Below are 71,424 nucleotides of genomic sequence, written 5' to 3' on the forward strand. Positions count from 1 at the left end.
CCCTTCTCCATCAGTCACTGAATAAAGTGAAACAGACATTTTCAGAAACAGACATTTTCCTTATATAACTAAACCTATACCTGAGACATAAGTCAAAAGTCATAAATATAAAATAGAATAAACAATCACCGGCCACTTTATTAGGTACACCTTGTTAGTACCAGGTTGGACCCCTTTTGCCTTCAGAACTGCCTTAATTCTTTGTGGCATAGATTCAACAAGGTGCTGGAAACATTCCTCAGAGATGCTGGTCCATATTGACAGGATGACCTCACACAGTTGCTGCAGATTTGTCCGCTGCACATCCATGATGTGAATCTCTGTTCCACCACATCCCAAAGGTGCTGTAACTTATTACTTTTTGATTACTTTTCTAAATGTTCAAGGTGGGTGATGATGCTAAAAAGTCCTGAAAACATAAATTCAAACCAGGCAGTGTAAACCTCACATCAGTACTCAACACTGATTCACTGATTACTGTCAAACTTTTATTAAAAGTTCTTAAATATAATGAAGAATATAGCATGTTATATTCTACAGAAGCTTTTTACTGAAAAGAATATATTTGGATATAACTCATATGAATCACCAACATTTTGATTAGTAAATGTAATTTATTTACATATGTTTTTAGTAACTGTAACAGATTACAGTGACTTTTATTTTGTAATTAAATTATGTAATTCTGTTACATGTAACTAGTTACTCTCCAACACTGTGTCCATGAGGTGGGATAAGAGTCAGTGGGGTTCCCGGGCCTTGTTGACGAGGACAGCTGCAGGAGGGAGCTGTCCCTGTGGCTTCTTATTGTTATCTTATTGTTATTTTCATCATTGATTAATCTGACAGTTACTTTATCATTCATTTCATCTTAACATCTCAGGAAAGAGTGAAACATGCACATCACAATTTTTCCTGAATGTGATGTGTTGCCTTTAAATTGTTTAAGTTAAAACCAACTGTCCAGTAATCCATAATCAATAATCAGCCAGGTATTTGTTTCATCTCTATTTTTAAACTTATTTATAGGATTTATATTTTATAATGCACCTTTTCATAATGTCTGTCTAACTTTTCAAATGAAACTTTTTGCCCCTGATGTCACATTTCATGACAGAGTTCATGCCGTTCTCAGCAGGCTCAGCAACCGTCACTTTATTTATCTTCATTTTTTACCTGCTCTAATAACACCAGGGGAGTGACACAAGCATATGAACCCCTTTATACAGTACAGTATGATATCCCCGCAAATAGTCATTTATTAAACTCATAACATATGACTTTTATTGAGATTCTATGAGAGAAGTATTGTCTGAAATCTATATTAATTATGAGTCAGTATTTTGTAGATTTCCTTTATTATATTGCATTATATTGTCAAGTGTACTCATCGTAACAGGAAACACAATATTGTCATATATGGCTTTAATACAGTATAATCCAGTACAATAAAACACAACGTCAGTGTTCAAGCATGAAGCTCAGCTTGTCTTTGACTGCAGTGTGTTGTACATTAGCTTTTCATCATTAGATCAAGAAAAAATAAATAAACTTCCACCCCTTTGTCCTCATTTACACCATGTTCACTGTAGATGTCAGGATCTTCAGTGTTAACACTATGCTCTCATATATTTTTAATGAACTGAAAGTTGACAACTCTGCTCAGAAGAACTGCTGTCAAGTAAAGTAATTTTAGTGGATTATAAATACCCACAATGAACTCATTTTCTCCCCTGCACTTTATGAATTTTTGTCCCTTGTTAGTTTGTTTTGACCATTGAGAGTCCTCAGTCTATCAGAGACTTTTGTCGCTTGCAGGGATTCACATGAACTCTCTCAGGTGTTGAGATTCCCTGTTTTAAAACTCACTTTTCAGGTCCGTATTTGTTCCCCCAACTCCAATTTTTATTTGTTCACAGTTTTTCAAGTAAACAGAACAACAAAATAATTTGCCTCAGAAATAATCTTTTTCATTCCCTACAGACATTAGGCATTTCTTCTTCTTCTTCTTCTTCTTCTTCTTCTTCTAAACGTTCACAAAATTGGCAGGTGGGTTGCAAATTCCACCCACTACTCAGACACATAAAGTGACACTAATTGACCTCAAGGTGGCGGTGTCAAAATCTAAAATCTTTGAGAACTCATCACAGACTGAAAACCAAAAATGCTGGATCCTACATTTCCCATAATGCAACCAATAGCATGCTTTCATTAGACCACCTGTCTTTATTGTAAAATCTGCATACATTTGTGATCTTCAAGGCCAAGTTAGGATAAAGCTGGTAACCTGATCATCAGGATTATTTTCTTTGACGTACTGTAACGGTCGTCACAGGCAGAGCGACAATATCACCAGAAAAAAAGTTGGCATTTCTGCAAACCACAGATACCTCACATTTGTATATTATTATGTAGCAGATACTTTGAATCTTTATGTCACAACAATCCTGTGGTAAATGTGTGGTCTGGTTTACCCGGTTTTGGGGGGTCTATTCCCCACAGGAAATGCAGCCCTGTCTCAGTAAACAAACAACAGCTTTTCGTGGCACTATCCTCACGTGAACAACCGCAACAGGTTGCTAAAGCATCATCCAGAAATGTAATGTATTCATGATTTGCAGAAACGTACTTTGCCAACATTTTCCTCTGACAAGTATACTGACCTTTATGTGTAAAACTGCTTAAATGCATGTCGAATAGCACCAGCATGTGTGTTGCCTTTGACAACAATGAGCTTCAACAGGCTAAAACGTGCACAGAGCGGCAGAATTGGCTTTTAATTCTCAGTGGGATGTGCAATACTACCAGCCTATCGCAATTACAGACCACTGATTCAGTGTTAATATCAGTAATAAGAGCTTTTTGGAACTCTAAGCAACAAATCATATGAGGGTAAGTTTAGGTTGCTGCAGACCGGGCATGAAAACAAAACAAACTGAAAATATGAACTTTAACATTACAGCTGCAGATGTTTTATTACTTTCATAAAACAAGAACAAGTTTAACACAAAGAATGTGAGTGTTAAATAAATCAGTGTTAGAGATATGACAGATGATGGCACATAAATAAATCCACTGACAGATCATGTTCAATTCTTTATAAGCTTTCACTGGCTGCATTATTCATAAGAGGCTGACATGTTTACTGTATTTGCACTTCTGTCATTTATGTGTGTTTGGTTATCAGTTATCATCAGTGTACTTTGTGCTGCTGCGTTCTTTAGTTCGGCCCCTGCAGGAGAGTAAACTTATGATGTGTTTACATTTGGTTGTCTTTTTACACTATCATGTATTTTTTTGTTGTGTTAGTTGTGTAGTTTTCATCTGTGATAATTTAATCCCTTTAGCACTAATTATAATTGCTGTTAAAGTCAAGTTTGAGTGTTTATGCTCTGTAGTTTAAAATACTCAAACTTCTTTACCAAATGAGGATCAAAGCATTTAATTATGTGGACATTAGCCTGATGTTGACTGAAGCTTGTACATTATAGCTGAAATGTCTTCCACTTTCATATTAGCAGGAGACCGTTTTCTTTATAGAGTCAATCAGCCAAAGAAAAAAAATCCCACTTAAAGCTGGGGTAGGCAGTTTAAAGAGTCAACAGATAGGATTCGGGATTTTTTTAGCTTGGCGCCACCTAGTGTCAATGGTGTTGCGTCGCACTGTCGCAACGACCAAATTGACTTTGGGGATCAGAGATAATCAATAATATGACTCCCTAAATTAAATAAAATGTAGCTGTAAAACCACCGGTATACCTCTCTGTATGTAGAATGAGAAGGTGTGTGGACACTCTACTAAATAGATGAGTAAAGAGGCCGAGCAACAATTACCAGATTTATCTGAAGAAAAAACAAATAGTAATGCAAATAATTATACCAGAATGTACATGTAAACAGTCCCAATTCTAGACTAAACGGTACCGTATGGAATCGATGCGTCTGGTTGGAGCTCAAATTGAATGGGAAACAAAGTTCAGTGTTCACAGCTGGGCGTTACTTAGCTGGGCGATGTCCGTTGATAGCTGCCTCCGTGAGAAGAGAACAGAAGGGAGGGAGGGGGGTATCACTGTCCGAGGGCTGCCATAGAAGCAGGCAATGAGGATGTCAGCCGACCAACACTCGCTACCCGGTCCCTGGTTGCGGCGATTTGCGATGCTGGCCAGCCAGGAGTTAACTAGCAGCCAGTACAGTACAGTCCTCTCTCGTCTAGCTAACATTTAGCCATGTTACTTAGTGATCCATTAGAAAGAAAGCTAGCTGGAAATCGGTTTTGAAGCCTCTTTGGTCACGGAGCTCCCTCCATGTTTTTCCTCTTCTTTTATCACTCTGTTTTTCTTTGCCTCCTCAGACAGAGGAGCTTGTTTTCTTTTGCTAGGCTGTTTTTCACTTGTCTCCAAACTTTGTCCGTCTGCCATTGTGCTCGTGCCTCAACTATCTCATGCCCAACTCCTCATAAGGACCAGCTCCAGTTCCTGATTGGCTGACCGACCAATTTCGCATTACATGACGCGTTTCCTGCCGTAAAGCAGATTTTTTTCCGCGAAATTTCAGCACCAGTGGCAGAAGCTTATTGCAAAGCCACTAAGTAACCTATGTAAACGCTGATAGTCTGATTTTACTGTGGCCACTACCCTGTGCAACCCACATTATTTTCATAATGATATATTTAGGAGAAGATGCTATCTGTTGCCTCTTTCATTTGGGAATACATTTGGAAATTCTCACTCAAACAAACTGGACCATTTGTAAATTCAAAGCGCTGTTGAAATGTACAGTTTGGTAATCCAGAGCACCATACTCTGGGAAAGGCAGAGCACACTCTGAGCACTTTGTCTGGGGAGATGGAGCAGCAAAACGCTAAGCGGAGTGAATGTGTGATAAACTTACCATTTGTTAATTCGTATAGAAATACAGCACTCTGTTTCTTCGAACAGCAGGGCTCTTATTTTAGTGTGGGGCGTCAGACTGGATCTACAAACACACCCTTGGTGTCAATCTGCAAAAATCCCATCATACACTTTGGGCATAATGTGTTTCAAGTGGACTGAGAGAACACTAGACTTCTGCAGCTCCTGTTGGCTCTGTTTACAGGCTTCGGGAAATCTAACCTGTGACAGGAGACTTTGGCCAATCACAGGTCATTTCAGAGGGATGGCATTTCCATTGGCTGTTCTATAACTACACATGCGTCATCACTTTAGTGAAACCCCGATTCAGTGGCAGAGAATCCTGCAGAGAAAGTTGCTATTCTAGCATTAGCAGCAACTGCCTACCTTACAAAGCTACCCTAAAAAGGAAGACGGACTTGTCAAAAAGAGAGTCTGACAATAAACAAAATAAAACATGTCAATTTTGGTGAAGTGTGTCCTTTGCCTCACTCTCCCACTACCACAGACCACCTTACCGGGAGAAGAGCTGGCAGCAGCTCCAGAGTAAGTGTCTCTCTGTCAGGAGCCACAGCAACTCAAATCCATTCAGGGCAAACCCCAGCTCCAGGGGACCGGACAGCACCGACTCCACACCGGATAAGCTAACAAATTAGACCAAGTGCTGCCGCTGGCCACCAGCCTGATGTGACACCCAGTGCTGGGGGATTTGCACTGACCGAATTTGAGCTGCTACCGCTGCAGACTGAGGGTCCGTCTCCTGAGCTGCTACCTGCTCCCCTCCCAGGGAAGCAGTCCACAGCTGCAGGAAGCGAGGCAGGGGGACTGTGGGGGGCTTTGGATTTGTAGCTGTGGTATCCTGGGCATATATAGCATGTTTTAGTCAGCTGAAGAAGCATGTGGTCATAGTGTATATACTGTAGCTTAAGTGCTCCATTACTATTCACTGAAAGGAGTTAATCTTCCTGTCCTTGTTCACCCTCCTTATTTGAGACCCCATCCTCTCTGTGTGTGACCGCAACAGGAAATCAAGAAGCCCTGCAAAAAAAAAAATTAAGCTGCACAAAAAACATGTATCAACAATGCATCAGACAGTGATGGTGCTTCTTCAAACATTCAAGCACATCTTGTTTTTGTGGATGGGCTCACAATAAATACAGTAAATAGTGGTAATATATAGTAAGAAATTCCCAAAGTAAAAGTTGGCAAAAGTTTTACTATAACATAGTGGGAGAAAATATGACCATGGTTCAGATCATGGACAAACTAATTCTACACACACATACAGACACACATACACAAAACTTAGTGTGTAAAAACAGGTAAAGCATTAGATCAAATTGTCCACATGTTCCAGAAAATGTTAAGTGAGAACAGAAAGTCTTATCAAGTTAGCAGATAATTCCTTCACAGATCAGAGCCACACTCAGCAGCGCCACGTTTTCATCATATTAATTATACAACTGCAAAAAATGTTGCACTCCATATGTGTTGTTTGCAACACATTTTAATTTAAATTGTGCTCTTCACTTCTGCAAGTGCCTGACAACTGTCCAAGTCATGTCCATTACAATCTGCTACAAGTCCTTCTCTGAAACTTCCACAAGGGTGCGCCAAAGGAGCTCATTTAGGCTCATATTGTTCTCTTCTCTCCCTCTCTCTGAAGGCTGAATTAAAAATAGTGAGCTGGAATATCTCCAAACAGCTGTAGGGGTTTTATATAATTATTTAAAGAGGTATTCTTTTGGACTACTTATTAAAATAAAGTGTGTTTACTGAAGCTCTCTACTGCCAGCTACAACAAAATGTTATAAAATATTGTTTAAAAAGGAAGTCAAAGTTGTAAATTATTGGTAAATCATTAAATTATGTCAAATTTAACACCTAAATTTTACTCACAAGCAATTTGTTTTAATGCTCAAGATGTCCACATTTGTACCTATTGAGAACATGTGTACTAACACACTGTTTTGTCAAATTTATAACTTTTAAGTTGCCATAGAACAGTCTGTATATTACAGCAGACATTGGTGTGAACTGGTCAGTGTAGCAACTGACGCTCCAGTGACCCAGAGTGTCACCTGTGTATAACCACAGAAATAGAATGTAATACTTTTATGACTTCAACACTATACGAAATAACAAACACAGAAAGTACAATGTAAACAGTCGCACACAATGGGTCACTAGTTAGCTAGCTGGGGGCTAATAATGGATCATTAGCTAACATGACTGATTAGTAAACAAGCCTAAACAGTAAAGATTTCACAGAGGTTTGAACAGTAATGCTGGGCTAAAAGTGAACAGAGATTGCATGTAGAGTACAGAGCTAACACGTTAGCTGATGCAACAATACTCACTGTCGCCTCCAGAAGGGACTCGAGTAGAGCTGTGGCTGAGTCGATGCCCCTCTCTTTCAGTGCTTGCCGGCCTGTGACCATAGATGGCGTCCATGGCATTGAACCACCGCCAGCTTTTCCTGTTTACGCCACTCCGGCTGTTGTGGTCCTTTAGTCATCGGGTGTAAGCCGTGGTCAGCCATTCATTGAGAAACAAGCTGGGACACTTTCTTGTTCCTCACAGCTCAGTCCAGCTCCAACTGTATTCCCTCTTCTATAATAATGGAGAGGAACGTCTGCTCATTGATTGACCACAAAATGGGGTTGCCTGCCAAAATTTTGAGATAACAAAAAACAGGCTGCAGTGTTTTTCGAATCCGCTGCAATCAATGTGATATTTAAAAATTCTGTCAAGCAAAAGCAGTGATTCTCTGTTGACCAATCAACAAGCTGCAATGTTTTTAGCTCCACCTTTTAGTACCAGATTTGTGTGCTAGGTACCCCAACAGAGGGGTGGCCAATAATGGGGATGGTACGGAACGGTACCATTGGTACCACCCACAACTTTTCACAGTGGAAACGGAAAAAATGCGTACCAAACTGAACTGAACTATACCGTACTGCTCGGTGGAAACAGGGCTTAAGGGGCCCTTTTGGCCTTCGCCTAAAAAATGCCACTCAAAGAGACACGTACCTACCAGGAAGAGACTCAAAATTACCACAAAGAAACATAAAACTACTACAAAGAGGTGCAAAACAGCTACAAGGAGACCCGAGAGTCCTGACGAGGGGCAAAATAAGCCAAACAGCCACAAAGACGCACAAAGCATTTACAAAGAGACTCAAGACAACACCAGAAAGAGGCTAAACAACTATAAAGTCTTATGTAGAAGAGGTGGTGGGGCCTTCTTTGTGTCTCTGCCCAGGGGCCCATTGTCTCATCACCCACCGAGGATTTAACAGTTGAGTTTTTTTAAACATTTCAGCGGCTGTGTCTCACACTACGTCCAGACACAACACAGAAATCAGTTTTCTCTCTCTACACCACTGCTGTATTATGTGTTGTCTGCACACGGTGTGCTTGCACTATCTTGTTCAACATGCTATCCTTGGCCGTGATCCAGTGTAAAACTGTCATTCAGGTTACAATAGACAATTTAAAGGACACCTTGCTCAAAGCATTAAGTTAAAGTGTGTGCATGAACCCTCGCTGACATGGATGAACTCAGGATCCTATGAACTCTGTCCTCTCTGCTCCGGGTCAACGACACATGGCTGAATGAATGATGCGTTTTATAGACCTGAACTCAGGCATATCAAATATTAATCCAACTTCCTGTGATCAAAACAAGAAAAGAATCTTAAAACCGACAGACATAATATGTGGTTTGGATGATCAATAGAGGAATGAGCCATTTTGACAAAACAGAGTTTCCCATAGAGCTCCATGCTTTCCTAATGTATACTGGTGATAGATAGATAGTTTGTTTTTTGTTTTTTTTTACGAATGATATGTTTGCGTGTCATTTGTGGTCCAATCAGGACCTGTAACCCACTTTTGGACCACGACCCACCAGTTGGGCAGCACTGCATGAACACACTGTTTTGACTAATTTTATAGGTGACCTTGAGCCTATATTTAGACTGGGGGACCAAGGACTTTTATTGAACACTCACATTTGTCATTAAACATAGTTTTATAAAAATGAACACATTAAAGAGGCATTCTGATGATTTTAAACATAAAGGCCACTTTACTCGTGAAGACAGCCTGTGAAGTTAGTTTTTTAAATATCTTATTTGACTTTTTGTCAAGTCTTGGAGGGAGATCTTGGAGTAACAGAAAGCCTGCGTTAATCTGAGGGCATGAGCTTTGAAAGATGAGGTCATTTAGCAGACAGCTTTTTGTTTGATCCTTTTTTATTGATTGCATTATCCAGTGTTTTTGGAGCCTGATCAATACTAGAGAGAAAAAGTCAGGATTTTTTGTCCTCTGCTGATTTGATATTGACCAAAATGTTGGTTGAAATAATATTTAATATCTTTTTTTTTTTTTTCATTTCATGCTTCACTTTATACAGTAGAACGGGTTTATAACGTTTAAAGTATTCTAGTTTTTACTTCTTTTACATCTTATATTACCACCACATGCCATTGTGTGTCCCAGTATAGCAGAAAACTGCCTTTCTGCACATTACTTCAAGACACCTTTATTGATATACTGCACGTATACCCTCTAACTCTTCAGCTGCCAGAGATTTGATGTAGATCCTCTCTGACTGAATGTTTTGGACCTAATTCAGACTATTAAGTCACCCATCGTCAAGAGGAGAATATGAGAATATGACTGCTGTTTCCCCACAGACATTGAAGCCTAATCATTACCATATCCCAATCAATTCTCCTGTTTGGAGACAGTTGTTGAGGCAGCTGCAGTGTTGCGCAATTAGGCAGCTGTACAAACAAGCAATCCATCTGCAGAAGACTACATGGAAGCAGTGGGGGCGAAAAATGAGGTGCGACTGAACAGCTGTGAAGAGAAGCCGCTTGGCTTCCAGTGAACCTGTCCTGACAAACGGTCACCTTCGATCCAGAGGGCGATTCTGAGTGTGATTTATCAGCGCAGGACACAGCCGCAGGCCTCGTCACAGGCCGCAGCTGTAGCCTGATAGCATTCACCCTGTAGTGCCTGATCCGAGCCACATTGTGACAAAGGTGAAGCAGTTAAATAGGCAGCGTGCTTGTGCCAAATGTCAGGGAGCCACACATAGCCAGGATTTGTCTCCTGGTATAGGGAACTGTTTTGGCCCTGTTGAAAGTCGTCTGCTGTCACTGTGTGGGTCTAAAAAAGGTTAATCAGATTGAGGGCATTGTGAATTTACTGTTAACTGCACAATTAGAACAGGCCTTAAGTAGTTTGTCACAAATCAGAGCTGTTTATTGAAGGCCTTTCAAAGGTTTAGAGTGTTCTCCTTTGCTCACAATTCACAGTTTAAAGAACATAATCGCCAGGAAAAATGTTGCCGTTGTACATTTCTGCAAACCATGCATACGTTACATTTGTATGTTATTATGTAGGGAATATGTTGAAGCTTTACATTTCAGTGACACTGTGGTTAACTGTTAAGGAGGAGGAGCATCAGCCACTGAAACTGTCTTTGCACACAAAGGTTTATTTTCCAAAACTCAAATTGCAGTTAAACATAAAGGGGTGGAGCAAACACATGAGTTTTAAATCTAAAAGAAGCAAATACAAAATTCAGTCAAATTAAACAAATGTCCATCTTAATAAGGATAAATAATGCTCTACACTGAACTAATAATGTACAGGATAAACTAAAGAGAGAGATTCTGCTTGTAACAGCACTGCCGCCCCATGTGATGATGAAAAAATAATGAGTGAAATGGCATTCATGGCTTAAATAAGGGTGAGCAGGTGAACTCAATCAGGTTAATGAGTGAACAAAGAGTGAAAGGAACCAATCAGTGCTGAGGAAAAGGAAGTGAGGTAAGTAAAATACGTGGTTTTGGTAGAACAATCACAGCTGGAAACACAGCTATGTCTCAGTAAAAAACAACTGCTTCTTTTGGCACTATCTCTGCTGGAACAACAGTGACATGTCACTAACAAACACTTATGTTTGGGGACTAACAAACCACTGGAAACACAGCAATGACTCACAAAAAACAACTGGTTTGCAGCTTGGCAGGCATCTCACCTAAGTGTCATGCCATCCCCTCCAACCTACCAATGACAAAGTCAACTCATATACGGAGTCACTTCAGAATCTCTGATATGATACGTATAAAATGTGCAAACATAACATATTTGTGGTTTAAAGAAACACAATGCCAACATTTTCTTCTGGCGACTGGACTGTTTAAAGTAATGCCCCCATCTAGCATTACTAAGATTTACGTTGGACAATAAAAAGAATGCGTGAGTGCAGAGAAGTGCTGAGAAAAGAAATCAAATAACATCTAATCATAAAGATGGAAGCATTTTAAAGTTTAAGAGAGAGTAAAGAATGTGTTCAGATTTAATGTTAAGTTGTAGAAGTATGCCAACATTTGGAGTTTGGGTTGACAGATTTTTTTAAGGGGTACAAACTCTCAGAATCTGAATTTGATTACTGTCTTTTTGATGTTGTCTTCTATGTTCTTTGCCTCCTCAGGGTGAATGTAATCTGTTAAAAGTGACTTGTGTACTGAGGAAAACCGTTTCATATGATGAAATGGAACATTAAATATTCTCATTTAAATTGGCCATAAGTTGCAGCTGAACTCACTTTTACGACCTCAAATCCATCACACAGCAACATCACTGTTTGTGTCATTCAGGAGCTTTTTCATTCTTCAACGAACGTCAAAGTGCTATGTGTCGTTTCCACCGCTAGATGGCAGCATGCAGACATCAAGACTTAAATGCAATGCCTTTTTTCTGTTATTAACCTTTCCGCATGTTGTTATTTCTAGTTTGATTGGTATCAGACAACAGATTACTAAATTTATATCAATTATATAATTAGCTCTGGTATGTTTTTTTAATCTAATATTATCCTTCAAATATTAAAATACTGAGACAGTCAAAAATATTTCTCATAAAGTGCACTACACCATAAAACAGTCCCCTGCAAGATGCATAAGACAGTGTGCCAGAGAAGGGAATGGAATGGAATTAAAGTTAACTTTGTTATCCAAAGGAGGTCATCAATTTGGTCAAAGGTGCATACAGGGGTGGACACAGTATGAAAAAACATAGAAAAATACATAAAGGAAAATGTGTTTTCTGTAGTGGGTGGTTATTTATGAGTGATATAAAACTGTTGATGGTGTAATCTTAAGACTGTTCATTTGTCTTTTACCAGTCACTTCACCAACTGTGATCAAAAGTCCAAGCTAGTTGGAGCACTAAAGGGACAATTTACCCTCAAATCAAAAATACATGTTTTTCCTCTTACCTGTAGTGCTATTTATCAGCCTGGGTTGTTTAGGTTTGAGTTGCTTAGTGTTGGAGATGCCTGCCTTCTCACCAATATAACTGAACTACTGTAGATAACTAGATCGGCTTGTGGTGCTCAAAGTGCCAAAAAACAGATTTGAAAACACCAATGTCTTTTCCCAGAAATCACAAACTCAAGATAATGCGCCTTGTTGTGGAAAAACCTTGTGCAATTTATTATCACCCCTTGACTAGCAGCACTGTGAACAGGCCTGCAGAGCCAGGGCTTTTCTTGGAGGCAATGTTGAACCTCACTTGCCAATCATTGGGATGAATTTAGTCCACTCATTTGTTACATTATACTTAGGAAAAATACCTGAAACTATCCTACACAAAGATAAATATTTAATGAAGATACTTTTGGCAAATAGCAGGAAAGCCATAACTCGCAAATGGATGCAAGTTGATCCTCCAACACTAGCCCAATGGCTGGGGATTGTAAACAAAATTTATGGAAAGACTTACTTTTACTCAAACGCTTGAGATGAGAAAATGTACAAAATATTGGGAGAAATGGAGTGTGTGTAAATGCCATTTGGAAAAGTGTGATACTGTATGCCAGGATGTAAGTGGAATAAAAAACTGTGATTTGACCTTGTAACACCCATGACGACCTTTTGTTCTTTGATTCTTAAATAAAAAAAGGATTGCAATAAAAAAGGGAACTAGATGGCGCTCGGCTTTTGGTGCTGAAAGTGCTTAAAAAATACTTAGAAAATATACATATAATTACAGCCTCCCACTGGAGTAGAGGCTCGTTCCAGAAGCCAGTCGCTTCCCATAGACCCCCATGATAGATATTAAACTTTACAGCAGAAATAACCATGTTTACAGCCTGGTGCCAAAAAAGTTTTGGTCTCCATAGCTAATTTCCCCCTTCATGACAACTGTACGGGGTGAATTTTCATATAAGTCACCTGTTAACATTTTCTAAGGTCTTAAAGTTACACATATTTAAGGGCGGGCCACTATGAATGACGACTGTCTGTCCATAGTGTCCTCGGCCTCTCAGTCAGATCCATCTCGCTCTTCTACAGCGGCAGCCTCTCCTCTAAATATGGTCACTTCTGGCTCCAAAAAACAAGATGGCGACAGTTGAAATGCTGAACACGAGAGATATGTACAGCTGCAGGCACAGTCCATTTGTAGGGTACACAACACGCCCCTGCAAACTGCACCTATTACTAGTACAAGACAAGCCCTGAACCGTGCAAGTTATCTGAACCATGCTGCATCCTAATGTTGTAATGAACAAATAGGGCTAAATGTAGCAAAAACCCACTTCATTAAACATGAAGATTACTTTATTAGAAACGAGATGTGACCCTCCCCATTACCCTCACCCTAACATTACGCCTTTCTTTTAACCATATTTTTCGTAGTTGGCTCAACACTACCATTGCATCTTCTTCAAGGTTTCCGTTCCTTGGCCAGGGAGAGAAGGGGGCTGATCGTGGACTGACGTGCTGGTTATGGTGGGCGGGCCACGTAGCTGCTGCAGCTGCAGCCATACCTGCTTGGAACTCTTGGAACACTTTAAAACAGGAGTCCACAAACTGAAGGGTGATGTCACGGTAGTTATATCCATTTTTTATACAGTCTATGCTCATCACGCAGAGTGACCTCATTTAAAGTGTTACATTTCTCATATATATTATTGAAATATTGTTTTTTAAGCATTAACAAATTAGCAGCATTTAAATATCATATTTTAAAAGCTGATCGTTTATTTTGGTTGAAACTTTTGATCCAAAACATAACTAACAAATAAATTTAGTTTCTCTCTGTAACCCAGGGGAGTAGAAGCCTAAAGTAATAACAGTAGCGCAATAAATATCCTGACTGGTAATTAAGATAACAACAGCACACATTTATTTGAATAAATTAGGGCCATTCTGGGTCACGCTGACCTGGGAACTTGGTATCTGTCATTTCTATTGATCTGTTTAATGTATTGCACCACAGTTCTCACTGAGCTTGGCACCACGTTTACTGTAACACCTTCATGTATGTAATCATTAACCAGGCTGATGTGTCAGTGCCAGAAGCGCGGCGTCATATATCATCATGTAAACCCGAAAAGAAATGGTGACCTTACTGTAAAGGGAAAAAAGCTTTATTCATTCATAACTTTTCTTTAAGTTGAAGGGAAAGTGTTGGTAACAATTGCTTTATTCAGTGGATATCTAGAAAATGAAAAGCTAGTTTGTAGTCAGAGTTGGTGTTTTTTAGTTAATTAACATGCAAAATGTCTATTTTAATACTGTATAAACTTTCATTCATTCCTTTTTTTCTCACTATATGGTCTGACAGGTGAGATGTGTGGAGAACATTTGACATTTTTGTCTGTATCTTGGAGCTCTTTTAAGCCAGTATTTTCAAAAAGTGATACAAACTAGATACACGTGTCTGCTGTTCAGTGGTGTTGTCTGTAACATAGTGTAGCCACATACCAGCTTAACTTACAGCCAACAGCTAAAACATCCGAACTAACAACTTGAATGAAACATGTCTACACAGACACATAATCAACATGATTTAAGTTTGATGAGTTTAATTACAAAGCAGCCAATGCTAATAATAAAATAAATGAAGGTAGAAAAATACTTCTTGCTGCAAAATTACTTTTTTCCTTATAAACTGTGTGTGTGTACAGAGTGAATCAGATGATGTGTAGCTTGTTCCTGGTTAGAGACTCAGAAAGTATCACGGCTATCCTCGGTCTTCATTCATTCTTTCATTGACTTTATTTAAAAACAAACATACATACAAACAACAAACTCAACTTAAAACAAATAGCAACGCAGGAAGTTTTGCTGAAGCATATTCCAAGTATGTGGGGCACACAGTAGGAAAACGCTGATCTTCCTAACTGTATGAATTTTTGGCACCTGCAGGGTGAGCGGGTACAGTGGCTGCCAAAATTCCAAAAAGCAGGGCTGAGAGATAGGGGGAAGTTTTTGTAAGAGAGCTTTATAAATAGATATGAACAAATGGGGATCCCTCCTCACGGACAGGGCAGGCCAGCCAGTTTATTGGTAAAGTAAGCAATGGTGTGTCCATAGCTGTCTCCAGTGATGAAACTTAAGGCTGAGTGATACACTGCATCTAAAGGTTTGAAAAATGAACTGGACACCCACCCACAGATAACATCGCCGTGGTCCAAAACAGAGGGGAAATGGCTTTTTCTGGTGAATATTCTGAAACAGGACTTATTTCTAAAAAGAGCCTAATTTTGCTCTCAGCTTTAAAAACAGTATGTCGACTTTAAAATTATGTTTTTCATTTATTCTTATAATGCTACACTGTCACTATTACGTTGTTATTAGAAGAACAAATTTCAAAACTACTATAGTCAATATTTCTTGCATTCGAAAACAGCATCCTTTTTTTTTTGCACAGTTGACCAATTTCACATTATGGAGGAGCAGAAGGAGAAGAAGGTCAAGTGATAGCTGTAGATTAAGGGTGGCGTCACAAATAGTATCTGCACAAGAATTAAGGACAGTATCATCTGCGTAACGATGTAACTTACAATTGTACAAAGGAGTTGTAATATTGTTTATATAAATAGTGAATAAGACTGGACCAAGGACAGAACCCTGAGGAATTCAATTTGTATTGGGAAGAAAAGAGATACCAACCATATCACCGCACAGAAGGAAGCGTGGATCTTCTCATAGACGAGAGGCTTGTCGCCGTGACAGCGTGAGATGTCGTCCTCCTTGGCTGAGCTGCATCAGTAGCCAGCTCAGTGGTGCTAGGTGAGCTAGCAGTAGATGCATGCTTCTTCCTGAACAGTAATATGGTTGGCGGCTGTGGTTCAGTGGACAGATATAGTTCCTCCATGAAACTGTTTACAACAAGGTCTGTGAATTATCTTAAGTAACTGGGTATACATGATAATATATTATAATATGTGACGCAATGCTTCTGGCACTGACGCATCATCCTGGTTAATGTTTACAGACATAAAAGTGTTATATAAAACATGACATCAGTGGAAACTGTGGTGCCACTTATTATACAGATGAATAGATATAATAAATACCAAGGTCCACATGTCAATGTCACCCAGACTGTCCTTATTTATTCAACTAATTGTGTGGTATTGTTATCTTAATTACCTCCAAGTATATTTATTGCACTGCTGTTATTACTTTGGACTTCTGCTCCACTAGATTTCATAGAGACGTGTCATACTTTCCACTCCTCTACATTTATTTGATGATTGCAGCTACAAATTAGGTTTTTATAGTATATGAAAAACTCCACCTTGATGGTAGTAAAATGCGGCTGCACTCAATTTTATTTTCATATTTTATTTTATTTTATATTTTCTTTTCTTTACATAAATAAAGACATTTCCACTGTTAATTGATGCAGGGAATGTACTGTCCTGTGTTACAATCATAATAATAATACAATTGTATTTATATAGCACCTTTCATACAAGAAATTCCGCACGAAGCGTTTTACAATAAGGACAGTGTAAGCACTGAGTGCTTCACATGAAAATAGACAGAATGAACATATACCAGAACTGATTTATAAAATCATAGAGTTGTAAAACTATAAATCATAAAATCAAGTAAGATTTTAAAAGAGCTGCAGCAGCGCGAAGCATGAAAGGGAAGCATTTCAGACCTGTATCAGGAAGTCCGAGAAAGGCTGAAGTGACCAGATATGTTTTTAGCTTTGTTTTAAAAAAAAAAAACCAAAGTAGCTCAGTCCATAGGGACTTGGGTTGGGAACCGGAGGGTCGCCTGTTCGAGTCCCCATCCGGACCAAAATATGGAGTGTGGACTGGTGGCTGGAGAGGTGCCAGTTCACCTCCTGGGCACTGCCGAGGTGCCCTTGAGCAAGGCACCGAACCCCCCAACCGCTCGGGGCGCCTGACCAAGGGACATCTCTCCACTTTGTGCATGTATAGGTCCTGTTTGTGCATGTGTGTGTCTTTCGGACCTGTGTGTAATTGACAAGCAAGAGTGAAAACATTGAATTTCCCCTCAGGGGGATTAATAAAGTAAATAAACTTAAACTTAATAAACTTAAACTTAAATTTAGCGAGCTAGCTTCCCTGATATCTATAGGTAGCATGTTCCATAGTTTTGGGGCGTTATTGACAAAGGCTGCATCCCCAATCTTCTTCCGGCTGTTGCTGAACTTCCAATTAACCAGCAGCAGATGATCACAGTGTTCTTGGAGGCAAATAGTTCACAGGGGAGTTATCCCTGCTTAATATGTGTCCCAATCAATGCTGAAATAAAACCTACACCCTTGGCTGCTAACATGTTAATGCTTCGGTAGACTAATGCGGAATTCATACTTCTGTATTGAATCTATGCCGTAGCTACAGCGTAGGCTTTGCGTCGACGGGTCCATGTCATTGGTTCGACAGCCCATTGGTTCGACATCCCATTAGTCCGACTGTCCGCGGTGCTGAACGGCTCGCGGCGGGCGTATGGTGCGCCGCGACCAGCTTGAGGCAGAGGAGGCTCACGGCTTATGTGTTTGTCACTTTCTTTTTCATTTTAACCCACACCATGATCTTTTCCTGACCCTAACCACGTGGTTTTTGTGCCTAAACCTAACCAGACCTTAACCACAGGGCATCATGATGATTTCGGAACGGACTTCGGAACAATGAGTTTAATATGGTCGGAACAATGGGATGTCGAACCAATGGGCAGTTCCCGCGTCGACACGTCACGGCGACACAGACCTCCTGTCTATATTTGTAAGCTGAAACCATTTCCCTCAGTGGAAACAAAGCTTTTATTTACTTTGATTTCACAGATAAGAAACAATAAATTGTGAAGACTATAAAGTCTTCACAAAAATAGCATTTAAGTCTTATGTGTAATTTATCCTGGCTTCATATTAGCAGAGGAAATCTACGCTCATCGCTAAGCTAATTTATACAATGTAAAATGCCACAGGCTTGTGCTAATAATGTTAGCATATTATATTTGTTTGGAAAATGTATTTGGTATAAGACAGTTGTTTTGTTGGTGAACCTAATGAGTTGTAATGGAGCTGAATTTTGTAACGTTACCTTTGTTAAATGTTGCTGTTGTCCCTGGTTTTATATAAGAGGAAAAGATCGCTAGCTGCTAGGCTAATTTATACAATCTAATATGCCATAGGCTTGTGCTAATAACGTTAGCATGTTGTATTTGTGGGGAAAATGTGTCCGGCAAAAGACAAGTGTTTGTCTGTGAATGCTGTGAGTTATAGTGAAGCTGATTTGTGTACTTGTGTTTGCAATGGTCTCTATTAAGCCCTGTTTAATGTGTGTTTTGAATCAACTAAACTTTACAGCACTTCACAGAAACTGCTGCCCTGACCAGTGTTTTGGAGGTGTAACTGCAGAGTGACACCACCGCACAAGTATAAATGCTCACAACGGCATAGGCCACATGCGTGGGCTACGGTGTAGAATCTGCCGCACAACTATAAATCCCGCTTAATAATATTTTAGTAGTCAGTACTTCTCACACCACTGACAACATGGATCAGTGGATAGAATGTACAGTGCAGCAAGACTTGTTCATACCAGTAATGATCCAATAACAAACACATATGTCAATAAATACAACAAATAATACAAGAAGAAACTGACACGCAACTTTTTTTATAATTACATTTAATAACGTTGCATAATACAAAACATCACTTGCATTTCTCTGTTGAGTCATAACTTCCCTTGAATTAATTGTTGCAAACTAAATATCAAGGCAGCCTTGAAGAGGTAAACATCTTATATCCATCTGTATGTGCAGCAAAAGATCACAAAAAACATCTTCACAACAAGACATCTTTAATTCTTTAGGCATTTTTGCTTTGCACACAAAAGCAGCCAATAAGTTCAGCGAGAATGACAAGCATATAACTGGCCCAGATTTGCAATAGGAGAAAAGACAAAAGGTATACAATATCTGATATGGACCGCATACTTTTTAAGTAAATATATAAAAACACTAATTGTCGGGAAATCCAATAAAGAGTATGAAAAATATAAATAGAACTTTGTCTCTTGAATCAATTAAAATCTTTACAAAATAATATACTAGCGATAAGAAATTAATATTGTTTAATGACCTACTTATAAACTTTTATACATTCCTTTAAATAAAAAAAATACTTTGGAAAAATTATGGTGCCTTAAGTTTCCATGAGGAGGTAGCTTCTCTCCTCCTTGTTTGGTGACTTTCACATACCAAATTGTACCTTGTCCTTAAAGTTATGACTCTTAGATGTTTGAGCCACAAACAATTCAGCTTTACAATAGCCAGGCCAGAAATGCAGTTAATATTGAGATTACTGATCGAAGTAAAGTTACGTTCATTTGTTGCTATTGAGCATATATACTCTATATATAAATTCTATATATATATGTAGTATGTATACTGTGAATCCGAACAAAGCTGTTTGCAAAGGCACTGTGATGCACAGCGATGTCAAATTAAAACAATTCATACATGTTCATTTAGGACATAAAGACTCATTCCAGAAAAGGACTTTGGTGCCACCTGTCATAATAAGATCGCCCCATTAATAGGTTTGTTTCACACAGGTTTGACTTTGAGTAGCAGCAGATGACACCCAAACACACAAATTTCAAACTTTTTTTTTTTTTTCAACAGTAGATTTGTGATTAGTGTGTGTACATGCACGGTCGACTGACAATGAAGATTAAATAATTAAAGTGGAATTTAGATTCCGGACTGAGGCTTTAATCTTTAAAGCTCAATAAAAACTGCCTGTTTCTGGCAAGGCTAGTGAAAGTAGGACTGCAGGGTACCACGGCGGCGGACGTCGGTTGTCCAGCAGTGAAAGCCACCACCCAGGGAGTTGGCATGGCGAATGTTCACCTTTATGGTCTTGATACCTGCAACAAAAACACATGTATGCATCAGGTACAAAGTATTTTTCGTCACAGATGGATCGGATGATTAAAATGTCTGTTGAAATTAATCTTAAAGGTCCAGTGTCTAGGATTTAGTGGCGTATAGCGGTAAAGTTGCGGAGCAATCTTGTCCTGTGTGCCAAGCCTGTAGGAGAACTATGATGTCCGAAACAAAAATGCGAATGGCCCTATCTAGAGCCAGTGTTTGGCTTGTTTGTTCTAGGCTACTGTAGAACAACATGGCAGACTCCGTGGCAGGGGATCCACTCCATTTGTAGCTATAACCGGCTCATTCTAAGGTAACAACAATACAATGATTCTTTTTCTTCTTCTTCAGGTGATTATAAACTATCGAAAATATAATTATGAATATTTTGTTTATTTCTGCCAAATTGACGTCTCTAAATCCTACACACTGTACCTTTAATTGTTAAGATGGAATAACCTGAATATTCGAACTCACCGAGGCTCTGAAACATTTTTTGGATGGTGCTTTCATTGGCATCAACCATAACACGCTTCTCACCCAACATCAGGACGTTCATGGACAGCCATTTGGAGGACATCCACAGGGGGTGGTCTACATAGAAAGGGAGAGAAATGTTTTTTTGTGGTAAAATTTCTAAATGTTTTCCCTATGTAAGAGGAGGTAAGCATTAGTACCCACCATCAGGAATCAGAGGCGTCGGAGGTTTTACAACAGTCCAGCCAGCCTTCCTGAACATGTCAATCTGACGATAAAGGACAAAGTGCAGTGGTGAACATGGAGACCTTTATGGTGTCAAGCTAGTTATAGTATAAGTCCACAAGAGGGCAGCACAGAACACCATGAGGAAATGAAAGTAGCTTTTTGCTTTCCATCAGTACCTGGCGACATGGACGATCAGGGTTTGACAGCACCAGTCCCGGCCCGATGATGTTGAACGTGGCATCAATGTGCATGGGGTTGGGATCCTTGAATGAAATGATGTGGATCTTGTAGTCTGGAGCCAGATGGCGGCGCATCCATTCAATTCCCATGTAATTTGTAACCTGCACAAAACAAAACAAAAATAAATGGTAACTGGTGTTCATACGCACACAGAGATCTCTGTAGGTCTGGGATACTCAACTTGCTTTGCCTAGGGACCACTTTTGCAAAATGACAGGAGGCCATGGGCCACTCAAACAAGTCTTAATATTTATCAGTATATATAATGAATGGATTGCTTGTTTTCAATGTTTGGATGGTTGCTGTCCTCACACGTGAGCCAAGAGGAGGGTTTTAGGGCAAGAGAGCTCTATTTTGCATTCTGGCACCTTATTTAAATTAAAAACTATACTGTTTATTTTCATTGTAAATTAGAGAATAGTCAGTGGGCTGCCCAGCACCCTGTCATGAACCTGATATGGCCTGCATACTTCAAGTTGAGTATCACTGCTATATGTCATGGTTTAGCAGTATCAAACTTTTATCTTATCTTTCAATGTGTATGTTGCAATGGACGTTTAACCTCAGACTATAGACTTCAGAATTAAGACCAGATAACAGACACGTTAACAAGTTTAAAGTCTTCATACCTGACTCCTCTGGACGAAAAGGTCTGTCCCAGCTCGGATGAAGTCCGCAGCATCAAAGCAGGGCTCGTGCTCTGTAGTCACAAACTTCCCCTCGGCAGCCAGCTTGTGTCTGTCCTCCACTGTGCGGATGGGGTAGTCCTGAAAGACACAACAAAGTAATGATTTAGTTTACCAGCAGTTTAGTCTCTGGCCACGTACAGGGCCATAAACAGCACATGGCAAAAAGTTCAGTGGTGATATGAAGAGCCCAAACAAGGCTTTTTAATGCAGGTTCAACTTTGTGATAAAGTCAACAACATAATCCCAACGCTTCAAGAAACCGTAATCCTACACAGCCCACACTTAAAACATTTAGCATGTGCTGTCCTGATCTCACAAGGCCTCACCTGATCATACAGATCATCAGCCATAGTGGGTTTGGGAGCAGTGGTCCACTTAGCACCTTTTCTGAAGTACTCCTTGATCAGAGGTCTGTAGGCTCGGTACTCAAAGAAGCGAGCCCTCCAGGCCATAGGAGCCTCGATAATCTCATTTCCCACAACCATAAGGATGTCTCTGGGCATGGCAGCGTACATGCCTACAACAGATCCAACAACACACAGTTATCTTACCTATAATATCATGTAAAATACAATGTGATGCACTGACACTGTTACCAAACAAAGAAAAATGTGAGGCCAGTGTTGGAGGAAAGTAGATAGATCATTTACCTAGTTCAATATAGACACACTTAATTACAAGTTAAAGTCCAGCGTGCTCATTTCTACTTAAGTAAAAGTACTGGTTAGGCAAAACGGGCCTTGTTAGTGTTGTATCAATATAATACTGGACTATTATTATTAATGCATTAACAAATAAAAAGTTTTTCAATGTTGCAGATGGTTGAGGAAGAGCTAGTTTTATCTACTATATATACTTTTGTGTAATTTAATCTATAAAAATGCTTCATATTTGATAAACTGATTGTGTATTTCTTGCATGCAAAAGACTTAACTGTAAATAAATTGCAACTAGTTGTGAAATAAATGTAGCCTGATGGAGTAAAACATAAAATATTTCCATCTGAAATGTAGTAGAGTATGAGTATTAAGTAGCAGAATATGGATAAACTCAAGTAAAGTACCTCAAAATTGTACCTTACTACAGAACTTGTGTTTAGTTGTAAATTACGTCTTTACACACACATTTGTTACATTATTTTGCACTGAAAATCTTTATGAAAAGGCTTATCAGTGAATGATTTGTCCTTTGTTTTACCTGATGATGTGAAGTCTGGAGTTTTGTACTCCAGGGACCAATCAATGGGCTCTGGCCTCCTTACAGTGACGCCTTCATGACGCAGAATATTGCACATTTCCTCAATCTCAGCAACAGCTTTTTTCAAGTGGTCCGCAGGAAAAGACCGGCCCCCATACTTCTGGTAGAAGGGCCAATACTTCTCATATGTGTTAGCCTGTTGAGAGGTTCATAATATGACAACATGAGTCAATTTAGGCATCATTTCACAGTCTTTATGCAGTTCTTTGTCAGGTAGTATACACAGCAGTGCCCACACACACAAGCATTATGTAATCTGATTCACAGAGGTCATCTTGACATTACAGCTTACTTTCACTTCCACAGTGAAGGGAGGCACACGGGCGTTTTCGGCACGACCCACGATCACCTCCTCAAGAGGGTCCCATTCATTGTAGCTGCAGACAGGACATTCCTGCAGTGCAGGCTCAGTAAGGTCTTCAGCTACATGCTGGGGCTGTGCAGCTGCTGCACTGGAAGTGCTCTGGAAGGCCCTCTGCACCCATCCAGTCACCGACCGGCCGAGCTGAGGAGGGAAGAAAATGGATCACAACTTTAAAAAAAAATGTAAAAATCTGCAGCACAAAAATGGCCTTATTGAAAGAGTGCAAAATATGCCAATTATTTAGATAGATAATAAAAATACATGTATACATATTAATGTGCACTTTGTATTAGTCATAAATAAAACTAGCTTTGTGTATTACCATTGTTGTATTTATTTTTGTTTGTTGTTTTATTTTATTGTCAGATAATATTTAGAAGTGATAGAGTCAAATAAAAGACTTGGCTGCAGCTCACACAAGAAGGCTAATTCAAACACAGTCAAACTAAGTGCTGATAACACAGTGTGAGATAAATGAGAAATGCTCCAGGAAGGCCGATTTGTTTGGTGTTAAAGTACACGTGTTATTAAGAAGCCGCTGTCTGCACAGATAGGCTGCTGGCTCAGGAGCGGCTCCCATGTCACTGAGTTTGGGAGCGCATCTGTGCCAAACAGCTGTTCACTGTCACTCACGGACCAAAGATTAAAAAAGCTCACTCAGCAGTTAGAAACAAATCAAACCTTTGACTAAGGTATCTGTGACACAATCAGTGCTTTTTTTTCTTTTTTTTTTTGCAAATTGTATTTTCAATTAAAATGCTTAATCAGACCAAAAGAAAGAAAAAAAAATCAATGATCTCAAAGAAGCAGCTCAGATGAAGCCTAGTGAAGAAAATGTCAAACATAATTTCTTTATTCACGTTTACTGATTTGTGCTTTTTAACAAAAACAAAAAAATGTACTTTTTCTAAACATTTTTTGAAGACAAAAAAAAAGAAGAAGACGACATGAAACCACCACAATACCAACCATGGCTCCGATCAGATGGGCAGCCTCGGCCCCTCTGCTACCTCCTCTCAGACACCTGACCCGCAGCATTGTCCAAAGTAATATTGAGCGTGTGTGTGAAATCAAACGGCAGCGTAGGATCCCCGTTTGCTCATGAATGAAGACGCCTCAGCTCTCGGGCCAACTTTATAGCAGCGGGTCTACGTGCCTCTCAGACTATTGGTCGCTTTCATGTCGAGAGGCAACGTGACTTGAGAAAAAGCATTTCTGAAACACAATCCCTGACGCCAGCAAATTCTTATCAACTGGGGCTACTTGCGTTAAAAGTTTCCAAGGACGTGCATCTGAAAATGAATCAAGGATTATTCTCACTGTGCAGGGTATGTTTGTCCTCCTTCAACACAGCAGCTTGGGAACTGTTATGTCTGCTGAAGAAATTAATTCAGAACAGTATGAACCCATTAAAGACATGCTGGTATTTCAAAATAAACTACGCCTGGAATGCATCTTTGCTGCTGCATAAAAAGGCTTTAAACACATACAGTGAGCATTTTAGTGATTTATTCATTCAGTATTTACACTCAGAGTGATGGTTTTTAAAAAAGGACACTGCTAAAATGTATTTAAAAGAAGAAAATTCAATAAAGCTACTAAATATCTGCAGCCTGCTGTGTGTGGGTGTTATGATTTAATTTGTCAGCTTGCTTATTTCACTGCTCCGACCACACTGTAAATATTACCAGTACAATACTTCCATCATTTTGTTTGGAAACTCTTCTAAACACACACTGGAAAGCACAACAGAGACGGAGAAAAAAAAGGAGTTCACACAATCAAAGAAATAGATAGCCTTGTGCAGGCTGTGTCATCATTGCCCCTGCTGGACTGTGCTCACAAGAGTTTCACAACCCAGAAGACCTCAATGACCGCTGAGATTACCCCACCCACTAAAAAAATCCTCTGGCTGATGCCCAAGGTTCAATTGATATGCACAGAAGATGCCTTCAGCTCCCACCAGCATCATTTCCTTACCCACCCAATAGTGAAATGTGCAATCAACTAATATTGAATCATTAAAGAGGCATCTGATTCATGGTCCCTAGGGCTGAGGAAAAACATCCAAACAAGAAGATCAATACAGGGCTGGTATACACAGTGCAGTGGTAACAAGAGTTTAGGAAGTAACCACTAATAGTCAAACACATAATCCCCCCCATAAAACTGCAACCTGTTGTGTTTGCACTCTCAAAGAGGGGCTGGTAGGTGGCCTTTGGAACCTTTAATCAGAGCCAGGGTAGCCATTTCCCTCTGTTAAACTTGTTGTGCCTTCATGCACATGCAGTCAGACATCTTAATTTTACAATCCATGATTCAAATTCAAACACAGGGTGGTCCCTTTATCAGTGGCAGAGTGTACGGTACAATTTTGAAGTACTTAATACTAGTATTTACTTTTACTCCACTACACCTCAGAGAGACATATTGTACATTTCCCCCAACGACATGTATGTGACAGCTGTTTGATGCCAGTTACTAATTAGATTAATTTGACATAAAACACATATGGCTAAACTTATAAAATAGAGCACATTGTTGTTTTTGTTTTGACTTGTGACCCCTCACTAACAAGCTGTGTGTGGGGCCCCTTGTAACGTCTCAGATGTCTGAGATGTTAGCAGTTGCACCAAGGAGAGAACTCTCAGATTATGTATAAAGGTCCAGTGTGTAGGAGTTAGTAGCATCTAGCACAGAGCCATAAGCTTGTGCTAATAACATTAGCATGTTAAATTTGGAGAACGTGTTTAGTGTAAGTCAGTCTTGTCAGTGAACCTTGTGAGTTGTAATGGAGCTGAATTTGTAATGTTACCTTTGTTAATGTTGCTGTCTGCTAGCTGCTAGGCTAATTTATACAATGCAAAATGCCATAGGCTTGTGCTAAAAACATTAGCCTGTTGTAGTTGTGGGGAAAATGTGTCCAGATAAAGACAAGTGCTTTGTCTGTGAATGCTGTGAGTTATAGTGAAGCCAATATGTGTATTTGTGTTTGACACTGTCTCTATTAAGCCACGTTTAATGTGTGTTTTGGGTGTGTTTTGAATTGACTAAACTTTACAGCGCCCCCACCACTGACTAGTGTTTTGAAGGTGTAACTGCAGAGTGACACAGACACACCACCGCAGAAGTATAAATGCTCACAACATCGAAGGCCACGTGCGTAGCCCACGTGCCTAGGCTACAGTGTAGACTCTGCATAGAGCTGACGCACAAGTATAAATCCTGCTTGAAGTTGCAGAGTTGTACCAAGCATGTAGGAGAACTACGGTGGCTGACGCTAAAACATGCATGGCCCTATCTGGAGCCAGTGTTTGGTTTGTTGGTTCTGGGCTGCTGTAGTATAACATGGTGTACTTGGTGGAAAAGGACCCGCTGATCACCAGTCAAAAAGTAATAATGGTAATAATAACTGTTTAAATGAACAAAAAAAATTACAAAAATTACTGACAACAAAAGGACTATGAAGATAACAACGACAGAGAAATGCATATGTAATTTTACTGGATTGTGAATACAATATGTTAAAATCCACAATGTATGCAGTTATAAATTAAAAGTCTAAACTACATACTTTGTAAAGTAACAACAGCACAGCTCTCTGTGTTGAACTCTGTCTCGGGGGAGCTCAGGAATGGCATTTTGTTTTATCTCCAAGGTAACAGATATAAAAGAAAGAAGGTCAAAGCTCAGGGTGCGAAGTTATGAAGAAGTAGTAAGCTCAGACTGTGTGCATACTGCATCCAACAGTATGTACTTTTTAAGGGCAGCTGCAGTACCATTTAAAAGTAAAAAGGAAAGTATACAATTGCATAAAGAGATCTGCATAGAGCATTGGAGGCAGAGTACCGTTCATTCCTGTTACAGTTGCTCAGTGGCACATGAAGCCAAAAAGTTTGACTTCCTGGGTATAAAATTACCCGCATCATTGGGCCTACAGAGAAAGCGCACTACAGACTTTCGACGGCTGAGTGGCTAACGTGCGGCTTAGCCCTCCGCTAACTTCAGTGGGAATAAAATTATTTAATTGTGCAGCTCCTCTCGACTTTTGAAATGATATCAGGTAGAATGGATCAAATCCTGATGGTGAAACAAGACATTTTGTGAAGGTTGTCAGGCTCAAAAAAAAAAATGTATCCACTGACATCTCTTTCACAGTGTAAGTCAATGGGAAAATGTTGCCCCATGGCACCATGCTATGAACCTGGAACAGCGGCGTAAATATGGACAGTGGAGGCAGTGTAGTTGCACTGGGGCCTGTGAAGTGGGGGGCTCATAGAGAGAGTGGGCCCTCCAACAATGTGTTGGGTGGAGAATGGGACCCTATGAGTGATTGCCACCTTGAACATATGCCTGTGTTCAAAAAGGGACTCTCATTAAATAATAAACATGTATTTTTTGTTATATACAGATAGGTAGTGATGATTGCTGGGTAATATGTATGTTGAGGTTATCCAGTGTCAAGTCTCTGATCACGTGACGAGACGATATGCACACCATACTGTGCGCTAAGGCCTGTCGTAACTACCTTACGCCACTGACCTGGAAGTTGTAGTTACATGGTTTGGCCACTGTGAAAATTTGCCTCAAAGCCAAGCACACTTCCTGGGAGCCATGTGGAAGAGGACCTGCTCCATATGCAGATGAAAAACAGCTCGATCTGTAGTAACAAAAACACAACGATTCTTATTGTCAGGTCATTGTAAACTAATGAAACATAGTTATGAATATATGCAGCTTGTGTCTGTAGATGCCTCTAAAATCTACACACTGGACCTTTAAGTAACTGTTTGAGGCCAAGAGAGGTAAAAAATATTCTTTAAAAAGAATAAATGATTAAAGAACAGTGCAATAAACACATTTATTTGTTTATTTAACCTTACTTAACCAGGAAGTCCCGTTGAGATGGAAAATCGCTTTCACAAGAGAGACCTTGCCAAGGTAGCAGCCGATTAAAACACATTTAATACACAACAAGTACAACATATAATACGAAAATCCACAATAAAACAACAACTATTCAAACATGGTGGCCTCTCAAGAAAAACATGCGCATGTCTCTGTCACCACATTCTTTAATTTATACAAGTGTCTCTAATTTTATGTCTTTTTGAGGCTTGTTCCATGTCTAAGGTGCAGAGTAGGAGAATGCAGTTTTCACAGATCTGTTAAAACCTGGGGTACGTTTAAAAACAACCACCTGGAGGAGTGTAGCTGATAACAACCAGAGCTGACGCACAGAAGGGTGCAGAGGTAGGCTGGAACTTTGCCCAATATTGCTTTATAGATAAATACCAGTGCTATTGTCTGCGAATGGTCAATGAACTCCAACCCACCAACTAATAAAGAATGCAGTGATGAATCAGTGACTTTGTATTTGTGATAAAACGTAAAGCTGCATGGTATACTGGATCAAGCTAGGTAAAATGGAGGAGGTTGCATGCATATACAACATGTCACCATAATCAATCACGGGCAGAAAAGTACACTTTTATTTGTGTAGAAGAGCTTTTATCGTCTCTCAGCTCAACACATCTGTCCTGTGATCCTTTGCAGAGGGCCTGACCTTCAGGATTGGGAACCTTGACTGAACTGCCAAACTGTAAAATAGTGTAACAGTCCTGTTTCACTATAGGCCTTTTTTGTGTGTGGCTCCGCCTCCTGCATCAACTGACCCTGACCAGCTGCAGGGCTGTTTACATGGTAAAACTGCCTTTCTCACCTGACCCTGACACCAAAGCTACATGTGGGAGATATTTGCTTTATGATTGCTTGTTTTACATCTCTAAATAAGCCTTGATGCGATCTGTTATCTGAAGATCGAATACCACTTCCCACTTATCATCTTGTTTTTGCGACAAAAATAGGCAGAGCAGTATTCCCTTCAATCATCTGAATTCCAAATTATACACATATTTGACCTTTTCTATAGACTTGACCCAGTTTTTGAGTAAATGCTCCGCCCCACTGAACTCAAGCCTTATTTGCAGCATTCCTCAGTTTGCAGCAGGGGCTGCACTTTTTTTTACGGGACCTCAGGCTTTTAAACAGAAAACATGATGGAGATATATTTGTTTTCAGTTATTTTAGCAACTATCCTCATCACACCGTTTGCGCTTAAAACTCTGTCCCCTTATCTGTGGATGGATATTCTGTATTTTGGGGATCTCCTGCGCATTTTGGTGAAGTTTGTCTCGAGGCGAAGAAGGAGACCTTTCTTCTTTGTTTTGGACCGTTTCTTGGAGCAGACCGCTGCGCATCCACACAAGCCCTTCGTTGTGTTTGAAAATGAAAACTTCTCGTACACTTTCACAGACAAGAGGAGCAACAAGACAGCCAACGCGCTCCAGTCTCACCCCGGATACAAAGCTGGAGACACCGTCGCACTTTTCATGGGGAATGAACCCGCCTTCATGTTTACCTGGCTGGCTTTGGCCAAATTAGGCTCTCCTGTGGCTCTCCTCAATCACAACATCCGCTCAAAGTCTCTGCTGCACTGCTTTAACTGCTGCAAGGCCACAGTGTTGATTGCAGCCTCGGGTGTGTATCTGTGCACAGCAAAAATTTACTTAAAGTTAAGGCAGATGGGCGTGCTTTTTAAGGAGCTGCTGGCTTCAGTCATGCATTCAGGTTGGATGTTACATGGTTTCTGCTCATCAGTTTGACCCCAGTCATGCCTAAAGGTTCAAGCTGTTTCTAAAAGTTGTGTCCCATGTTTGGCCCTTATGTGGCTCAAATTTTAAAATCCTTTCCACCAGCAGAGCTGCACAAATAAATGAACAAATACAAGTTTAAAAATCTTCACAATCAGAATCTGGTTTATTGCCAAGTGGAGTATTGGTGCATAACAGCACATTTTTATGCTATGCGGTGCAGTTTTTAAAAAAATTAAGATTATGTTTAGGGAAGTATTTCCATCACATTGGGTCAAGTGACTGTTACAGCTCATATTTCATCAAAGATTTAAAGGGACTTGGGGAATTATCCTTAATACACCCCCTGCCAGATTGATTTTACACAGTCAGATGGAGGGGAAGGGGCTTAGGCTGATTATTAAAGGTCCCACATTATGCTCATGTTCAGGTTCATACTTGTACTTTGGGTTTCTATTAGAGCATGTTTATGTGGTTCAGTGGTGTTCATTATGTCTTTAGTTTATGATAATGACTTTAGGTTCTTTTATCTCAGACATGTTAGGATATTACATACCTTGTTTCGGCGGAAACTTCGCCTTCCTCAGAAGTGTCAAGGTATGTAATATCCTAACATGTCTGAGATAAGAGAACCTAAAGTCATTAACATGTTTATGTGCCTTAATGTTCAAAAGACACATTATTTCTCTTATACTAACTGCCTGAATGTATCTATACTTACCCTTTGTCTGAAACGCTCCGTTTTAGCGCCTGTTTCTTTAAACTTCCCTCCTGAAAAAGCCCAGTCTGCTCTGATTGGTCAGTGTTCCAGGGTTGTCCACATTTGCATCTCTGCATTGCAACCAGGGGAATGACTTTGACGTCACTCTGGAAGCACTTTCTATTTTCCTGGTTCGAACCCCGAGGTGGGGGAGCCCTTCTGTGCAGAGTTTGCATGTTCTCTCTGTGTCAGCGTGGGTTTTCTCCAGGTACTCCAGCTTCCTCCCACAGTCCAAAGACATGCAGTTTCATTGGTGACTCTAAATTGTCTGTAGGTGTGAATGTGAGTGCGAATGGTTGTCTTGTCTCTATGTGTCAGCCCTGTGATAGTCTGGTGACCTGTCCAGGGTGTACCCTACCTCTCACCCAGTGTCAGCTGGGATAGGCTCCAGCCCCCCGCTAACCCTAACAGGATAAGAGATTACGGAAAATCATGCATGCAACAGTTGGAAACCATACTTTTGTTCTCAAAATAAGTGCACATTGTCATTGTCCCCTGAACTAAACTCCCAGAGTTCACTGACAGTCTTCCAACCTCTCAGTAACTGTTGTCCATACTTCTAACTCAAAGTGAAAGTTTGCAAGGTTCAGGTAGGCTTTTGCATTTTCTGTAAAGCTGCCAATATCTGTATGTTAATCTGAAACCAGTATCTCTGGGTTATGATTGTATTGTGTCCCTTTCCAGAGCTAAAGGAAGCAGTGGAGGATGTGCTGCCCTCACTCATCGAGCAGGGTGTCACCGTCCTCCTGATGACAAAACACTGTGACACCCCTGGGATTGAGAGCTTCTTTGATAAAGTGGACGAGGCACCGGACACCCCGCTCCCTCGATCTCTCAGATCACACATCACATTCAAAAGTCCTGCAGTTTATATTTACACCTCTGGGACTACAGGTATGTGGTCGTGGCTGCTTTGGTTCCACAACAACGTACCACAGACGTTTTCAGGGTCTCTGCTTTTTGCGTCTGGTTGTATTTCAGGTCTCCCTAAGGCAGCCGTGGTCAATCAGAATCGCCTCTTAACAGCTCTGGTCGTTTTATCTTCAAACGGTGTAACATCCAGTGATGTCATCTACCTCAACCTGCCTCTGTACCACACGGCTGGATTCATCGTAGGCTTTATTGGCTCCATTGAGACAGGTGAGACAACTGAGATGTAGCTAAGAGCAAAGTGTAACACAAACAAGACTGTGAGGGCTGTGTGAGATTCCTTTCAAAGGGATGAGTACGTATTTTATTGGATTAATGTTGTTAGGTTGTTTTATACATTTCTTTGTTTGATAACTGACTCTATAGTTATTGAATTTTAAGCCAAACTGGTTCAAATTCAGACTGCAGCAAGAAGTAAAATCTGTACTAAAGCCTTTGGTAAGGTTCTTTGTACCTTCTTGGGTTTAACAGGTTGACTACAATGGTTTCCGACTGCAAGACGGTGATTTTTTCAATGCAAACTAGTGTGAAATCAAACTGATCACATGCATAACATTTTTGTACCATAAACCAAACATAATTTAAAGATAACCATATGAAACAAAATAGTTTGACACACCAAACACAAACTTTAAAAAAGTCACACAAAAGAGGTTGTGAATGCGAGTGGCTGTGAAATCCAAGCAGGGATGATGTGATGCATAATTTATGACAGATCCAGGTTCAGTTTGTCGACATACATTGACATACAGTAACTGCCCTAATAAAATCACGTTTCTGCTCTTTAAGGTAAATAAACTTAAAATTAATTTAAAACACCATTGGATCGGTTCAAAAGTACATCCTCACAAAGCTGACAACAAAGCTGTGTAACAGAAATTCGACATTACACAATACCGCATCTGCAGTGTCTTGATGGTGTGACAGTTAAGACTGAAACACAAACCATTGACGCTCCTTAAACCGTCGTACCTGATGCCTCATATTTTAAAATGTGGCTCTATTATGTTGACAGATTCACGTGTTGGTTCATTGTAATCTTAATCTTTGTTTTTTATTATTGATTGCCAATTGAGTGACTGCAACTCAAACAAGCTCACACAGGACATTTGGCTGAGCATTTTGGGAACCACAACAGCCCTAACAAAACTTGAAAATTAAAACCACATTGGATCAGTTAAAAATGCATTGTCACGAAGCTGACAACAAAGCTGTGTTACGGAAATTTGGCATTAAACAATACCACGTGTCTTGATGGTGTGATAGTTAAAACTGAAACATCAATCAGTGACACTCCTTAAACCGTTGTACCTGATGCCTCATATTTTAAAATGTGGCTCTATTATGTTGACAGATTCACATGTTGGTTCATGGTAATCTTAATCTTTATTGTTTTTTATTGATGGCCAATTGAGTGACTGCAACTCAAACAAGCTCACACAGGACATTTGGCTGAGCATTGTGGGAACCACAATTGCCCTAAGAAATTTAAATTTAAAAATTAAAACCACATTGGATCAGTTAAAAATGCATTGTCACAAAGCTGACAACAAAGCTGTGTTACGGAAGTTTGACATTAAACAATACCACATGTGTCTTGATGGTGTGATAGTTAAAACTGAAACATAAATCAGTGACACTCCTTTAGGGTTAGCCAGAGGTAAAGGTCATCTGTCCCTATTTTATGTCATTTATTGTATTTGTAAGGCCAATGCACATTAATCAGCATTTCTGTAAATGTGCCAGTGTTAGCCAGTTGGCTAATTTTCAACTCCAGTCCTTTGGCGAGATGTTTTGAAACCAATAAAAGGATAAAATCCACAGGACAATACACTGGATAAAGACAGCGTAGAGGCAGAAATACTCCATTAACTACAGCAAACAGAAATTCTCAAGGTAGAACACAGGTCATGCAAAGCAGCAAGCAACAGCAGAGCATCAGTACAATACAACAACATGACAACAACTAACAGCATGCGAAGAGAGACGAAGAGATAAATAAGATAAATACAATAGTCATTATGGAGGTCTTGCTCCAGCTCTAAAGTCCAGCTCTAAAATGTTAAAACATGCAGCTACAGGTCAGCAATATGGTCATGTGCACTAACACACAAGCCATGCGACACAGAGTCAACCATGCTGTTAATAAGATAGATATTGTATACACACCCATGTAGAGATGCATGATGACCGTCAGTGTTCATACCCTGGTATACAGTTTATTGGTATATCGCTGCAACCGTAGGCTGCCTGTGGCTGACTGTTTTTTGTAGCTTATGAAAAGTTGATGTTTTGGAGATACATGCATTTTACAGGACAACAAGGATAATTAACATATGATTATTGATCATTGTACTTCTTTATTATGGAAAAAAACAAAAGCCATAACATATAGTGACAAGAATGCAATCCATCACTGGCTTTCCACCTGCTATCACTGACGAGGTATAGAGGTGTCATTTGGACCTCAGATCTCTGCAGTTAAAAGGGAAGTAAGGCCTTCACAAGGTTCTCACACATGTTCCTAAGTATGGGGTTATAGTGCTGCTAAACCGAATTGAACTCATTCTCCTCCCTCCTCCTTCTCCCTCTGGTTTTCCCGCCCCTGTAGGAAACCAGATGAAAGAATCTTTTGTCACTGTGAACATGTAATCTGAACAGAGCCGGGTCAAATAAGACCAGATTACCTCGTCTTTATAACTGCTTCTTTCTAAATAGGCTAAAGTTCACACAGCTATTATATGGCTGAGTAAGCACCCTGAGTTACACACACACACATCAGGAGATGTCCAACACTGCTCCACAACAATCACTGTCCTGTTGTGCGCTACATGCAGTTCAGTGGAATACAGTTTAATATTGTTGGCACGAGTATCTGGAAATATTCAGGTCTCACATAAAGTGTAGTCATTCATCTTTAATTCAAGTCAAAGTGTAGAAATAACCAGGGAAGTTAACACAATATTTGATGATTTATTAAACCTAAAAAAATTATTACTTATTTAAAAAATGTAGACGAACATCCCAAAATAGACATGTCTTTTTGAAAATGGGCATCACCTGCATCTCTACTTTTGTAACAGAATAAAGTTTGAACAGAGCTGCTGTGCACCAGTGGGTCGAGGTCGGGTATTTTGAGGAGCAAGAAGAAGAGAAAAAGAGTCCATCAGCACAACCTTCCAGACCAGAAATCATTAAACCTTGAAAAGGGTCTTTGAAATAATGTGTCTAACAGTACAATGGTACAGGGGATCTTTAGGGGGAGATAGTAGGTCAACAGTAGATGACACATAGAAGTGGTATACACAGTGGGAACCTGAGGTGCAGGTCAGTTTGAGGTGCAGGTCAGCATACTTAGAAAGAAGAAGGTAGAAAAAGAAGATGACAATGAAAGAGGCATATTTAGCAAAAGTCTGGCCTGATCTAGCTTTAAGAAACTGCAACATAATTTTCTGTGTTTAAAGAATTGCTAAGTTATACCTATGGAGAAGTGTTCAGAAAGGGAGAAAGAGGAAGAAGAAGAGGAGGAAGACAAATGACAGATCCATGGTGGTCCATCAGTAGAACCTTCTGGACCAATAATATTATGTATCTAACCCACAAAGCACAGTGCCTGGGTTGGCATAAGCAAACTATTCTACATTATTCAGGAACTGAACTGACAACCTGTGACACCAATGGCTAATTACTATCCACTTGAACCAGCTGTGCTGGGAAACGCCTGTGGATGAACAAACTGTGTGTAAAGCCTAATGGCTGAGGTAAACATACCCATGGAGAAGTGTTCAGAAAGGAAGGAAGAGGAGGAGAAAGAAAAGTAATATATCCATGAGGATCCATCAGTAGAACTTTCCAGGCCAAAAATATATTTAATCCTTGAAATATATTTGAAATCATGTCCTATGTGCCATGATTGGTTTATTTTCATCTATGGGAAGTTAGATTTCCTTGGAAGGAGATGGAGGAGAATATTGGCAAATACAAGAGGGACCTGTCTCTAAAAATGAATCTGTCATGATGTTTCATTTCTATGCTGTTTAGCTCACGATCAAATTTTCTTTTTTTTCTGTCTTATTTTAAAGGGTCAACGATCATTCTGAGGAGGAAGTTCTCTGCCTCTCAGTTTTGGGACGACTGCAGGAAACACAGTGTGACTGTTGTGCAGTACATAGGAGAGGTGATGCGTTACCTCTGTAGCACATCGAAGGTAAAATGATTTTGACTCTTCCCAGCTTTTTCACACAGTGATGCTGCAGCCATGCACAGCTCAGTACTGCAACACTTAGCAGTCATTCAGTTTAAGTAGGAATAATATCTGTGTTGCAGATATTTGAAGATTTTTAAGTCTAATAGAAATATTTTGTAATGATTTTATTTCATTGTTCAGAAGGTTTTTTTCAGGAGCCGAATTATCCACAGAGGTCTCTTCCTCTTCAAAACAAACAGACCCGGTGATCTAAAACGTTAAAAACACTGAATAAAACAGTTTCATGTTATGAATCAGTCTTTATCTGACGCTGTTCAGCTCATTGCAGACGGTCCTCTAGCCCAGCACCTGCTAATGTGCTCACCTTTTCTTTCGGATAACTTAAGATCCAGACGTTCAGGAAGTTTTTACCAAGAGCCGAATTATCTGCAGAGGTCTCCTCCTCTTTAAAACAAATGGACTCAGTGATTTAATCAGGTAAAAAAAACTGAATAAAGCATTTTCACGTTAAAAAAACAAGGTTTTCCAACGTTATTTGGCTCGTTACAGACGGGCTGCTAACTACAGTGGTGAAAACGTGAATGGCCCTATCTAGACCCAGTGTTTGGTTTGTCTGTTCTGGGCTACTGTAGAAACATGGCAATGCAACATGGCATAGTCCAATGAAGAGGGCCCACTCCCTTTGTAGATATAAACAGCTCATTCTAAGGTAACAAAAACACAATGATTCTTATTTTCAGGTGATTATACACTAAAGAAAACATACTTATTATATTATAGTCTATTTCTGCCCTAGATCGTACACACTTGACCTTTAAGCTGCCGATTCTGCCCTTTAATTTTCTTAATTATTTTTAGTTATTCCATGTTTCCCCCACTTTGTTGCCTTTGTAGTGTAGAAAAGCCTCTGCTGCTGCAGTGTCTTGATCATGTGACAGTTCAAACTGAAACACAAACCAGTGGCATTCCTTTAGGGTTGGCAGGCGGTAAAGGTCACCCTCTTTCTTTATTAGGAGACATATCAGGAGCATCTGAATAGATTATACCTCTAAGTTAAGATTTCTTTTGGCTAAAGGTTAAAGGTAAACTATGCAGGATTTTCCTAAAAATTTTTTAGACTCATACAGAATTAATCCCTCTTAATCATCACTAATGACCCACTAGAACTGTGTAGCGGAGTATTTATCTGCAGAGCCTCTGCCCTCTTCCTGTATTTTCTTTTTATTTTCTGTGTTCGGGACATTTATGGCGTGTACCCCATGTACTCAGATCACGTCAGGGTAGGTAGCGAAAAAAAGGTAGCGAGCAGGTGCCAGATTGTAAGCAGCAGGCATCCAAGAGATACAGCACTGAAAAAAACACAAATAAAGCCAGGCGAAACGCCAAATGATAGTGAACCTGGGGTTGGTTTTCACTTTCACTTGGTGAGTATATCTGGTGTGTGTATTTACAAACAGTAACAACAATCGTGCCAAGTATTTCTTTGAGGGTGACTCAAATATATATAATTGCAGTGTTAGTTTTACTGTTTAATAACCTTTATTTATTCATTAAGTGCCAGTTTTTAGTGTGATTGCAACTCAAACAAGCTCACACAGTTCCTTTGGCAGGGCGCTGTGGGAACCACGCCTCCTCTCTGCCATCTTGACTCACACTCGAGACAGCTGCTGAGACAGAGCACTTTTAACCGGCTGCAGCAGGCTGCCATTGAGGCAGACCTACTCAGAGATAACTTTCCAAATCTGTACATTCCCGCAGCGCAACACAGCTGGCTTACCAAAATAGAAATTGTTAAATCTCAACTATCATATTCCAGCCTCCTGCGTCATTATCTGTAGGGGTTTGAACAGCGTGGCACATTATGGATACGACTGCAGATCTGATGAATAGGCATTTGTAAAAGGCATTGCACACCTCTCAGATTTTTTATAGGATGTGTCTGACTGTATTTAGGAGTACTGTAAACACTGTGCCTACATGTATGGCCATTCAGAGTATCAAATTGCATCACATGAAGTGCAGTCTCAATTTACTGCGTGACCCTTCTTCAGTGAGAGGAGGTGGTCTGTCTGTATCTGGTCACCACTAGGAATAGATGCTGGCCTTAACTTAGGAAGACATATCATGTAACTTGGCAACCACATGACCTTGGACTAGTATGGGTCACATTTATTACAGTATATGGTATTTCTGATACAGTATTTGTTTGGTTTTTCTTTAGAGAGATGAGTTTTTTTAAGCCTCACACTGTATTTCTTCAGTATTTCTTCTGTCTCTGATTAGGTCATTTACAGTTAATAGGTTCTAGCACTTTGATTATTTTGATTAAAGCCAGGGTAGGCACAAATCTAAGAAAAAATTACAGGCAGAATTTGAAAATACACCCTCCTCCTGCAGCTCTCCCCTCTTTGTCCTAAGCCCCTCCCACCAGATGACTGCAGGCACATGCACACATTTCATACAGTAACAGTTGTTTCCCATTATTTCATTGTACAGTTGCTTGCAGCTCAGTCACTCAGCTCTCATCGCACCTCTCTCTCTGTTCATCAAACTACAAATGAGAGAAGAAATAGCTAGCTAGCCACCCCACGGTCCCTTCCCCATGCTCCCCTCCACTGTGGAGGGAAAAGCGGGGAGCCACTACAGCAGCTCAAGTTCGGCCAATGCAAACCCGTCAGAGTGGGGTATCACAGCGGGCTGGAGGCCAGCAGCAGCGCTCGGTCTAACCAGTGTAAGGGCAGCAACAGAAAGTTTGCTGATCCTGCAGGACAGAGAGCATATCTTATTTTGTCTTTCATGTTGTGTAGCCTTTGTAAATGCTTGTGTTATCCAGAGCTGCTTTGTGGAGGAACTTGTTGCTGGGCACCTGTCAGTCTCTTTCTGTTTTTTTGAGCCATGCACTGTTCATATTTGGTGCTTCAAGTACTGAACAGATTGGTGGTATTAGCTTTGGGCGCTGAAATGTTCCTGCAGTGTTTACATTTGATTTCCTTCTGTTCAATGTCATCTTCACAAAAGCCAAAATGTGTCCAGACAACGGAGTCGGCATTTCTCTTTGGTAGAAGCTGCTCAGGTTGCTCAGTTGGCTCGATGTTTGAGTTCTCATCCATGTCGCTTTCAGGTTGTGGACTGGACGGGGTGGAGTCACATGACTACATACAGTAGTGCGCTTTTAAGGGGACAGTACATGAACACACACAGTAGGGAAAGTATTAGCAGAATAATAAAAAAAAAAAGTCGGTTAGAGGTTCTGAATGTCGGTTTTGATTGATTTTAAATTCACTGCCTATTCACTTCACTACTTATATTTACAGTAACTGTCTACCCAGCTTTAATTAGCCATCAAACCATTTTTTTCTTTAGTACTTAAAAAATGCTTGTTGTATTTAATTTAAATTTTTATGTGACATTACAGAAAGAAAATGAAAAGGACCATAAAGTACGCCTGGCCATTGGCAACGGTGTCAGAGCGGAGATATGGAGAGAGTTTGTCAATCGCTTTGGGAACATTCAAATCCGAGAGTTTTACGCCTCCACTGAGGGAAATGTGGGATTTGTCAACTATGCAGGGAAAATTGGAGCAATTGGACGAGTAAACTTTTTTCACAAGGTGAGAATGAGATTAAAACAAACATATGCGTCTGTTAACATTGTTCCTGCTATCACTGACAGCCAATTTATCAGTGTGTATGTTGGAATCACACACGTCATATATTAGAATGCAATGGTTGTCTGTCAATGAATATTACGGGAATTGTGTTTTTTCTGCTGTTATAAAAATGTGTTGGGCACAAAATGCAACACTGATGTCTTTACTTCCTCCTGTAGAGGCTGTTCCCCTTCGCCCTGATCAAGTATGACACAGAGCGGGATGAGCCAGTTAGAGATGCTAATGGCCTCTGCGTGGAGTCGCCCAAAGGTAAAGGAAACTCATGTTTAAACTTGAACTAGCATGTACCATGATGCTCGATATTACATCTGGACTTTTCACCAACTAAATTAGGATGCCAATGATTGGGCAAGTAGTCCACTGATAGACATTGGCAGTAAAAGACGTCTCTTGGCTTTTTCTTTAAGGTGAGACAGGACTGCTGGTGTCAAAGATCACAGACATCGCTCCTTTTGTCGGCTACGCCAAGAATGAAGAACAGACGGAGAAGAAAAGACTTCGAAACGTTTTCAAGAAAGGAGATCTTTACTTCAACAGCGGAGACCTGATGAGGATCGATAAAGACAACTTCATTTACTTTCAGGATCGTGTAGGTGACACATTCAGGTACAGAAATTCACCCTGCTTGGATTTTGAAACTTAGTTTTTCTTTACTTATTTACAGAATCACTGTTTGTAGTTTATCTTTATATTCATAAAGGGTCGTATGTTTTTTTCCCCCAGGTGTGTTTTTGTTTTTGTTATATATTTTCATGTATATCCTCCTGTTTGAGACGTGAACCGAGTTATTGGTATGCAGCTCTCTACCAACACTATCAGAACTAAAGAATTAATAGGAATATTTTTTCTAGTCAACAGCACATTTGAATAAACACAATACATGTACAATACATTTCCTGTTGACCTCTTAATGCAGTTTTCAGCAGTCCTGCAACATTTAAAGATGTTATATACGACATTCATAGTCTGAGCTGGGACTGCCTGCACACAGCTCTTACCTCTAACGTCACAAGCAAACATAGTGGAGGCTAAGCCAAAATGGCGGCAGCTAGCAGTGCTAGCTGTGGTAGGGTGCTCGACACTTTTGATGTCTCTCCCTCAATAGAAATTGAACTGTTGCGCATTGTTTTCAGTTTATTCTTCAGGAAAAGGTTTTAAGTCGTCTCCATGGTAACCAGAGAACCTCTTTTTTACGCTTTGAATCTATTTCTGTGACATTTAGTGAAGCTTAATCTGCACTGACAGCTTGAATCACATAAATGTCCCGCTGTATAGGTGCGTTTTACTTTTTAACCGTATATACATTGATTGATAAGCTCCCAGTCTGTGAGCAATAGGTTCCCCTCACTCACTACAGTGGGCTGGGAATTAAAATCAATGAATCAGTAAATACACTATTGATTTCTTCCTGAAGGTGACATGAAAAGTATCTTGTTTCAGTAAATGTCAGTCAGTCTGGTGAGAGCTGTTGTCTCAGCTCCACAGGGGCTGCTGCTGACTGACAGCTGCTTCTGTGGACTGAGACACAGACGCTAACAGTGACGACAGCAACAGCGCTGATAAAGCTTATAGTATTAATCTGGAGGGTAACCAGAGGATGGGCCTTTGGCTTCTGCGTCATTATCAGCGATAACAGCTGTATGAATGCAGTGTAGAGCAGCAGTGAGTAGCTAGCCAGTGGGATACACTCACAGGGACTGGGCCTGGCTTCCAAAATAAAGAACAAAAAAGCCTCAGTTACAGCACACAGAGAGAGTGTGATTTTACCCTCTGCTTAGGACGCCACTACTCCACTTTATCTTAACAGCAAATAGTTGTTCGCTGTTACAGTAGTTTTCAAAATCTCATATATAACCTTTAATGTACAACACTGCATGTTATGCCCTAGGCTTCTTTAAAAAAAGCTAGGCGAACTTGTATTTGTAGCTCAGACATGGAGGTGTTTCAGTTTCCTCACATGCACAGACCTGTAAATTGTACTTTTGTCCCAGGTTAAAAAAGCAGCCTATATGAAGTTGTAACTTGTTTGAGCCTACAGGTGGAAAGGCGAGAATGTGGCAACGAACGAGGTGTCCGACATCCTGACGATCAGCGATTGTCTCAAAGAAGCCAACGTTTATGGAGTCCAAGTACCAGGTGATGGTCATATCCCCTGTACATTGTACCTCACAGTATGTTTGATAAGAGTGTCCAGACTTCCTCATGGCAGAACATTGAAGAGAGACATTGATTTGATAATGGATTGGTAAATGTCAGTTTCAATTTTGTATTTTCAATTTTTGCAATGAAGGGCATGAGGGGCGGGTAGGAATGGCAGCAGTCACTGTGAAGGGGGGTGCTGAGTTCAATGGAAGCAGAATATATAACCATGTGGTTAGCTACCTGCCTTCATATGCCCGACCTCGCTTTATCAGAATACAGGTATGTTAAACTTCACACACGCTTCACTGCATTTCACTTCTGGAAGAAAAACCATGTATCAAAAATAATGCAGTATTTACGCCACCTTTTCCCCATTGTGTTTGCAGATTATGATACTTTGATGCTTTTTTGATTAAGTATTTTGTACCACGCAGAATGCCGTTGAGGTGACGGGGACTTTCAAGCAAATGAAGGTGAAGTTAGTGGAGGAGAGTTTCGATCCAGGACGTATCCAGGACCCTCTTTACATCCTTGATGATGCAGAGAAAAGTTACGTACCGCTGACAGCTCAGGTCTACAGCTTCATCATATCAGGACACATCAAACTATGAGTAGACTCTCAGTGTTCATTAAATGTGCGGGCATTGATACTTTTAATAATGAACTTCAGCTCAGTGACTGAACAGAGATTTTAACTCATGTTATTTGTGTGTTGTAAAATAATATGGAGACATAGTAAATGGTTTCATTAAAAGCAGTAGATGGGATCAGAATATAAATGATATATTTACTGCCAAGTGATAATATAAAAAGTACATTTACAAGCATGAGGACTTCTGCTTTTACTTTATTCAGTCTAAAAATGGTGTTGAGAAGCAACGCTGTACATATGAATTATCAAATTGTTTACTGAGATGCTTCTGTCAGCAAGGATAGTGGTTATTAGACTTTCTCTAAATTTTTTTTCCAGATTTCTGCCTACCCAGCTTTAATGCAGTGCTTATAGGAAAGACTTGAGCAGCATGTAATTGCTTAGAGTTACAAAAAATATGTAGCACAAGTCCTAATATGAATTTCATGTTTATGTGTCAATATCTGTAAATATGAATTACCTACATTACTACATCTCCTATAAATTAAAGTAATTCTAACTTGTTTCCATGTGTATATCACCTCTGATTTACTCGTAATAATCAAATCAACACAGAGACAAATTCCAGGTGTGACTGAAGGGGACGACCATAAGGTGGAGACAAATACACATGCAACCAGAGTCTCTGTCCTCAGTGTAATTGAGATACACAGCACATTACATTTGACATTATATAAACTAATGTAGACACCCTAAAATGACACCTTGGTGTGATTATTAAACATTGTGTTCCAAAACCATGAGCATTCATCTGCAGCCTATTGTCTAAATTATCACAGACTGCTGAAGCACTAAGGCTTCTCGTAGGTGGAACGACTAAGGTGCAAAAAAACATGACAAACAGCACATAGGAGTTTGTGTACGCTTCTGTGTTTAATATGTTCTGACATGGACACCATGTTCATGCACTCTAGTGGTGTCCAGACACTATAACGTTGACGACTTTTCTAGGTTAGTAGCAGAGAACAGCTAAATGACTGTCGTAAACATTATCAGCAACTAAAACATTTTTTTACATGAATGAAAACAGTATTCTTCTTGTGGTTATGCACATGTTCAAAAGCCTCTGAGATTGGCACAATTTCAGACGTCAATAACTGCATCTAAAACACACAACTGTGCTGCAAAAGCCTGTATGGGTTTCTTTAAGGGGGGTGTTTTTCCGTATCCGTTGTAAGGGTCAAAGGACAGAGGGATATCGGATGTTGTAAAGCCCTCTGAGGCAGATTGTGATTTGTGATTTTGAGCTTTATAAACGAAATTGTATTGGCTTAAACGTGCAACTGGAGTGAATGAAACAAGTGACGAGAAGACAGCACTGTTAGTGAGGGGGAGGAGATGGGCCTGGGGGGGGCACTACAGAGGTGTGACAGCAAACCGATGATGTCAACTCGCTGTCGGAGAGAGGAGAGAATGAGAGAGCAGCTCTTAGTATTAAAACTGTTTGAAAAGATATGCATCAAAATCAATATGTTTGACAGCACTAATGCACTCTATGATTTTCTTATTTTTCATGTTACATGACAGTATGGACTCGGGCATTACCATCTACAATCAGACATCTTACATTAAGCACTGAAAATAATGAACAAAAACCCTGTCCGGTGGCATCACTTTCACACACTGAAAAGATACAGTCATCATAGCATGAGAGCTTTACTCATTATTGTTTTCTCAAATTACTTTCTTTAAATATATGAACAGTCTAGCCCAAGAGCCTCTTTCCAGATATATCCACAGACAAGACAGTGACAGAGTAACTGGGGGCATGTTGAATGGCAGCTTTAAATACCACATTGTAGATGGAAATTTGGACAGTCAGCTTTCTCCATGTCAACTCTGGAAAACATTCCCCAATGAAAACAATTAAATTCCAGATATGAAGTCCTTTACAACAAAGTTAAAGTGCTGGCTAAAGCAAACCAGAGCTGTACCCATTTTTAGCTACTTGTATTGTAAATTCAGCCCAGTTGGTGGAAGAAAATGTTGGAATTGTATGTTTCTGCGAACAACAAATACGTTGGCATGTTTCAAGCGTATCATATCACTTGGTCATCTGAAAGTGGAGGTGATGGTGGACACTATGACAACTGGTTGAGAGGTCTGCCAAGCTGGAGATCACTGTTCAAAAACGACAACACCAGCTGTGTTTGCTGACCCTTCGCGACGTTTCCACCGGTGTTTGTGGCATGGAACCTGGGTGTTTTTCATTGACTTGTCCCTGCATTTTCAGCGGGTTTTGTGCTGCCAAACATGGGTGTTTTGAGCCAAACATGATCTTTTCCTGACCAAAACCAAGTGGTTTTTGTGCCTTAACCTTTTGCCTGATGAAGATCTAGTTACTGAAACATCACAATAAATGTATCACTTGCAAGTTAGACAGTGTGCAGGAGTTTGTCTGCAAATTGTGTCCTGCTCCTTCCTCTCCTCTGCACCTGTGTTAGACTTCACCACAGCATTGAGAAATGTTTCAATGTATAAGCTACAAAATAATGTACAGATGTAACATATCCATGGCTTGCAGAAACATACAAGTATTTTTTTTTGGCAATTACCAAAGTGTATTGTGGTATGTGTATCTTGTGGTTTTTATGATACTGAAAGCTGTATAATAAAATAACACTGTAAAGCCCAATGAGGACGAGAGCTAAGTAAGGCAATAGCTATAAACCCTGCAGCACATCCGTTTCATGCTCTGGATTTGAACAACGTTAAATTGCATTGCGCCTATCAAACAAATCTATTCAACTCACTTCAGCCCCTGAAAATTTTTAATGATTACAAAATAAGTTGCAGATTTCCTTCAGAGGGACAAAGTCCTGCTGCAGGTAGAACTTGTACAAAACTACCAGAGTAGGTCAATTTGAATCAGTTTCAATTCAAACATCAATTCAAGCATCACTTTTTCACCCATTACACAACAGCCACCTACACACAGGGAAATAATAAATACATAAACAAACCATGACAGACAAAACCTCTAATCTAATCTAATCTTAGAGGTGCACTATTGTTGCACAAGTTCAGTGTAATATTCACTCCACCACCCTGATGGAGGGAAAGGTGTTTTTATTTTTTTTATAGTCAGTCTGTAGCTTTAGATGAAAAAATAAGTTAATATTTGATTTGATTGTTGGAGCTCTTGCTTGGTGTCACAGTGAAGTCAGTCCAGAGGTAGGACAAGTAAGTAAGTGTCGTCTTGGCACTCAAATCCCAACTCAAGACTGACAAGTCCAGAGTCCTAAACTTTGAGTTCCTGATCCTAAAGAAGTCTAAATGTGCTCTTCAACCACCACATAGTTTTTGAATGTGAACAAAATTATCTTTGGTATCATTTGTTTTCCCCCAACTGGTGCTCACTAACGTAACGTTAGTTCTTCCTGGTTCTTGGTTGTTATCATCAAGCGTACTGGCCATAAATCCATTCTTGTCCTCCTAGATTTAAGGGCCGCATTCGACACCATTGACCGTGACATCCTTCTGGACTGTCTCCAAACCTGGGTAGATATTAATGGCACAGCTCTACAATGGCTCAAGTCATATCTAGTAGGCTGGTCTTTTTGTGAGGGTAATGCCGATGCCAGGGAAAGTGATGGTCATCTTATACACAGACATAATATCAGTTTCCATTTGTATGCAGATGATACTCAGATCTATTTAAGTTGTGATCCAACAAAAAACTATCAGAACAAACCTAACCTGCTATTTTATGACATTCACAAGTGGACATCACAACATTTCCTGCAGCTTAATCTATGTACCACTCAATAACTCCACATGTAACAGGCAGAACTTCACAGGGCGTTTGTAAACTGTTAGGGTTAGGGTTCATGCATTCATAACAAGTCAATTAGAATATTGCAATTCCTCGCTCTCTGGCATCAGTACAAAATCCCTCTCATGCCTCCAGCTCATCCAAAACTCTGCCGCCAGAATCTTGACTTGGACAAGAAAGTATGACCACATCACACCAATCCTGGCTTCCCCAGAGTGGTTATCTATTGCTTTGAGAATGGATTTTTAAGATTTTATTGATTACTTACAAAACCCTTAGAGGCCTCGCTCCAAGATTTATAACAGATCTTTTATTGCCTTATAATCCTTCTCACACCTGAGATCCTCAGATGCATCTTTTCTTGTTCCAAGGTCTAGATTAATTCACAAAGGTGATAGAGGCTTTGCAGTCAGAGCTCCTCGACTCTGGAATGACCTGCCTGAGGAGATCAGGGTTGCAAACTCTCAGGTGCTATATAAAGCTTCTTCTTCTTCTTCTCCTTCTAATTCTTTGCTGCAAATTGAGTGGATGCAGAGGGAATGTGGATCTAGGAAATTAGGCGTTGGCTTGCAGGTAATGAATAATGTCAACATTAGCTGAGTCAGAGGGCTCAAGTCCAAGTGAAGTCATGAGTCGTTGGTGTTTAAGTCGAGTTGGAAGTCTTTTTTGATATTAAGTTAGGTCTAAAGTCATCAAATTTACCTTGAGTCCACACCTCAGTCAGTAACAGGCATGATGGAAATAACTTTATTATTCAAATGCAATTTTTCCAGCCTTCTTACAAATAATTATTGTGAATTTCAGTAGTATTTTCTCTTCATTAGTTGTCCCAGTTTAGACACAAAATGGACTAAATGTCCATCTTGTCTTGTTCGAGCAGAACGATAACAGATCACAAGTTGTGTTCAGCCAAAACACACAGACAATGTTCTGCATGATTCAGGACATGGTGAGAAACGGATATTTCTTCAGACTTCATCTTGTTTCCCAACTAGTCACTGATCCAAAATGAATCATGAATTATTGTCACTTTCACTGCTGTGAAATTAAACCACTGTCCAAAAAAAAAAAATCACATTACAGCCAGTCTAACAACAAGTAAGCTCGTCCAGTGTAAAACCAGACCGTCTCCCTCCAACTCTCTGACAGACTCGGGTTCAGCAACTGCCCAGTGTGAGTGGAGACAAATGCGGAATTGCTGCTTTCTCACTTCCATATGTCTTATGAGACCAAGACTCAATTTGAAGTAATGTTTACTGAGAAAAGAGCAAAGGCAAGGAGTGGAGAATAAAGGAGAGGAGAGAACACACTTAGCCTGACTGTTGCAACTGAACATAGGTAGATTGTTGGTTTATCATAATATTTATTCAGAAAATACCATTTGCATGGTTATTTTTCAATGGTTATTTACTTTTATTTACAGTGTGGCATTGTTTTCTTTGTTGATAAATGTCTGGACTCATATTAAAATGGAAGATACACCTACGTGGTTATGAACTTGCTCTGTGATTATGTGAAACTGTAGAGTGATGTATGAGGACATATGTGTGACATGTTTTTGTTTGTCAGTTTGTTTTCTTCTCTTTTCTTCTAGACTTATTTGTAAATTATTCTTTATGTACTGGAGTGCACCTTCAAGTCATAAAAAACACATGCCTTGTGCATGCCCAGAAAATAACGTATATGTATGCCATGTGCTGAGCCTTTTAAACCAATAAAAACTTGAATTAAAGCTGCAAGCAAGGGTGTTGGAATGACCTGTTGCACATTTTCTGTGTCCACTATGGCTGAATCCAAATGTCCACCTTCTGGACTTGCGGACTGAGCCCTTGTGGACTTCAGTTGTATGTAATGTCACGTGGAAACATTTAACTATTGCTGCTGTCATATTCATATCTATGTCATATAAGTTGATGAGTAGTGCCTATACAGCTGTTCCTGCAGGTAATAAGATATACATCCCATGTATAGCCTTTTTGTGACTGAACAAAAATGTATCTCTATGTAACACACAGGCTACATGCCTTCAAAAACAGACATGCTTGTATTAAGGACAGGACTATAACTCAATAAGTAAGTATTAGCGGGCAAGGTGGGAAGCGTGGATAATTACAGACCTATTGCGCTAGCCAGTGTGGTATCCAAAGTCCTGGAAAGAATATTATTAGATAGGTTATGTGCATTTCTAGGTACCTCGGACAATCAGTTTGGTTTTAAGGCCAAGCATGGTACTGATGTATGTATCTATGTATTAAAGGAAATAGAAAATTATAGAAGACAGAACTCCTCTGTTTTAATTGGTTTTATTGACGCCTCTAAGGCTTTTGACCGAGTCAACCATCATAAGCTCTTTTTAAAGTTGAGTCAAAGGGGTGTGCCTGACAGTGTAACTAGGATTCTGTCTTATTGGTATGCTAACCAGACCATGCAGATAAAATGGGGGAATGTAATCTCTGCTGCATTTGGTGTGGGTAATGGAGTTCGCCAGGGAGGACTTCTCTCACCAGCCCTTTTTAACATGTATATGGATGATCTATCAGACCAGCTAAGAAACTGTAAAACAGGTTGTATGATTGGTGATACATTACTAAGAAACTGTAAAACAGGTTGTATGATTGGTGATACATTAATTAACCATCTCATGTATGCTGACAACTTCAACAACTGTTGAATATATGTACTAATTATGGTGTTAATTTTGATGTCAAGTACAATGATGGTATGATCTGCGGGGTAAAAGGGGATAAGGACCTTGTTTTTCCCTCTTTTTGGTTGGCAGGGCAGCTTTTGTCTGTCTGCAGTAAAACTAAGTACCTTGGACACATTATTAATGATGAAATGTCAGATGACCTATATAGGCAACGCCGTATGTTATATGCACAAGCTAACATGCTGTTTAGGAAATTTTCTTGGTGTTCAGATTATGTTAAGATTAATCTTTTTAGAGCTTATTGTACTCCTCTTTATACTGCCCCCCTGTGGATTAAATTTAAAAACACAAACATCCAGAAGCTCCAGGTTGCTTATAATGATTGTATGCGCATATTGCTTAGAAAACCCAGGTGGTGCAGTGCAAGTGATTTGTTTTGTAACGCAAGAGTCAATACGTTTCATGCTCTGTTGAGAAATCTGATGTACAAATTTATCTGTCGACTGAATGGGTCCCATAACTCCATTATTATGCTGCTGTCAAATCCCCGTTTAAGTTCTTTGCGGTACCAGTCACCTATGTGGAAATATTGGTATGAGCGCCTTTTTTAAATCTTTCTGTGTTGTATGTCTTTTAAATGGACCTTGAGTCTATGAAATAAAAGTTGATGGATTGATTGATTAGAAACCTTCTTTTGTTGTGTCTCAGCCTTTTTTTGTGCCTATTTCACTGCACAGCCAGATAGGCTGCAATATTAAAATGCATTTTCAGTACTTCTACAACCTGCACTTATTATCTATATCATGATGATGTGGTTGAATATTATTACTGGCCTACAACATTCAAGTAACATTTTAATAGACCTAACTGTCAATAACTATTTTACACAATTATACTTTTATTTGGCAGTTCAAAACCCCATAACGTCACGTCTGTATTGCAATGAATTGTGGGTTATTAAATCAATGAAGTCTGCTGGAGTCTGCACCCCAAGCAGACTCTTTTGAAGTCTGCAGAAAGTCTGCTTGAATTGTGGATTGTGGATTTGGAGCCATCATTGGTGCACATCAACTTTGAAGTTGATCAGGAGGAGTTTGAGAAGGTACGACCTCTGAAATGGCCAAAAACGCACACGAATTTAACATGTAATTAAAAATGGCTGTTGGGTTTAGGGTAGGGCTCCAAGAGACACCTATATGTGCAAAGTTTAATGAGTTTTTGAGTATGTTAAATCCATTGGAGGAAAAAAACATTGGAGGAAAAAAATAAATAAATAAAATGAAATAATAATTCCTTAAGTTTCAAGAGGGCCTTCGCCCACCTGTGGTCAGTGCTTGGGCCCTAATTACATATATATATAATATATATATATATATGTGTAAAAGATAAATATATATTAAAGATAAATGTAGAAAGTGAATGTGTATGTGTAGAAGTTGCAAGTTGCCTATAGTGTAGATATTTAGACATCTTATATGTACCTTTACTGCTCATTACTGTGCACAAATGAACTGTAGGCTATATGCACATGGGCCTCAAGGTATACTGACCTTTGCATGTGTACTTTTTTTTTTTTTTTTGCACCAGCACTTCACGTGAGCAACAAAGAAATAAAAAACATGTGGAAAGGATGCCCTCTTTTCCACTTGACCACCTGCCTTGCAAAATGTCTGTGCACTGATAATAACACTAAGATAAAATTAGATTGCAAGACAGGACGAGCAGTAAAATCATAAAGTAGCCATTCACCGAGAGGTCAAATTTATTTCAACCCAGGAATTCTTTTGTTACTCTCCCTAGAGGAGAAAATCGGTCAAAGTTCAAGAGGTGTAAACTGCATATATCTGCAGCTGATGTTTGCTGATTAAAGTTGAATCTTCCAGGACTCTCGCTGCAGACGGACTGAAACTTTTCTGATTTATAATGATTGCATATATTCTTTACACCGTACTTGCGGGTTTGGCAGTTTTGCCGTTATTTCTTTACTTGAGAAACCCTTACTTTTTTCAAGATTTACGTTACACTATTACTTCCATTAAAATCGGTATACGCATCAACAGATTCCAGAAGCAGAAACCTTTTTACAGTATTTTGGATCGTTTCCTGGACCAGGCGAAGAAGCAGCCGCATAAGAAGTTCATTATTTTCGAGGACAGCTCGTACACTTACAGCCAAGCCGACAGAGAAAGCAACAAAGTGGCCAGAGCTCTGTCCACGCATGCCCACCTGAAGCCAGGGGACACGGTGGCCCTCTTCCTGGGCAATGAGCCGCAGTTTGTGTGGATATGGCTGGCACTGGCCAAGCTGGGCTGCACGGCTTCTTTTCTGAACTACAACATCAGATCCAAGTCTCTGCTGCACTGCTTCTCCTGCTGTGACGCTAAGGTCCTTGTCGCTGGTGCTGGTGAGCTGGGAAACAACTGCATTTTGTATAGTGTTGCATTGGGAATGTGAAGTGATAATGTTTTTTTCACACCTCCCTCTCTAATATTGTCCCATAAACCTGGATTTAAATCACAGATTTCACGTCATTAACACTTACTCAGCTCACATGAGTCTTGTGAATCAATGGAATTAACCTCTTTATTTTCAATAATGTCATATTTATATCCCACTGTGAATATGTTCTTTGCATGATGTTTTCAGTATAACCCCGATACTGGATTTTGGAGGCCGATGCCAACATTTATATTTTGGCCGATAAGTAAAGACATTTCTCTTAACATGAATGCATAACATAAAAAAACAATCTTGTTATGATCCCTTACATTTAAAATGATTATTAAATGTGACCAAGATACAAACTACAAGAGACATTTACAGTTTAAAAATAAATGTATCGGTTCTCTATTGTGAACAAACTAATTATTGGAGACTCTGTTTCTGAATTACGTCACACCTAGTTTGACATTTTGGTCCCAGTTGCTAGAAGAAAATGTTGGCGTTGTACATTTCTGCAAACCACCAACACATTGTATTTGCTTCACATTGCCGTCAGGACGTGGTGGGGATGGTGGATGGCGTGACACTGATTGTTCTTGCTCTTGAAGATAAGTTTTTTTTTTCATGATGGTGCGGACAGCTTTTATATTGTCCCTTCCTGAGCTCTGAGATAGTCTAAATTTGCCAGGCCCTCTGCTAGAGGCCTTTGAAAACTGACTCATGTCAACACTCTTCCCTTCCACTTTTCACTCCTGTGTTTCAAGACAGATGTCTTTCAGATTTGTTGCAGAAGACCCTGACAGCACAGGCTTGTTGGTTTCCTGTGCAGTAGCTCAAATCAAATCAATTGATTATTTTTCCTGTGCTCTCTGCCTCAGCTCCTGATGATGAAAAACTAGCATGCAGTCGCCATGAGTTATGCATTTCAATGAAGCTTATGTCACCACTACCGCCTTGCTTACTCTATAACTAGAATGGCCCGAGCCATGGCCCAGTGAGAAGGGAAGGCCAAGCTCCAGACCACTGTACAAGACCAACAAATGGTTGTGATTTAGCAAGTTATTGCTGTGTTTCCAGAAAACCAGTGATAATAATAATAATAAAGTTATTATTATTATTATTATCACTGGTTTTCCAGCAGCTTTTTGGGTATGAAACATCTGTGTTTAGTAGCAACACATTGCTATTTTTCCAGTGGCTTTTTAGGCACCAGTACAGGGGGTTTTGTAGCAACCTATCACTGGGTTTTTCCCTTGGCTTTTAAGGCACCAAAACTGGGTGTTTGGTAGCAACCAGTCACCATGTCTCCATCTGCATTTTAGGCAGTAAACATAGGTGTTTTGTAGTGGCCTTTCACTGGTTTTCCAGCAGCTTTTCAGGTACCAAATGTCTCTGTTTTGTAGCAATGCATAGTTATTTTCACAGTGGCTTTTTAGGCACCAGAACTGGGTGTTCTGCGGTGACCTATCACTGGGTTTTTCCATCAGCTTTTTAGGCACTAAACATAGGTGTTTTGTAGCAGCCAGTCATTGTGTTTCCATCAACTTTTTAAAAAGTAAATGTAGGTGTTTTGTAGCCACCTTTTGCTTGTTTTCCAGCAGCTTTTTAGGCATCAAAACTGGGAGTTTTGTAGCAACCAGTCACTGTGTTTCCATTGGCTTTTTAGGCACTAAATGTGGGTGTTTTGTAGTAATGGGTTGCTATTTTTCCAGCGTTTTTTGGGCACCAAATGAAGGTGTTTTGTAGTGACCTGTAGCTGTTTTTTTGAGCTGGGAGAGTGCCATGAAAAGCAGGTATCCTTTCCTAACCATAACCAAGTAGTTTTTGTGCCTAAACCTAATAACACATAAACCACAGTGTATTTGATATGTAAAGTTTCAGTGTAACTGCTACATAAAAACTTGTAACATGTAACATATCTATGGTTTGCAGAAATGTACAATGCCAGCATTATTTCTGTCAATTGAGTTGGACATTTCTGTTCTGTAATTTCTTGTTACTTGTCAGCTGACATACACACAGATATTAATAAATCTGCAATAAACTGAAACTGGCCGATGTAATGCCTTGGGTTTGGTCTAAAAGGGTTTAATGACCATGATTCTTCACATCTACTAGGGTTGTTTTCCTTATTTTGTTGTCACTGTACTGACCTCCATAAAGCTTTCACTTGCTCTCCCTTGTTTGTGTCTCTCAGACTTGCAAGATGCTGTAGAGGAGGTGTTGCCCACTTTGAAACAACAGGGTGTCCGTGTGTTTATCCTCAGTGAGAAGTGTGATGTAGAGGGCATTGAAAGCTTCTCTGGTAAAATTCAGCAGGCCTCAGACCAGCCTGTGTCCCCTGAACTGAGGGCCAACATCAAGATAAAGAGCCCTGCGCTGTACATCTACACCTCAGGAACGACAGGTAGGTCAACAAACTCATCTGACCTTCACCTTTAATCTGCTTTTGTGTTTTTAGTGTGCAGAGCTGCAGAAGTAGGACAATAACAATTACCCAAGTCTGCCTCTTATGACGATGTTTCCTTTTAGGGCTTCCAAAGGCAGCTGTAATCAACCATGAAAGGGTTTGGATGGCAACTTTTCTGCAGGCTATTGCTGGCGTACGCTCAGACGATGTCATCTACGTTTACCTGCCTCTGTACCATTCTGCTGGCTTTCTGATGGGACTTTGTGGGGCCATAGAAAACGGTAATTCATTGCACCATGAAAGTACAAAACATGACTTCCAGGCTGAAGCCTGATGAGTTTACCAAAGGTTAAACAAACAGCTTAATGACCTCAAATCACACTTTGACTTTGATTTCCACTATTTGTATTTCAAAGTCCTGAAGGTTTACAACACTAACTGAGCTCTCAGTGTGAGATTATGTGTTTATGAAATCTGTGCCTCTTCATTTTCAGGCATCACTGTTGTTTTAAGGCGTAAATTCTCTGCGTCCCACTTCTGGAATGACTGTCGAAAGTACAATGTGACTGTTATTCAGTACATAGGGGAAATCATGCGCTATCTCTGCAACGCACCAAAGGTAAACCTCAGGGCAATGTCACATTGTTACATCATTTTACCATCATTATAAAAGGCTACAACAGTATATATATGTAAATTAATCATAAAAAGCTTTAATGCCATTCACTAAAAGCTAACACCTACAGGAGTCAGATACGCTGCTTGTACCCAAAACCAAAGGTAAACATAATGTGATGTCTATTGTCCTGATCTCACTTCTCTTCTAGAGAGACAATGACAGAGATCATAAAGTCCGACTGGCTTTGGGGAATGGTGTAAGACCTGATACCTGGGCCGATTTCCTGCAGCGATTTGGGGACATTTGCATCTGTGAATGCTACGGAGCAACAGAAGGAAATGTTGGATTTGTCAACTACTGCGGCAAAGTTGGAGCAATTGGCAAAGAGCATTTTCTCTACAAAGTAAGAGGTCCCTTGTTTCTGTATTTTTGTTGTAGAGTTTAATATTAAACACTATGGGATGAACTTGGAGGGCTGGCTGGACTATTTTTTTCCAGCTTTTACGGGTGCTAATTGCATCATTGCAATATAAACAATATGAGTTTAAATGTGTAAAACAAGATTATTTATATGACTGCTTTATTTTCAGCTCTGTCGCTAGGAGAAAGTGTTTGCATTGTACATTTCTGCAAACTGGATATGTTACATTTGTACATTACATACATGTATTACTGTTTCTAAAGTGACATTCATGAGCTGATTTTGTCATCTGAAGGTGAAGATGACTATTTGAGATCAACAAACAGCAACACTAGTTGTTTTTGGTGACAATTCATGGCGTTTTCATCAGTGTTTGTGCCACGTTGCGGCGTTTCCCAGTAGTGTTTGAGCCACTGAATCTGGGTATATTTCACTGACCCGTCTCTGCTTCTCCAGCAACCTTGTGCCACCAAATATTTGTATTTTAAGCCAAAAAATGATCTTTTCCTAGCCAAAACCAAGTGGTTTTTGTGCCTAAAGCCAACCAATCCTTCACCAAAGCGTTGTTGAATAAGTTTCAACATATTTGCTACAAAATAGTGTACAACTGCAATGTTTCCGTGGTTTGCATAAACTACAATGCAAACATTTACTGTGGCGATTGGGTTTCTTATTCTTCACCACGTTTTGCTCTGGGTCTGTCTTTCAGATGGCGTGTAAGTATGCTCTCATAAGGTACGACACAGAGAAAGAGGAGCCAGTCAAAGACTCCAGAGGATTCTGTATTGAAGTCCCCAGAGGTGAGCCAATCTCCTCCTAAAGCATAGCTCTCTCTTGACCTTGTAGCTCTGACTAATACCCATCCTTGTTACTTTGACTCGCAGGAGAGACGGGTCTGTTGGTAGCAAAGATCGGAAAGAGAGCACCCTTCAGCGGCTATGCCAAGAACACTCAGCAGACAGAGAAGAAGAAGTTGAGAGATGTGTTTGTGAAGGGAGACCTTTACTTTAACAGTGGGGACCTTCTAAAGATAGACCACGAGGGATTTGTCTTCTTCCAAGACCGCATTGGAGACACTTTCAGGTGAGTGGATGAAACCAATTGAACAAATGTGAGAAGCAAAGCAAATAATGGAATCCACTGTTCTCTTACGTACTGTCATTCAATACAGGTGGAAAGGAGAAAACGTGGCAACCACAGAGGTGGCCGATCATTTGCTCACAGTGGACTGCATTGAGGAGGCTAATGTCTATGGTGTGAAGGTGCCAGGTAATAATGACACTATTAGCAGTTATTTAAGATTCATAAATTACATAGGCTACTAATTAAAAAATAGGTATTAGAAACATCTTGTATGTGAAAATCTCCAAGGTATAAAATTAGTAAAAGGTTTTCTCTGACCACCAAATCTGTGTCTGAGTCTGTTTAGGGTTTTTAAAGGTTTGATTAGACCTGTTGGATCTATATAACCTTTCACATGCCTGTTAATCATCAACCACTGTAATCATAAATCATGTTAATCCTGCAAGTAAAGTTAAAAAATATGAGAATTTAGAAGAATTTTGAAAGGGGACAGCACATATTTGAAACAAGTGCTTACTGTGAAACACAGGCAGAGCTGTTCATGCTCACGTCCTGGAATAAGTCTAAATAAACAGCTTTGACGTTCAATCATTAGGACACGAGGGAAGAATTGGAATGGCAGCACTGACGCTCAAAGAAAACATGGAGTTTGACGGCAAAGCTACATATCAGCATGTCAAAAGCTACCTCCCCAGCTACGCAAGACCACGCTTCATACGCATACAGGTAAGCTAAGTCTTGCTCAATAAGATAATAACACATTAAAAAAAAATGTCTTGCAACCATTATACAACCATTTATGTTCCTCTGGCAGGATGCACTGGTAGTAACTGGGACATTTAAGCAAATGAAGGTGAAGCTGGCTGAGGAGGGCTTCAACCCTGCTGTCATCAAGGACCCTTTGTTCTACCTGGAGGACAACAAGGGCTACGTACCCATGACTCAGGAGATATTCAACTCCATCGCAGAGGGAAAAATCAGGCTCTGAATGAATTCAGTGTTTATTGTTGGATTTTCAACCTCAAAATTGTACATTTGATTTTTAGGCTTTAAAGGACCAGTTTGTAGGATATAGCGGCATCTAGTGGTGAAGTTAAAGATTGCAGCTGACTGAATACCTCTGCCCTCACGCCTGCCTTTCCAAGAATGTTGGAGAACCTGTGGTGGCCTTCATTCAAATAGACTACCATAATATTTTTTAACTCAGTATCGATATTGCAACGATATTGTGGGGACGACTGTTGGTGCTTTTACAAAATATCTACACAATGAGATTTTTGATAAATAATTATCAGTAATGTGGATAGAATGACTAAGTGATTAAAGAGCTAAAACAGTCTGCTAGATTACATCACTTTACTGTAATGCAGCCTTTAAAAGACAGCGCTTACAATATTACGATATCCAAAATCTATGACGCGACCAAATTTAAGCTGCGACTTTAATGTAAAAAAAAAAGACGAAAGACCCTCTCTAGCGCCATGGTTTGGTTCGTCTTTTTTGGGCTACTGTAGAAACACGGTGGTACAAAGAGATGGTCACACAGGAGCGAATATAGGTGAGTGGCCATTGCTTGCCGAGGCGATATTCATGCTGAATGTGCTTAGCTTCTGATGTGACACAGAAAGCTAGCTGGCCAAGAAATACTGTGAAATATGATGTTGTTGGTACATTTTCCATGTTCTTACATTCCATGTCTGTCTCCCAACTCACTGCCAGACAGGTAGCATCTCATGCAGAGCAGTTTGTAGTTTTCTTGGCCAACATCATACAATATCAGCTGGTCGGCAACAGTCAGTGACACATCCATAAAGGTGTGACTTTGCTAGTCAAAGTTCACCAAGTTAAACTGCACACAATGCCACAATGTGAATTTGCTTTGCCACTGGAAGCTTATGTTTTATTCGCCCCTCTGCTCGCACTGAATGCAAGTGAACAGGAGGCAAATATTTGCCAGGGTTAATTTTGCTCATGTGTGACCGTATCTCAACAAGGCTGACTGTAGATAAGTCGGGGCTCATCATGGTTCTTAGTTTCAGGTGATTATACACCAATGAAGACATCACTTTGAATATTATATTCAATTTCTGCCAGTAGATCCCTCTAAATCCTACACACTTTATTGAAACAGGATGCCAAGTAATGATAAATGACCTGCACATTGAGCGTTTATGTACAACACATTTCATGAGCTACTTGTGGGTAATATTGTGCACTGAAATATTTCAAAGTATATAATTTTGTTTGAAACACTTTTTAATAAAAATCTTTTTAAAACATGATTGTTAACGAGCAAAGCAATCCCAAATCATTGACACAGTTAGATGGTGATCTTCAATTCAGACAAGTACTGAATATGCCGGCTCACAGCTGGTAGTAAATTGCTTAATTATTAAATAGCTGAATTACTCTGTGTGTGTGTGTGTGTGTGTGTGTGTGTGTGTGTGCGTGTGTATTATTGTACACTGCTTTCAGCATCTTTACAGGAGCTTGGGTGCAGTGGCAGTTTCCAGTGGAGTAGGAGAGGGGGCTGTGTTGGTTACAGGAGAAGAGGACATACAGTTTATTCTTCTGCAGGTGGAGGACAAGTGTTTTTGAGTTCCCTGTGAGACCTTCACGGGGCAGCACAGCTGGTGCCGGCCGCACTGCACCCACTGGTTGCAGAAACTGGGCACGCTGTAGAACTTTGTCAGCTTTTTCAGGACCTGTTTACCCAGAAGATTTGAAGGCATCTCTGTGATCTTAAACATAGGACCTGATCCTGCTGCTGATGGTGCGCTGGGGAGGGCTCCTGCAGCATCTTTAAGACCAGGCCTTGTGTTGAAGTCATAGCCAGACAGCGGCCCGGTGTAAGTGTACGGCTCGCTGCTGCAGCTAAGAGACCGCATTGGTCTCCGAGATCGATTCCAGGCCTTGTCAATCCACAGCTCCACCTGAGCCTTGTCCAGGCTGGAGGCAGCATCATCTCTCTCCTCAGACTGGGTGCCTGAGTTGGGGTCTTGGTTTTCGTCTATCACCTCGTCTTTCCCTAATTTTGGTTGGTCTGCATTATTCAGTGCCTGCGTCTCAGCCAGAAGAGCCGAAGCCGTTTTGGAGATGATGTTCCAGTCCTTAAGGATGTCATCTGCGGTGGTGAACTGTGAGGTCACCGTGAATCGGATGATACGCTTGGTGTGAATGTCTGCAGGGATGAGGTACATGGTGCCTGACCGGGTCAGTCTCCTCAGCAGCTCCTGGGTCAAATTATTTCCTCCCTAGAATAAGAAAATTACAAAATATTCATAATCACTGCAGGCCCATAAAAACCTAACAGCTCCAGAACAAAGCTGAAGCATTTTCAGCGACATCAAGTCAAGGTTTCAGCTCTCTTTAACAATCACTGATATGACTCTGACCTGAGCTTATTAAAGCCGGCTGACCTTATTCAATAACTCACCTTTGAACGAGGTGTGACTGGGAAGTCTGAACAATGATTAGCTAGTGAAAGACATGTTGCTTGACAAAGTTTACTGCACAAACGGTACAAATTTGTGCCACATACTTTCAGACAGAAGACCACCAGGCCGAGGTGCCTCTCTGCAGGAACCTCAAAATTTGGGTCACTTCTTATGTGAGACTCCAAGAGCTTCGCCATCTCAATCCCCTAGAAAAGACAAAATAAATAATCAAATGAATATACATGTAAAAACTGAAACTTAAAACCAAGAAAATACCGCAGGTTGTCATAGAAACTAAATACACTCTAAATACTCAGTCCTCATCTTTATTCGTGATCAAAATTTTATTTCCCAGTACGGGAGATGAGTTTAACAGCAACTTATGAGCTTCTACATATGCCGGTAATACTGGACTTATTCTATGACATTCATCGACTTCATTATGGTCTTGCATATTTCATTCATTTTAATTTTTATTTTGTTTCTTTTTTAAATGATGATATTAAGGGTATTTGTCAGGGGAAAGTGGCATGGTGGTGCAATGGTTAACATTGTTTACAGAAAGAGGGTACTTGGTCTGAACCCTGGGGTGTGGGAGCCCTTCTGTGCGGAGTTTGCATGCTCTCCCCGTGTCAGTGTGGGTTTTTTTCCTTGTGCTCCAGCTTCCTCCCACAGTCCAAAGACATGCAGGTTAATTAGTGACTGTAAATTCTCCGTAGGTGTGAATGTGAGTGTGAATGGTTGTCTGTCAGCCCTGTGATAGTCTGGTGACCTGTCCATGGTGTACCCTGCCTCAAGGTTGATAGCAGGCAATTTATTTATTATATATGCTGATAGATACAATGTTTGTATATTTACTGTCCTCTGGTCTTTGATCATTTTGCTAAAGCAAGTTGAGTTTCTGCTGTAGGGAGATTCAGAGAGGTGATGTCTAATAATTAAAGAATCCACTGGGAAATCTAAAGTTTAAGGGGAGGCTTCCACCTTAATAGTACCAACTTTAAGCAGATGTCAGGCCTATATAAAGACTCTAGGTCTTTATATGATATTTTTAAAAATATTTATTCCTAAGAAAATTTGCATGAAGAGAACTAAATGCCACTTACATGTCTGATATGAGCCTGGAGGTTTTTCAGTCCAAAGGAGCGCATCACAAACCAGAGTTTGAGAGAACGGAAACGTCGGCTGAGAGGAATTTGCCAGTGCTGAACAACAGGAGGAGAAAAAGGTCATAGCATGAAATGATCCAATATGATAACTGAGTCTTGAATTGGGTGAAGACATGACAGTATGATACCATGAAGTCTGTGGCTGCCTGTGAGTTTTCATGTCGGAGGTAAACAGGATCAACAGTGAACGTCTGCTGGAGCTTATATTTGTCCTTGACCCTGAGAAAACAAAGTTCAACCATATCATCAACCTATCTTTATTTTAATTTAGATTTTCTTTTCCTATTGAGGTGATGTTAGATAAGGCTTCAGTGTTCTTCCTTACCAGAAAGCCGTGCAGTCAAAATGGACCATCATCCACTTGGAGGGGTTGAAGACAAAAGAGTGAGCAAATTCAATGCCCTGCAGGGACCAGCGGAGCTCAGGACAGAAGTAGGCTGAGCCGGCGTATGCAGCATCAACATGGAGCCACAGTCCCTCTTCTGCACCTGTAGATAAACATTTAAACACAAGCACTGTAATTCTCCTATTGCATCTCAGTGCAGCAACACAATGTTTGACTTCCCAGGCAGTGTTTAAACAGACATTATTAGGAGGAAATCTGAAGACGTACAGACTGGTCCCAGTTCAGACAAGTTGTCGAAGGCACAGACTCCTGTGGTTCCCAAAGTTGCACATAGCTGAACAGGAGAGAAACAAAATCACATATAAGATGTAATATTCAATGTAAAACACAGCAGTTTTAGCTTAGCTCTACAAATTGTACAATTACATTTTATCACTGACCATTTTTTATATTTTCACCTTTGAAGCAGCATTGTTTCTTTTTCATTTCAAGGTATTTGTAGAGGTGGGATAAGTACTTAGATCTTGTACGTAAAAGTATCAATACATTAATGTGAAAATTCTCCATTACAAGTTGAAGTCCTGCATTAAAACTCCGACTTAGATAAACACACAAGTATTTTCAGCAACATATACATACACACAGTATTAAAGTAAAAGGAGATGTTCTGCAGAAAAATGTCCCATGACTGATATATTTTTATTCACAACATTGTTAGATTCCGTTTTTGGTGATGTGGCCAGTTTTAACTGCTTTAGTTTGACCAGTTGTTCCAGATGAAGGGGTTGAGCCCTCCAAAGATTCACAAGATAAATCTGAGGGGTCACGAGATGATTAATGTGAGAGGAAAAAAACAACTTCTGATACATACATTTGTGTAACTTTTTCAGTCTTCTAAATTTCCCTCTCTTAAACAATGATTTAAATGAAATCACTTGAGACATTTATGGGGTGTCTCGTTGAAATGTGACGAGGGGATCCCAAGTTGACACTGCTTTTATATATATTTTTGCACAACTGACAACTGACTTTCATATCTCAGATTTTGGATTTTGCTTGAATGTATCAACAAGAAAGATTCTAAAATATGATATCTTATAGTACAATAGTGTGTGCTTTAAAAATAGTTGCCAGTCCAACACATTCTCACTGTGACCTTGTCACATATCGACGTTTGGTCATGGACTTTCCACGTCCAGATACTATGTGCAAGGTACCCTGGGTGCGTTGGTTGTTGACGTTCTGGGACGCCGTGTCAAGTTCTGCCTGTTACATGCATTGTCGTTTTTCAAAATACGCTTCTGTTTTCACAGGAAATTTACTGTTAACATACAGTCTCTTTCAAAATAAATGCACTACGTCTGTACAATAACGTAGATTGATGTTTTTTTTTCCCTCAACAACTAATGCACATGGTTGGGTTTAGAAAAAAAGAACAGGGTTTGGCTTTAGAATCTAACACGACACAAACGCCGCTCTTTTCACATATACACTCTTATTATACCCATGCCATCAGTCAGCATCAAATACCAACCATGAAAGGGACCAGTCCCCTCCTCCTGTCCTCCTGTATGGCTTGTCTCAAAGTGTCACCTCTCAGAGACAACTTCTCATCAGTGGCAAGAAACGTGATCTTCACCAGGGAGATCAGACCTGCCTTCTCAACTGAGGAATGAGCCTATAAAAACAATCACACATCATATCAGCTTTTCTTTAATCTGATTGACAGGAGGGTATTGTACAAGGAGCACTGACACTGACCTGGTCTGAAGCGTAGGCCACCAGTCTTGAATTTAGGACTGCGTCATCTACATCCTGGTCGAGCTCCGCCCTCAGCTGCGTAATTTTGTCTTTTCTGGCTGCCAGCAGAGCGACCAGTGTGCTCTCACTGACTGTGCTCTAACAGGAGCGTCAGGTAGAAGAAAAAGATAATAAATTACGGGAGATTACCGTGTAAAGGTTTAGGGTTTAAAATTACCAGTCAAAGCTGCTGCAGACCTGCAGTATGCCTCCACCTCTGCTGTCAGGGTGGTGGTGCAGAAAGAAGGAGGGGAGCCCCAGTGCTTTACACAACCAGTCCATCACATTCATCTCCAGTTCTGTGCACGCTGGGCTGGAGGCCTGTTCAAAACCAGCGACAGACAATTTAATATTCAGATGGTATAACTCCACTGTGTTTAGGTAGTGTAGTGGAGAAATAGTGCACCTTACCCAGGTGAATCCAACACAGTTGATGGCATCAGCCAGCATGTCTCCAAGCATGGAAGGCCATGAAGTCAGACTGGGGTAGTAGGCATGCATGTGAGGGCTTTGCCAGTGAACCACCTGCGGAAGAAGATGAGAAAATACTTTATAAAGCGGACAGGGAAAGGTGCACCCTACCTTCACATGTTACAATAATGGATGACATTACTTACTCCTGGCATGATGACTTTCTCAATGTCGTTGAAGATACTCTCCCAGTCCTCCGGCTCTGTGGGCGCTGTGTCAGGGAGAAGCTCCTTCATGTAACCTGGCTTCACATCTGGAATCACCCGTCTCTCCCTGATGGAGCCCAGGTACTGTGTGATGTAGTCGACCAGCTCCTTACCTGATCAGTAACAGACATTGTAACAGCTGGAATGATATCCATATTCCTATGTTTCCTTATCATTACCTGCAGTGAAATTTAACAACAGACAAAATCAGTAGTAAAATGGAAATTATGATTACCTCTGCGATTGTACTCCTCAGCCTGCATTTTATATTTCAGATGAGAGCTCTTTGGGTTACTTTGCTGTGTGTGAGAGGAGGCTGCAATAATGCTTTGTGTATTGTGTGGCAGAGATCACAGAACTATATAGACCCTGTTGGGAGGAACACGCCCTGAACTGGTGACGCATTTGAACCACCGAAAAAGAAAAAAGCCCTTCACATGTTTTTTCCATCACTGGAATCATTGGTCACAGCACCCATTCACTACAGCTTTGTATTTAATATTTACCCTCCTCTGGTGGTAATGATTTATTTGTTCACATCTTCAACATGATACTGTTTTTAGCACGATGGGACGATATTATCGTAACAGTGCAATATTGTTTGAGTAATACACATCAATGCCTCTGCACCTGTAACAATCATCTCTATATAGAAAGAAAATAACCCCAGTGTCATTATTATCATTATTATTTTATGTGCAATTTAAAATGATAGGCTTATATACTGTACTAGGACTTCCTATGTATGTGAAATATATTTTACATATGATCTGACACCATACAGTTAAAGAAGGATTTGGAGTGTATTGTGAAATAGATCAAACATATTTGCAATTTATTACAGTGACTTTTCAATTGTTTATATCACACTTATTTTATCGTAAAAACCTGAATATGAAAAATAGGTACAATTACATTTTATAATATAAAACGATAATGATGTTGTTTTTTTGCCCTCGCATAATTAGATTGTTAAAAGGCCTACTGATGCATTTTACTGTTGTAGCTGGTTGAGCTGGAGCTAGTTTTAAGTATCTTATATGGTTGGCACAGTAGTTTAATCCAGCACATGGTTCTCAACATGGGGTCTCATTTATAAAACAATGCGTAGGATCCATACTAAGAATGTACGTATGGACGAAAGTCAAAAATGCGTGCGTCAAAAATATTGACAGTTTCTACAATCAGACTTCCACCTTACCATCTGCATCGCCAATTTCAAGTCTCCAAAATGTTCATAGGCATGGGTCAAAGTTTCTCCCATCAAGTCTGTTTTTAATAGATCACAACTTTTCAGTGGGAAGTGGCGTACGCCTCTGTCAGGCCTCGTATTGTGCTTACGCTGCCGAGGCTACCATACAAGGTGCCACCTACTACTCAGTAACCATTCACACCCACACACCGATGGAACAGCCATCTGTTGCAATTTTGGGTTCAGGATCTTGCCCAAGGACACTTTGACTGGAGCAGCCAGGGACCCAACCACCAATCTTCCAATTAGTGTACGACCCACTCTACCTCTGCGCCACAGCCGTGTGTAAAGACTTTTGGTTTTACACAGGACACGAGTCTCCCAGGTGAAAGTCCAGTGTTTGTTTGACCCGTACACCGCCCCTCCCACCTGCCCTTTCCTGCTCTTCATACTGCAGTAGTTGCCCAGAGCGTCAAAAACTGCTGCCACCTGCTGCGTCTCATACAGCTGCTAACAAGTCTGCTGCTGGTGATTTGTGGGCGACTTTGATCTTTAGCCCAGGCCTACTTTTTTTGTGTGTGAAATATTATATATTCGTAATATGTGCTCTGTCTGCCTAAAATAATTGGTTTTGAAAACCTCAGAGGTAAAATCACTTTGTGCTGGGACTAGCAGCTCCACATTTTGGGATGTACACCTGAGCTGTTAATAAAGCTGAAGCAAGCAGCTAGCTTTGCATAAAGACTGGAAACAGAGGGAAGTAGCTAGGCTGACTCGGTCCAAAAAGTTCAAAGTCTGTCAACTGGCACCACTAATAAACACATCACTTTTGTTTAATCCATGCAAAACCAAAGTGTAAACAACAATTTACTGTTTTATGGTTGTGTAAGATGCTGATTTTTTTCTTGTCCGGGAACAGTTGCAGGGCAAACAGTGGCGACTCCAGTCATCTACTGGTCCTGGCCAAGAAATAGTGTGGTCATTCTGAAACAATGGTGCCTCTCATTACTGATCCAATCAACACTCTTTGCTATTTCCTATTATCATCTGGCCTGAACACATTACAGGAGATGACTGTTAGAGCAGAGCAATATTTGTACTGGGTGATGACTCTTCACGAACAAATAGAAAGGTTAAGTATAGGAGCCATTACAACAAAATGAACAATGGATAAACACACAGTAAAAGGTAACAGGATGATGAAGGCAAACCCATCTAAGTCACAGTTTATTGCTGCCTTTTAAACTCTGACAAAAACCCGAGCAGCACCTGGACTGTTCACACAGGGCGCTGTTTACTGTGCATTGTGCTCGACATGTGCTCGCTCTCATCTGGTTCTCTGGGGAAGCTAATGGTTGGATGCAAATCTAACCATAATCCAAACACACTAAGCACACATCATTGTTATAGAGACAATGATGAGAGGCATTCAACATGGAGTCAATGAAGCTAATAAGCACCAGAGAATGTTTATCTAAGCCGTTTCAAATCTGTGCTCCTGTTTATTAAATTCAAAACTGCGTATTTAATAAACTTCAGTTCTTTCAGGAACTTCAGTCTGAATTGGTGTATTATTTATCAACACCACCAACAGGTGATTCATTTCGACTTTTTTCGTCAGTGTCTGATGCCGCAAGTCACTGCCTAAGCGTCGGATTTTGACGACTTTGGAGTGAGACCAGGCATGTAGAGTCAGTGTCTGATTTGACTGCTCTGGGTTACTGTAGAAACAACATGGTGGACTCGGTGGGAGACGACCCATATGTGGATATAAATGGCTTATACTAACATAACAACACAACAATTCTTATTTTCAGGTGGTTATAAACTAATGAAAATATACCCCAAATCCTACACAATGGATCTTTAACACCCACAGGTTCTTTGATTCGAGTAATTACTGCTACAGACTTTTGATCCCACTGAAGGCAGGAAGCCCAGTAGCAGGCAATGACTAGAGTAATGGTAAGTGTGTGTGTGTGTGTGTGTGCAGCACAATACACAGAAATAAATGTTATGTGATATGAAGCGGAGCACACTGTGACTATTGTGCTCCTTGTGTGCCTCTACGTCTGGGAGTCTGAGCCTGATGAAAGCAGGTTTAACCACAATTGTGCAATTAACATGACATCAAAGTCAAAGTGCTTCCTGATGGATCCTTTTCTGTTGCTTTTATTCAAATAAGCTGAAAATATCAACATGACATCAGCCTGTCACAAATAAAACAAAAACCTTTGGACTGAAAATTTGACATGAATAGGAGCAGAAAATACACACAAAAAGGTAAACAAGAACGAGTCGTGGGTTTAAAAATGTCAGCTCATGGTGAGGTTATAATATACTAGTATATTTCAAAATAAGATTTATGTAGAATATTAGTTGATTCAATTAAAGCTACAGTAGGTGACTTTTATAAAAATTACTTTTTGTCATATTTGCTGAAACTGTCACTTTATCCTGACAGTACATAAGACAGATAATCTGTGAAAAAAATCATGTTCATCTGAATCCTGAATGCCTCTAACAGTATTTGCAAGAATCCACGAAAAAACGGATTGAAAAACAACCAATCAGAGCTCAGGAGAAGTCTCTAATGCCAACAGCGTACGCAGCATAGACAAGTAAACAGAAGAAGACCGATGACAAAAAGCTTGCTTGCACTCTACAAGAAAACTGGCAGTCTTCTTCCTCTTACATGTCTTTGCCGTGTACGTTGTTGGAGAAGGAAGGATAGGCAGTTGTTTCATGGCAAGTGGTTGTTTTTTTTTCAGCCTTCATGTTTGGCAAGCTCCTCATGAAGCTACACGTTGAAGATATTGAGCTTGACTGAGTGAGAGCATGCACTGGGGAGGGTGGGTCCACAGTTTGTCCACAAGCAGTGATTGTCGACTATGTTACAGGAACATGATTTTTCACATTATCTGTCTCGTTGTTACCGCCTGGCTCAAAGATGGCAACAAAAAATAAAGGTCACACACATATATCAATCAAAAAATGATTTATTTAATGTTAACTAAGAAACATATTAACTAACTGGTGGAGTTTGTAAGTGGGAAAGGGATCAGTCATATAAGAAGTGAGTGGATGAGTGATAATATGGTGCAGTGTTTCCTGGTAAAGAACAAAGGTTGAGGAGCATGGCGCAGGCCCAGCTGGGAGAGTTACTGATTAGAGAGGTGGTCCTATTTTGCCTTCTGGGAGCCCCACCCAGGTGGGCAGGTATGATCAGATGACCCTCCCAGCTCCACCTACCAGCCACCTCCCGGCATCTGCGGTCACATACAGCAGAGTATAAATTGTGTACTTGTGTTTGAAATTGTCTCTATTAAGCTGTGTTAAATGTGTGTTTTGGGTGTGTTTTGAATCAATTAAACCTTACAGTGCCTCACAGAAACCTCTGCTGCCAACTAGTGTTTTGGAGGTGTAACTGCAGAGTGACAGACACACCACTACACAAGTTTAAATGCTTAGCGTAGGGTCTGCCGCACAATTAATCCCCCTTAAGATGATTGACGGGCAGAGTGGGACACTCCCTCCCTTAAGAATGGGGGTCCTCACCAGGATACCCAAAAATTCAACCACGGCTACAATATCATGCCAATACCCAAAACAATACATACAACTAGCAATCATAACCCAATGCACTCTGGTGTGTTACTGTTAACATGTGAGCGTCTACTTGCAGTCAGTCTCAACGCCACCCCCTCAGCAACCTTGGTACCTAGGAAGCATTTAAGAGAGAAGAAAACCTGAGCGGACGGACAGAGACACTGCAGGGAGGTGAAACACAAGTTAACATAAGCAGACATAGCTCTAGACATGCCATCAGCCAGTGTACTTTCAGCTCCTTTCACATGTGGTATGTCAAGATAAAATGGTTGGAGAAAAGGACACCAACGCATAAGCCGTTAATTTGGGTTTGGGAGTGAGTGGAGAAAGGTTATGGGATTATGATCAGTGTTCACCACTAAAGATCTTACTCCACCCCCCACACATACCTCAAAGTGTTGCAATGCCCAGATAAGTGCCAGTGTCTCTTTTCCAATGAATGATGTTCTGTCAGAATATATTGAGAGTTTCAGCAAATTTCATAAAAAGTTATTTTGTATATATGTTACCTACTGTAGCTGTATGGTTTGCTCGTGACATTATCATTCCCCAATTCTTAACTTCAGCCTTGTTACTGGAAGATTGATCTCTGAACTGACTAAAAGAGACACTAAATGGCAACAAGGAGACACGGCATGGCTACAAAGAGACAAATTAACTATAAAGAGACACAAAACAACCACTAGGGGACACAAAATGATCCCAAAAAGATGCAAAACCAACAAAAAAGAGCCAAAACCACCACCACATCTGTGTGTCTTGCTCCTGTGAAGGAGAGGTGCTGGGGCCTTTGGTCTCATAATCCACCCATGATTGTTCCACAGACATGAAATATATATGCTTGCAACTTTGTACTGATAAAGAGAAACCCCATAAAACACTTTATAAGACTCTATGCAACTGTACTACGTGTGATCATTCTACAAAAGGTTGATCTGTGTTCTCTAAACTCTGGCCTGAGTTATGTTGCTTCATATCATCCTGTGAGCATTAGTCATTAAACAGCAGCAGTGCAGCTGGTATTGATCAATCACTTGGGGACTGGTCATGTATATGTAGGAGTATGGGTGTAGAGGAAGGACAAGAAACAGAAAGTTCAAGCAAAGTTTTACTTCATCTTATCTTTTTTTCCCTCCTGTATCAGCTTCAACACAATCAGTCAGGCTCAGGTGCAGTGGTTCTCAACCAGGGATCCAGAGACCCCCAGGGGTCCATGAGGGAGTTTCACAGGGTCCCCACAAAACAGGATATAGTTTATTTTCACTATTTAATCATACTATAGAAGTGAACCCAATGTGATTGAGTCTTATTAGAGTGACTATTCAGATCATAGGTTTCACTTTCTCCACGGTTGTCTCCTCAGCTGTAGTTTAAAACTATAGAATTTAGGTCTTAATCATATCTAACAACCAAAATCTTTTTAAATGGAGGTCTGTGACTGAAAATGTATCAAGCTGTAGTTCAGTCCATAGGGACTTGGGTTGGGAATTGGAGGGTCTGTGGTTTAAGTCCCCGTCCAAACCAAATATGAGTGCGGACCGGTAGCTGGGCACTGCCAAGGTGCATTGCTGAGGTGCCCTTGAGCAAGGCATCGAATCCCAAACTGCTCAGGGTGCCTGTCCTGTTTGTGCGTGTGTGTGTGTGTATATGACAACAGAGTGACTGTTGTTGTGACAACAGACAGCACCTGAACAGGACGTTATGTATCTGTGCATCCGACGCTGCCAAGTGCCGCCACAGACTGTCCAGGGGCTCACTGATGTCCTGATCCAGGTCTGGGAGGAGGTCTGGAGCGCATTGTCTGGAGCGCATACAGGCACGTGGGTCCATACACACTACTGAGTCACAAGTTGGATCAGCCTGTGATTTCAGTTTTTTACTTTGATGTTTGGTGTGATTTTGAATCTCAGTGGGTTGATGATTTTGGTTTCCACTGACTGTTGTTACGTCATTTTGTTCTCAACAAATTATAGAATGTATGTCAATAAAGATTATCAACATGAATAATTCGAGAGATCTGATGTGTGATTAAATTGCTCCCTTTTTTTAGCTGTATATATACAGCAAAACATACACAAACATAAACATATTACATATAGGCAACAGATTGACTTTATAACATTTACATTATATACTGCATAGGGTTGTGGTGCAAGTAGAGCATGAGTAAAGGGGAGTGCAAAGACATGGCAATAACAATAGGACATTGCAGGAACACACCTGACTGGTTTTGTGAACAATGTAAAAAATCTGAAACATTCAGCGTGTGATGATAGCAAAGACTACAGGAAATAAGTGGCACAGAGGCCATGATCACTGACCTTTGAAAATCAGGGCTACAGTTAAGTGAAAAAAAAAAGAATTTTGGAGTATTGAGATGGTGGGTCAAGACCAAGTGGTCGGTGACGCAGAGAATAGGCACCACTAGGTGGCAGTAATGCGACATTGAGAATAGCAGCTGCTGCAAAACGTCATAGAAGAAGAAGAGGAGGAGGCGGAACAAGGAATCAGGAATCAGCTGTCAAAAAAAGTAGCTAAAGTGTAAGCAACGGACCAGAAAGAGGTAATTTTTCAGTTTCAGTATCTTATCAAGCACTTGGCTACTAAATATGTGTCAGTATTATTACCGGAAGGGATCTGTTTCATCGTTACTGCTGTGTGTGATGTAAGCCGTGGCTGCCTGTGCTGTAGTTAAATAAGCTAGCGGTTAACTGCGTGAGCACATAGCGCAGCTTGCTAACTAACGTAGCTAGCTGGCTAACTCTGAAGGTAACAAAGCTAAGTTAATATTTAATTTGCCAGCTAAAGGGTGTTTATTTTAAAGCAGTGTCTGATTTAGACTTAAACGCTGAATAACGTCGGTTTGTGGTCCGTTTGCTCCCCAACGGACATCCAGTCGAGGCAAATGGTCGCGGCTAACGTTAGCCAGAAAACTATTACTTGTTGTTGTCGTGTATGTTGACATATCCTGCGCCAGCTAACTAAAGTTGGCTAACGCGCTAACAGTGAGAGCATTATCCTGTCAATGGGGTAACGTTAGATAGATGTAACTTTTCATCGTCATGCCGTGTTTTTAGCTTAACTGTGGCCATTTTTAAATGCTGCATGACATGAAAACTCAATTTGTTTACCTGTTGTGATACTAAAAGCTAACTGCAACGTAAATCTCAGCTAACGTCATTCAACAACAGATTTGGAGCAGGACTAGTTGAATGCTTTAGAGGCAGCTTGTGTTGACTTTATTTTGCTTTCACAAACATGTTTCCAGAGATGTTCAGAGCTTGTGTACAGCACTGACTGGTTGCCTGCCTGTGAGCTCTGACTGAACACACCCGCGAAAATGCCTGCAGTTTCCACCGAGGTCAAAGAGCTGTACCTGTCCACATCTCTGGGTGAA

General features: G+C 40.2%; 5 protein-coding genes across 6 annotated transcripts in view; 3 read left to right on the plus strand and 2 right to left on the minus strand.

The window, feature by feature from the left end:
• Positions 1-19,034: 19,034 nt before the first annotated feature.
• Positions 19,035-24,513, minus strand: gatm (glycine amidinotransferase (L-arginine:glycine amidinotransferase)). Its single transcript, XM_050052154.1, has 9 exons — positions 24,353-24,513; positions 23,312-23,524; positions 22,960-23,155; positions 22,089-22,279; positions 21,703-21,840; positions 21,010-21,174; positions 20,810-20,873; positions 20,606-20,722; positions 19,035-20,124 (listed from the first exon to the last, which is right to left on the minus strand). Exons 1-9 carry the CDS (start codon positions 24,419-24,421, stop codon positions 20,012-20,014), a joined length of 1,266 nt encoding a protein of 421 aa, XP_049908111.1. The 5' UTR covers positions 24,422-24,513; the 3' UTR covers positions 19,035-20,011.
• A 4,845-nt stretch (positions 24,514-29,358) lies between these two features.
• zgc:158482 (uncharacterized protein LOC100009650 homolog) lies at positions 29,359-42,902 on the plus strand. Its single transcript, XM_050051916.1, has 10 exons — positions 29,359-29,923; positions 31,481-31,690; positions 31,778-31,936; positions 35,809-35,933; positions 39,349-39,543; positions 39,762-39,852; positions 40,011-40,209; positions 41,642-41,739; positions 41,894-42,024; positions 42,180-42,902. The coding sequence occupies exons 1-10, from the start codon at positions 29,440-29,442 to the stop codon at positions 42,354-42,356; spliced, it is 1,869 nt and encodes a 622-aa protein (XP_049907873.1). The 5' UTR covers positions 29,359-29,439; the 3' UTR covers positions 42,357-42,902.
• Positions 42,903-50,666: 7,764 nt separating this feature from the next.
• On the plus strand, positions 50,667-58,079 carry LOC126391849 (long-chain fatty acid transport protein 2-like). Its single transcript, XM_050046814.1, has 10 exons — positions 50,667-51,226; positions 53,462-53,671; positions 53,797-53,955; positions 54,169-54,293; positions 54,502-54,696; positions 55,424-55,514; positions 55,599-55,797; positions 55,886-55,983; positions 56,393-56,523; positions 56,612-58,079. The coding sequence occupies exons 1-10, from the start codon at positions 50,746-50,748 to the stop codon at positions 56,783-56,785; spliced, it is 1,863 nt and encodes a 620-aa protein (XP_049902771.1). The 5' UTR covers positions 50,667-50,745; the 3' UTR covers positions 56,786-58,079.
• Positions 58,036-63,547, minus strand: hdc (histidine decarboxylase). Its single transcript, XM_050046803.1, has 12 exons — positions 63,462-63,547; positions 63,167-63,339; positions 62,961-63,074; positions 62,748-62,870; positions 62,511-62,648; positions 62,284-62,427; positions 61,017-61,083; positions 60,729-60,891; positions 60,532-60,622; positions 60,341-60,439; positions 59,339-59,440; positions 58,036-59,051 (listed from the first exon to the last, which is right to left on the minus strand). Exons 1-12 carry the CDS (start codon positions 63,487-63,489, stop codon positions 58,278-58,280), a joined length of 2,016 nt encoding a protein of 671 aa, XP_049902760.1. The 5' UTR covers positions 63,490-63,547; the 3' UTR covers positions 58,036-58,277.
• Positions 63,548-70,495: 6,948 nt separating this feature from the next.
• usp8 (ubiquitin specific peptidase 8) overlaps positions 70,496-71,424 on the plus strand; it is a 15,708-nt gene continuing 14,779 nt past the window's right edge. For both annotated transcript variants that reach the window (XM_050033621.1, XM_050033701.1), the window contains exons 1-2: positions 70,496-70,590; positions 71,296-71,424. The exon at positions 71,296-71,424 is cut by the window's right edge and continues 47 nt beyond it. In XM_050033621.1, coding sequence (XP_049889578.1) covers positions 71,368-71,424 — 57 coding nt within the window. In that variant the 5' untranslated portion in view covers positions 70,496-70,590; positions 71,296-71,367. The remainder of the gene's footprint in view (positions 70,591-71,295) is intronic.

Source organism: Epinephelus moara, chromosome 1, assembly GCF_006386435.1.
Source record: "Epinephelus moara isolate mb chromosome 1, YSFRI_EMoa_1.0, whole genome shotgun sequence".
NCBI classification, from domain to species: domain Eukaryota; kingdom Metazoa; phylum Chordata; class Actinopteri; order Perciformes; family Serranidae; genus Epinephelus; species Epinephelus moara.

Excerpts from the sequence above, each read along its gene's own strand:
- gatm (XM_050052154.1), bottom strand. The coding sequence starts at position 24,421 with ATGCTGCGGGTCAGGTGTCTGAGAGGAGGTAGCAGAGGGGCCGAGGCT. Across the intron at positions 21,175-21,702 it reads TTTTCGTCCAGAGGAGTCAG|GTTACAAATTACATGGGAAT; the intron begins GTATGAAGACTT and ends TGTTTTGTGCAG. Across the intron at positions 20,723-20,809 it reads GACGCCTCTGATTCCTGATG|ACCACCCCCTGTGGATGTCC; the intron begins GTGGGTACTAAT and ends CTTTCTATGTAG.
- zgc:158482 (XM_050051916.1), top strand. The coding sequence starts at position 29,440 with ATGATGGAGATATATTTGTTTTCAGTTATTTTAGCAACTATCCTCATC. Across the intron at positions 29,924-31,480 it reads AGTGTTGATTGCAGCCTCGG|AGCTAAAGGAAGCAGTGGAG; the intron begins GTGTGTATCTGT and ends GTCCCTTTCCAG. Across the intron at positions 40,210-41,641 it reads CGTGTAGGTGACACATTCAG|GTGGAAAGGCGAGAATGTGG; the intron begins GTACAGAAATTC and ends TTGAGCCTACAG.
- LOC126391849 (XM_050046814.1), top strand. The coding sequence starts at position 50,746 with ATGATTGCATATATTCTTTACACCGTACTTGCGGGTTTGGCAGTTTTG. Across the intron at positions 51,227-53,461 it reads GGTCCTTGTCGCTGGTGCTG|ACTTGCAAGATGCTGTAGAG; the intron begins GTGAGCTGGGAA and ends TGTGTCTCTCAG. Across the intron at positions 53,672-53,796 it reads CTACACCTCAGGAACGACAG|GGCTTCCAAAGGCAGCTGTA; the intron begins GTAGGTCAACAA and ends GTTTCCTTTTAG.
- hdc (XM_050046803.1), bottom strand. The coding sequence starts at position 63,489 with ATGCAGGCTGAGGAGTACAATCGCAGAG. Across the intron at positions 62,649-62,747 it reads GAGGTGGAGGCATACTGCAG|AGCACAGTCAGTGAGAGCAC; the intron begins GTCTGCAGCAGC and ends CGCTCCTGTTAG. Across the intron at positions 60,440-60,531 it reads AGGCAGCCACAGACTTCATG|CACTGGCAAATTCCTCTCAG; the intron begins GTATCATACTGT and ends CCTGTTGTTCAG.